The 72,089-nt window shown below is 35.5% G+C and overlaps 3 protein-coding genes across 3 annotated transcripts; all 3 read left to right on the top strand.

Moving 5' to 3' along the window:
- The first annotated feature begins 4,909 nt into the window (after window positions 1-4,909).
- LOC131030744 (laccase-4-like) lies at window positions 4,910-7,175 on the top strand. Its single transcript, XM_057961645.2, has 6 exons — window positions 4,910-5,020; window positions 5,126-5,277; window positions 5,384-5,628; window positions 5,731-5,859; window positions 5,965-6,936; window positions 7,042-7,175. The coding sequence occupies exons 1-6, from the start codon at window positions 4,913-4,915 to the stop codon at window positions 7,173-7,175; spliced, it is 1,740 nt and encodes a 579-aa protein (XP_057817628.1). The 5' UTR covers window positions 4,910-4,912.
- A 22,166-nt stretch (window positions 7,176-29,341) lies between these two features.
- LOC131870495 (laccase-4-like) lies at window positions 29,342-31,607 on the top strand. Its single transcript, XM_059215890.1, has 6 exons — window positions 29,342-29,452; window positions 29,558-29,709; window positions 29,816-30,060; window positions 30,163-30,291; window positions 30,397-31,368; window positions 31,474-31,607. Exons 1-6 carry the CDS (start codon window positions 29,345-29,347, stop codon window positions 31,605-31,607), a joined length of 1,740 nt encoding a protein of 579 aa, XP_059071873.1. The 5' UTR covers window positions 29,342-29,344.
- A 22,177-nt stretch (window positions 31,608-53,784) lies between these two features.
- On the top strand, window positions 53,785-56,050 carry LOC131030716 (laccase-4-like). Its single transcript, XM_057961609.2, has 6 exons — window positions 53,785-53,895; window positions 54,001-54,152; window positions 54,259-54,503; window positions 54,606-54,734; window positions 54,840-55,811; window positions 55,917-56,050. The coding sequence occupies exons 1-6, from the start codon at window positions 53,788-53,790 to the stop codon at window positions 56,048-56,050; spliced, it is 1,740 nt and encodes a 579-aa protein (XP_057817592.2). The 5' UTR covers window positions 53,785-53,787.
- Window positions 56,051-72,089: the final 16,039 nt, after the last annotated feature.

Below are 72,089 nucleotides of genomic sequence, written 5' to 3'. Positions count from 1 at the left end.
ATGCTCTTAGATATTTATCATGTTTAAAAAAGAGAGTGTAGAGGAGAGTATTTACTACCGTTGAGATGAAAATATCTTGTGTAGGAAACCAACCTTCGATACATCACTTAATTTTCACTCTCGTGAGCCAAGAAGATTGATATGGAAGAAAGGAAACAAACTAAACTATGTCTATAAACATAAAATACTACATAAGAAAGGAATATCAAATAGTCAAAATATTTTGATTATAGAAAAAGAAATCTCTATAAATGCATACTTTACCCATGAACTGGTGAAGCCTTAGCCTTGGATACCAATGTGCCAGAGGGACATCTACACATTGCGGTGTCATATGTAGAAACAAAAAATAGAAAAGCACCAAAAGTCACACCAAAAAGAATCTCATGCACTATGAAACTATTCATCACCAACACACACTCATATAGGGCAACATGTTGGGGTTGTATAGGGGTTTGCCTTATTCAAACCCCTGTTTCTATGTTTATACCTCCATAGACAACTAGATACATAGATTGGATAAAATAAAAGATTAGATTGTGCAATAGAAACAAACTCTTCTTAATGGAGGAAACCCACTATTATTTGAGATAAAATGTTAATTTGATTAATTCAAATAGATAATAAATACATTTAGAGACTAGTGACATGATGTTATATTGAAAAAAAATACATACAAGAGATAAGAGAGAAAGGAAAACATTACATAGGAAAGACCCCTCTCTTGAAATAATGGCACGATTGTAAGCAAGATAATAATTGTTTTTTATTTTCATGAGTGCAGATTTTGGTAGAGTTTTATTACTAGTGTGAGAGATAGATATCCGAGAGTGTGAATGTTGCAAAATGAAAGAGAAAGAAGAGTTTTTCTGCTCAAAATGAGTGGGAATAGCCATTTTGAATGTGCCCAAAAGAAGGGACATGCATCAAAAGAGGCTCGATGTAGAATATATCCAATTTAAATCTAAAATCATTTCGGGACGTTTGTGCGCTACATACATGTATGCTCACCACTCTCCCATTTGACCAAATCAATCCCACATTTGGATTAGGGGTTGCTAATGCTTCATCTTTAAAATCCATGATGCTGGAATGATAGTATCTTGATTATTATTTTTTATTATAAACACACCGAGCCTATTGCATAAGTGTCATTAATGCACTAGGTGTAGTTTACGACACTAAATTTTTCCCCCACTTTGTAGGACTACTCAACTCAAGGGAACAAGTGCACTAAACTAACTTAGAAATTTGTGTTCATAGAACTCATGCAGTGTATTAAATGCATTAATTACTTTAAAAAGGGATATTGTAGAGGCCACCAAGGTCAACAAGGAAAATACGAATGGTGACCCCAGTGCCCAACAAAAAAATATAGTGTTTGACATGAATATTCAAGTACCATAAAATCAAAAAAAAATTTAGCGCCAAAAATAAGGAAGCTCTTTGGCAAGAAGAATTATCAAGCTACATATTTTGTCACAATATTCATGTAAAAGGGTAATATATTGTAATAATGAAATAGGTATAATGATCAGATACTTATTCTTCAAAATGTTTTATGTTATCTTCTGTGATATACTCTTATTTGACCTACTATTAATACCACACTATATTTGTATTAGATATTTTAATTTCATGTAATTTTTCCTCTTCTTATTGCCTTTCTTCTACTTTTCCTTCTCCTTCTCATTGACCTTCTTCTTCTAATTTTACTTAGATTTTTGTCGTTCCTTTCCTTTTGTGTCTTGTTCCTCTTCTTGTTCTTGTCCCTCTTCACGGGTGATCCCACAATACTTCTTGAGTCCCCTCCCTTTTGTATGTTTAACCCTATTTGACCCATTACTTGTAATCAATCTAAGAAACATCTATGTGGGTATTAATTTATGATTTATAACTTATTGTAGTTATTTTTAATCCCCTCATATATTAAAAAATATCAAATTTCCATAAAATTTAAGTATGAGAGCTCTCTACTTGATTTCCTCGGTGTTTTCTATATTTGCCAAATTCATATAGTTTCAAAGTTTCAGTTTATGTCACATCTTTCTCGTCAATCCTAACCTCCTAATACATCACCTTTAAAAAAAATTGAGTCTTTCAAGTTGGACCATTGGACATTCCCATCCCAAATACCATTTACCTGTTAAAATTGATATCCTAATCCCTTGTCCTCTGAACATTTTCTAAGTCTATTTCTTCAACCTTTAGACTTGGCCTTCCCTTAATACCTTCCTCAATCCTCTAAAATATTCAAAGGCCCTTTTAATAACTTTTAAAGTTGGACTTTTAAGATTCCCTCGGTCCCCATGCTTCCTTCTAGGAGTTTAACTTTCCTATATGCTTATCAACTTGTCAGGATTTCGTCCATCCACCTACTTTAAGGGATGTTTACCTCAATACTCTCAATATGCAAACACAAACAATGAAGAAGTGTCTCATGCATCAAGTTAAAATGTTTACAAAATATTTGACATGAAAGAGAGAAAAAAGCAAGTATTGGTTTTGGACAATATGAAGGTTTAAGAACCTTATAAATCCTCAACATGATTCTGTGAGGGGAAATGCTCTAAACTGAAGATGATGTGAATAGGTATTATCGATTTCATGTAGGCTTTGAAACACTTTGAATCACCATTTAAAATCAAATAAAGATGCATAGGCAAAAGAATTACAAGGTGTATGAGTTTTCAAACCATTCAAAAGTGTGGTCCATATTTCAAAAGCTCACTATTGTGCCAACAATATGACATGGTTCATAATAGGAAAAAAGATCTAACATATCAAGTAAGCGTAGCTAAAATAATTATTTTAATTATAGAAAGAGATATAATGAATAATAGCATGCTAAATATCTCTAATAAATGTCGCCTATCCTTTTGCAATGCTCGTGATTCCATTAGTGGTTGATAAGCCCCTACAATCACCAAATTTAATTTTGCAAGTGCCACAAAGGTATATATTTTAGCCAAAATGACGTATATTTAAGAAGTAAAAATGAATGAAATGGGTTTTTTTTCCCTAATTATTTTTGTGGTTACTATCATAGATCATGATAAACTTAAGACAATATCTAGATTCTATTTGCAATATATTTTCTAGGTTTCCTCACTTCATTTCATGCTAGACCTATAGGAGTGATGAATGAAATTACTAAAACGTTTTTCACAATTTTTTGAATGTGACTGTTAAATAATAGTTAATTGTGAGTGGGACATCACAATTTTCCTTGAATATTTAACAATTTCCTAGTACCAAGTCTCCCAAGAGTTGCTAAACGCTAATAAATGATAGATCTAATGATATATCTATATGAACTAGTAGTTCATTTAAATAATTGGTCACTAAACCAATTCTAAGGTATAGTAATTTTTTTTAGTGTTATAGAGAATTGAACATATAAATTGTAAATGAATGGATGCACTTTATATTAGTATAGTAAAGATTTAATAATGCACATTTTTGTAGTTGTATATCTCCATTATTTTATGTCAAGACTCATAGAAGTATTATAATTGCATTTTTAATCATCTGCTCTAGCCACATGTATTGATACAAAAGAAACACTGGTTGTGTGACAACATATAATACACTAGAATCTTTTTCAATTATCATTTTTTATTTATTAAATCCCTATCTCACTAGAACATGAGATGGGTTAGGATAAGGGCTTTGAATGTATATTATGATTAACATTGATCACAACTAGATCGACTAATATGTGAAAAATGAGGAGAATGAAATCGATTGCAAACCAATTTATTTAGCCACTTGGCCCTGATTCTGACTTGTTACTCACAAAACAAGACCTCATGGCACACCCACAAACATGAACATTGAACATTATAGTAAATTTAATTTGTGACATATAAACACTAATTACATGTGTATTCAAATTACTAACATAGAAGGTAGCCTAGGAATCATAACTTTGGGTGAGGAGGTTAGACTGAATGTCGCAGGCATGGGAGAAACACAAGGGAAATCTATATGCGAAAACAAACACTCTCAAATCACTTATTAACATAACTATGGTTTTCCAATGAAGGGACCACACATGCACAAATATAGGACCTAATTCAAATGAATGAGGATTAGACCAACCTCCAAAACGGGGCTCAGTAATTTCCATTGGGAAATTAGGGTGTGGTGTGTGATTAACAATGAGCTAAAAATATATATAGGAGCTATATCGTCACATCCATGAGCAAGATCGGATGCTTGAAGTTGATTGGCATCATGTAGATATGACAATCATAAATGAAGATTGAGAAAACATCAGAGTGTTTTTAGGAGTGGTCTCGTTTGATTTATGTTTACTGAAATTCTAATCATGCAATCATTTCATGTGATCCTAGAAGCTAAAAGGAGTTAAAGTTTCGTAGTCCCGCATGGGTAAACGATGTTGCTTCGAAGACCGGGAGTGGAGGCTTAGACCAGTCTGGAACGAACGGATGTGAACCCAGTAACTCAAAAATTCCCAATAACAAAAATATGAGCAGTGGTTGGTATACCAAAATAGGTTTACATTTCATGGATTTTAATGACAATGGAAAAGATGGTGTATTCATCGGGCGAATCGTTTACTTGGTTGCCACTCCGGATAGAAAGCCCCACCTTATCTCCATAACAAACAAAAACGACGAAGAGTACATGTGAATCATTAAAAGTCAAGAAAATGAAATAGATTAATACAGTTGCTAACAATACTTGTTCATGTCGATTTATACTCGTGTTAAAATATCAGTATTGCCTACCAACCTACCCAACAACAGCTGATTTAATTCGTGTATCTATATATACAAACACAAAGAAACAGATTTTCACATCTCAGTTCAGAAACAATTTGGCATTTTAGCCTGTTTAAGTTGTGATCAGACTCTGAAAGAGGAAGTATTGTACGATTCTAGCAATGCAGACATTTTATGGCCGCCTCGTGCTGCCACTTTTGGCATTGTGGTTCACTATTCAATTTGTTTCAGCGAAACATGCTGTGATCACACGGCGCTACAATTTCACTGTGGGTTATATAATTCTATGGAATGAGTTGAATGTTTTATTGTTTAGGAAAGTATTAAATTTTTACAGATAGCCGTGATTGATTCTTTGTTCTAAATATCCACAGATCCAAATGACGAATGTGACTCGTCTTTGCACCACGAAAGCTCTCTTGACTGTCAACGGGCAATATCCGGGGCCTCCAGTAGTTGCTCGAGAAGGAGATCGCGTGGTTATCAAAGTAACAAATAATGTTAAAAACAATATTAGCATACATTGGTATCTCTTCTGCTCCCGCTACTCAGTTATTTACTTAATAAAAATAATATTATATGCTGATGTCCCTTTAGTGGGTGCACCTAATGAATTCCTATGAATCGCTCAGGCATGGAATTCGGCAGCTTAGATCTGGATGGGCGGATGGTCCTGCTTATGTCACTCAGTGTCCAATTCAAACCGGGCAAAGTTATGTGTACAAGTTTATTGTCAAAAGGCAGAGAGGAACACTGTGGTGGCATGCCCACATCTCATGGTTGCGAGCAAGCATACATGGGCCCATTATCATCTATCCCAAGAAGAATGCTTCTTACCCATTCCCTCGCCCACACCAGGAAGTGCCTATTGTTTTCGGTATGCCCTTCAGTACTCGTTGATAATGTGTTGCCATTGTACGTACATAGTCCTAAATTTACAATGAAAATACTGCTGTTGATAATGTGTTGCAAATTGCAGGGGAGTGGTGGAATGCAGACACTGAGACTGTTATCAATCAAGCAATGCAAAGTGGTGCGCAAGCTAATGTGTCAGATGCATATACCATCAACGGGCTCCCTGGACTTATGTATAACTGCTCTACCAACGGTGAGGGCGGGGTATTAAAATGGATGAAACATAACTAGACTGGTCGCTATTGTTCATTTGTTTAAATGTAAATGTAACAAAGGTTTCCTGTGTTGTGTAATGCAGATACATTCAGGCTCAAAGTGAACCCTGGGAAAACTTACCTACTGCGTATAGTTAATGCTGCACTCAATAGTGACCTGTTTTTCGCAATAGCCAACCACACATTGACTGTGGTAGAAGCGGATGCTGTGTATGTCAAGCCTTTTCAAACCAATGTTATTCTCATCACTCCCGGTCAGACTACCAACGTCCTCTTGACAGCTATGTCTCAGCCACCCAATGCCACATTCCTCATGTTAGCAGGCCCATTCGCTACGGGAACAGCAGCTTTTGATAACTCAACCAGTGCTGGAATTTTAGAGTATGTAACTTCCAATGCGACAGCAGTTAATTCATCCTCATCCTCTCTTCCTATGATGAAACCGACGCTTCCAGCCCCCAACGATACCTCCTTTGCCGCCAATTTTAGCCAAAAGATGAGAAGCTTGGGCAATCCGAAATTTCCTGCAGCAGCTGTCCCTCAGAAGATGGATAAACAGTTCCTATTCACAGTCGGGTTGGGGCTAAATCCGTGTCCCCAAGGACAGACATGTCAAGGCCCCAACGGTACCAAATTTGCAGCCTCCATTAACAACATATCCTTCATTCTTCCCACCACCGCTCTTCTTCAAGCATACTACTTTAATCAGTCCAATGGAGTTTACAATACCACTTTCCCTGACAATCCGCCATTTCCTTTCAACTACACCGGCACGCCGCCTAACAACACACAGACCCTCAACGACACCAGAGTCGAAGTGCTTCCCTTTAACACTAGCGTACAGCTAGTTCTGCAGGACACCAGCATTGCGACCTTCGAGAGCCATCCTCTGCATCTGCACGGCTTCAACTTCTTCATAGTGGGTCAGGGTATGGGAAACTACAATGCAAGCACTGACCCATCTAACTTTAATCTGGTGGATCCTCCGGAGAGAAACACAGTTGGAGTTCCCAGTGGAGGTTGGGTGGCTCTCAGATTCCTAGCTGATAATCCAGGTATTAATATCATTACGTAATGTTAGCTTCAATCGCTCATCTGGTTCAAAGATTTGTGCTTCTTTCGTATAAACATATATCCGATTGTATGTATGTTTTTTGCAGGAGTGTGGTTCATGCATTGTCATCTCGAGCTGCATACCAGCTGGGGATTGAAGATGGCGTGGGTTGTTTTAAATGGAAATGGTGGCAGATCTCAATCTCTTCTTCCTCCTCCCAAAGATCTTCCCCCCTGTTGATCATTCATCCTTCAATTAGACTATTCAATTTGTGCTTCCTAAAATCTGACTGCATCCAATCGTGTGCTGGTCCAAAGTAGTTTGCAAACGATCGATAAAGAGAAACATATCAGTATATTTGTGTATCAATAAGTATGCTTTGGAATATATCAGTGATGAGACCTTGGTTGAATTACTATGACAGAGACATCTCCACATGGACCTTTCAAAAGTGAAAGTGCGAAGGTAGAATTAAAATTACAAGTTTTGCAGAGAATTTCTAACAGTAAGATTCACATTTCCTTATAATATACTTATTTATTGTTGTTTTATATGGTTGAGATTTTCAGCAGTATATTTCTTCATTCGAATACTTAATTGAAAATAATGTTGTTCTGTGACAGATAATTTAATCTTAAATATTATCTTCATTTTTCAACATCTAAATAGTCAATTAATAAATAAGAAAAAATGTATAATGAATCATTAGAAAAATTACAATTTTGTTATTGACAATTTAGTCTATTTTGAAATATAGTAAGATTTATAAGAAACTTTTAAAAACACATTGATATCTATCGTTTGTAACCTTTTTCTCATGATTTCTGTCAGATTGTTATCTGATACTACCTCATTTTGTACTAGGACTAGCACTTTTCTGAATTAGTTTTTAAGTGCATTATAAAAAGTTAAATTTAATTAAATAATTGGATTAAGGCATACTTATAGATATGTAAATGAAAGATCTGTCTTTGTTTTATTTAATCTCAATTATAATACCACTTCTCCTCCTTCTATGCATAGAATCTATCTAGATTTGCATCAACATATTTGATGTGATTAATGATGACTCATATCTTCAATACTAAATATGAAATATATGGAAATTATTCAATTCATTGTGAAAAAATATATTTTCTCAATAATCTCTCTATATTTGAACATTTATTCATTCCCTTAATTAGAGCTTCTATCAAACGGAGGGGGTGGGGGCTTTGTGGTGTAGAGCTCCGAGATGGGCATTCATTATGTCGAATCTCTTCTAGATAAAAACTACATTCTTGGAATTTAGTTTCTCCCCCCCACACATGCACATAATTGCACTTGCTTGTATTGATATGCTACATGCATATGATTTAATTTGTTTTTATAATTTAACTCAATTCCTATATAATTTGAATTGTAATCTTATAAGTACCATTGAAACTTTAATATGTTTTCAGTATATGATACATAATGCACGTGTGACATATAAATGATTTAACAACAATATAACACAAATATAGCTAGCTACAACATATAATTGATGTATATCATTGTTAAGGTGTATACCTATTGATATCAATTGATATTCATATGGTTTTCATTTATCACATAAAACTTTATAGACATTTTTATTGTCAGTGCACATACCACTATTACAGCCGCGTCAATTGATATTGACTTATTTCATGGAATCGATGATGACTTACATCTTCAGTATTGAATATTTAATGTATGGGAATTATTCAGTTCATTGCGAAATAATCTATACTACCAATAATGTGGCTATGTTTTCATATTTTGTTTCTCTTAATTAAAGCTTCATAAAGTGGAGGGGGTTTCGGGCTTTGTGGTGTGGAGTTTTGAGATGGGGTTTGGCTCTATAGAATCTCTTCTAGTTAAGAAAACATATTATTGGAATAAATGCACACACACACACAAATAACTACTTGCTTGTATTGAAATTCTACATACATATAATTTAAATCAATTCATACATAATATGAATTATAATCCAAGGACCATTGAAATTGAAATATGCTTTCACTACATAATAAATAAAGCATATGTTACATATAAATGTTTTAACAATTATATCAAACACAAATTGATGCAGGGGCATCTGGGAGGGGGCACAAATAGCTTGCACCAAACCTCAATTTTGAAATATTAAAATGAGGATTTTCATTTCTTATCTTTATTTTGATAAATTTTAGCTTATAAGTTTGTAAGTGTTTTATTTGAGTAATTAAATTCTTTGAAGAAAATTAACAACACTAACAAAGCTAAGGAGAGTCAAATATGAGGTGAAATGAACAAACAATAAGAAATATTGTCCAAGTAAGTTTAAAGTGATAGGTAGTTTAAATAAAATAATTGAAACATATTGCAGGCATATCAATCAGTGTGGGATGGAGGCGTGGCGAAGAGGTGTCTGGGGTAAATGAAGAGTTTGGATGTTAAACAAAAAAAAACTAGAATAAGAATGAAGGCGTGGGGCCACATGTGGATTTGAAAAGATGGGAAATAATTATTATGTAAAATAAAACAAAATAGAAATCCGAAAAAGAAGAGAGGGTGCGCCAAAATGATTGAGAAAAACTGAAAGGTGAAAAGGGATTTATGAGTAAGGAAAAATAATAACATTGTGTGGGAAGATCAACATATTTTTAATTACAAAGGGAAGGAGAGTGTGTAGAGTAGAAGACATCAAACCTATGAGATTCAAAAACAAAGGGATAGCCAGAAAAGCGTGTGGAGGAAATAAAGAACAGATGATAAGAAATTGATGCCCAGTGCATGAATACAGACAGGGTAGAGATCATGGAAAAGGATATGAAGCATGGACAAGGAAAACCAGAAATAGATGAGCCTGCTAGGGTTGTGTGGTAAATGGATTGAGAAGATAGATGCAGTAGTGATTTAGAACAAAGCATGTAAGAGACACGACTTGTTAACAAAGACAAAGTGAAAAAAGGAAAAAAATAGAGATTCATTTCTACATCTGTAACTATTTTTCTCCTAGTCAATAATGTTTGTAATTTTCATTTAAAATTTTGTGTTGATTATTAATTAATTTTTTTTTTTGACACTATAGTGATATTGGATAGAGCCCTAATTACCCATTACTGTTTTGTTTTGTACTCGTGGTCCCTTTAGTTGATCTTTCGTATTGGATTTGATCACTTCCCCATCTCTCTTGCTTGATTGTCTTGGAAGGAAATTCTTTTTTCCTTTCACTTTGAGAAAATGTGGCTCAAGCAACCTAACCTGTTCTATAGAATTAGAAAATGATGGAATGTCAGGACTAACAATACGACTATGTTTTGAGTTTCTAAAAAAATGAGATTGGTCAAAGCTAAGGTTATTATTTTGAATGATACTTGTTTTGTTCATATCTTTTCTGAGAAGAAAATCATTTAAAGGGATCTCAAGGTTGTGTAAGATTCCATTCAAAAAAGATGGTTAAAGTTGCAGTATCCTAGACTAGAAAAATTCCTTGCTGGCTTGTCTCCATAACCTCATTTCAAAGGAGGAAGAATTATGCTAACAAATATAGAGAGATCTCTATAGTTGCGATGCGAGGATAAGAATAGTATATTTTTTCATCTTTCCACTCTTAAAAATAAGGCTTCTAATTGGATCTCGTCCACCAATGAGAACTGTGCGCTATTGGATTTGGAAAAGCACATTAATGTGGCAGTTGCTAGTTTTTTCTCCAATCGCCTCTTTGAGGAAGGATTGCCTCTGAGTGGTGATGTGGAGAATTTTTTTGGATGTTATACCTAATGTTATTAAAGATGATACTAATAGAATTCTCAATTCCATCCCCTTTGATGATAAAATTAAAAATATGGTGTTCTCTTTTGAATATAACAAGGCTTGGGTCCAGATGCTTTTCCTTTTTTCTACTTCCAATGTTTCTGGGAGATTGTGGAAAAAGATATTTATGATCCAGCTAAGGAATTTTTTGGTTGTAGAAGGATTCTCAAGGAACTCAATGCCGATTTAATTGTTCTTGTCCCTAGTTTCATGGGGGCTAATTATTTTGATACTTTCAGATAGACTAGTCTCTACAACTCTATTTATAAAATATTTTTCAAAATTATGGCTTTAAGATTGTAGCTGGTCCTCTCAATGATTATTTCTCCTAAGAAAAATGTTTTTTTTTCATAGGAGGAAAATTATTGATTCTATTGCAATTTTTTACGAGAACAGTCACTCATTGAGATGCAAAACGAGAGTAGGGATTCTCCTCAAGCTTGATCTTATGAAGGCTTATGACCGTGTGAGTTGGGGTTTTCTTATTAAAGTTCTTAAAGATTTTGGTTTTAGAGATATTTTTTTGGAGATTTCTTGGCAATTTGTTTCGCTTCCTACCTTTTAGGTGGTGATTAATTACTCCCCCTCTAGTTTATTCAATAGTTATAAGGGTATCGAATAGGGGGATCTAATTTCCTCTTTTCTCTTTATTATTATGGTTGAAGCCTTGAGCTGTTTCATTTTTAAAGTTGTAGTTGTTGGTTTGCTTAGAGGTTTATCCCCCTCCTCTTCTAATCTGGTTTGTTCACACCAACAAAGGGATGCTGTAGACAGATACAACAAAGCTCAACAACAGAAAAGCCAAAAAACATCTGAGAAGGTTTGTACATTACTTCTCTTGTGGCACAAGAGGCTACAAGACACAGGGCACCCAAAATGAAACAATCATGAGCCAAACACAAAAGAGCGACAATGCAAACAAGGCCGGCCAAATCAACAGATCTAAACCACCTTATAGATCTGAGAAATCGAAAATGAGGGTTTAACTAGCACCCCAACCCACACATTTGGGTTTTACCAGGCTCCCTTAACCTATAGCAGAGTCTCCAGATCACTAACAGCAAAACCTAAGCCTAATCGAAAACACAAACTGGCCAAATTGGGCCATTGAAAACTACCAGCATCCAGCCTATCCATTAAAAAAGAAAAATACCAAGGGTTTTTCTAGGCTCCCTCAACCTTGAGGATGGGTTTTAAGAGGCTCCAAGAACCAGACACGGTACTACTAGCATCCATCCAGCCCTTGAACGAATGAAAAACAATAGGTTTTTCCTAGGCTCCCTCAACCTTAAAAATGGGTTTTACACAGATCCCACAACCAGACAAGACCCAGATCATAGTAAAACAACCAGAAAAAAAAAATGGGAAATAGGGTTTTTAAAAGGCACTCTAAAGCTTTTAAAGGAAAGACCAAGAGGGTTTTTACAGGCTCCCTCAACCCGTAAAGCAACTTGTGAAGATGGGTTAAGAAAGGAAACCCAAACCCAACTATGACGGTCACCATGGAAGGATTGGCAGACACCCACAACCAGCAACACGAGCATCATTAGGATTCAAAAAGCTCCCTCACCCCTTCTCTCCACCTCAATAGGAGAAAGAGCCACCTCTATAGGCAAGAGTGGAAAGAAAGCCAACCATCCACAAAGTCCATTTGCAGCCCGCAGAAGTTGAAGCACTCCCTCATACCTTGTCTCCACCTCAAAAGGAGAGAGAGCTACCTCAATCAGACACCGAGGAGAGCAGACCCACTGCCTAAGCAATCCTTGTAGCACCCAACATACAAGAAGCCCCTCCACCTCAGTAGGAGGGCAACCCAAAGACAACAGAGAACCGGGAAAATAGGGGAGAGCAGAAGAGACTCACAACAAGGATGAGACAAGGAAATAAACAAGGGTCTACTCACACCGAAAAGAAAAGAAAACTCCCACCAAAATGATTGCACAAAGCCAAGCTCTCGCAAGTCCTTGGATCGAACACCCAACTACGGGTGAGGGTTCTCAATGTGATCCAAGGAAAGAAAGTGAGAGAAAGAATAGGGAGGGAGAATAGAAACAACCACCAGCGCTGTCAAAAACAATAATAACAACCTCCCATCTTGGCTCATCACAGACCAAGCCCACCCTTACCATCACACACGATAGAGCAGTAAACCTTGGAGCAAAAAAATAGACATGAGAGAATCGGTAGCTCCCACAAGCTTGAGAATGGGTTTTAAGAGGATCCCACAACTTGATAGCGTACTACTAGCATCCAGCCAACCCCTGAATGAAAGAAAAACAATACGTTTTTTCCAGGCTCCCTCAACCTTAAAAATGGGTTTTACACGGATCCAACAACCAGACAGGAACCAGATCACAATAAAACAACCTGAAAACAACAATATGGGAAACGGGGTTTTTAAAAGCCACCCTAAACATTTTAAAGGAAAGAACAAGAGGGTTTTTATAGGCTCCCTCAACCCACAAAGCAACTTATGAAGCTGGGTTAATAAAGGAAACCCAAACCCAACTGTGACGGTCACCATGGAAGGATTGACAGGCACCCACAACTAGCAACACGAGCATCAATAGGATTCAAAAAGCTCCCTCACCCCTTCTCTCCACCTCAATAGGAGAAAGAGCCACCTCTATAGGCAAGAGTGGAAATCAAGCCAACCATACACAAAGTCCATTCGCAGTTCGCAGAAGCTGAACCACTCCCTGATACCTTGTCTCCACCTCAAAAGGAGAAAGAGGCACCTCAATAGGACACTGAGGAGAGAAGACCCACTGCTTAAGCAATCCTTGCACAACCCAACACACAAGCAGCCCCTCCACCTCAATAGTAGGGCAACCCAAAGCCAACGGAGAACCAAGAAAAGAGGGAAGAGTAGAAGAGACTCACAACCAGGATGAGACAAGGAAATAAACAAGGGTCTGGTCACACCCAAAAGAAAAAAAACTCCCACCAAAATGACTGCACAAAGCCAAGCTCTAGCAATTTCCTGGATCGAACACCCAACTACCGGTGAGGGTTCTCAATGAGATCCAAGGAAAGAAAGGGAGAAAAAGAACAGGGAGGGAGAATAGAAACAACTACTAGCGCTGTTCAAAAAAATAATAACAACTTCCCATCCTGGTTCATCACAGACCAAGCCCACACTTACCATCACGCACGATAGAGTAGCAAACCTGGGAGCAAAAAAAAAGACATGAGAGAATCTACAACTCCCACAACATCCTCCCAACACCACCCAAAGGCCACCACCACTCCAGATCCATAGGAAAGAATTGCAACTACCGCCATAGGGCACAAAGAAGGTGAAAAAACACGGAGACCCGCTATGTTAAGGAGAAACCAGTCCATGCCCATCATAACACCTGCCTAGCCAAAAACAAAATGAACCACCCAAAACAACGACCCATTTGGCATAGCAAGCCCTGCGACCAACCACTCCTTGCTGCCTTCATCGTCATAAGAGTTAGTGTCCTCGTCCTCCCCTACACATGCCCTACCGCCCCCACAATCACTTCTCCCACCTTCGCTTATTTCAAAGTTTATTTCATATGCCCTCCACATTAATAATTTGTTGATAATACTTTGATTTTGAGATACTCTTGAATTAGAGAAGTAAGATCTTTGAAGCCTATATTGTTAGGTATGAATCTAACTCGAGTCAAAAAGTTAGTTTTGAGAAGAGCTCTTTATTCTTATTTAACACTCCTATTCTTAGACAGAGAAGAATTGTTGATATTTTGGGTTGTAAAATTGAGGATCTTCCTACAACTTATCTTGGTCTCCCGCTTCATAGTAATGTGATTCATAATTTATTTTGGAATGGGTTGATTGATAGATTCAATTCAAAACTTGTTAGATGGAAAGTTATGCATCTTAGTCAAGCGAGTAAAGTTCAAATGATCAAGGATTTGATTTAGAATATTTTGGTGTATGCTATGAACCTTTTTAAAACTCCCTCAATTTTTTATGAAAGAATTGAAAATATTTAGAAATGCTTTCTCTTGTTTGTCACAGAAGATAGTAAATGTATTCATTTGGCTTCTTGGACCAAGTTTGCTTGCCTTATAAATCTAGTGGTTTGAGTATCAAAAAGCTTGAGGATTTCAATGTTGCTTTGTCAGCTAAGTAATTACAAAGACTTTTCTTTGGAGATTTGGATTGGTGTAAGATTATAGCTGTAAATATGCCCAGGCCATGCTTGGTTTGGGGCAACTCTTGGAGGCTCTTTCTCACCCTACTAAGATGGTGCTTTGGAATAATTTGATCAAGGCCATATGTATTCTCTCTGAGGGTATTAGATGGATTCTAGGGAATGGATGGAGCATTGAATTTTTATATGATTGGTGGATTGGAGATTCCCCTATTTTCGAGGTCCCTTCCTTTAGACCAATTAGGGAGGCTTTCTTGGCCCAATTTGGTGATAAGATGGTGCATTACTTTACTAATGATAGTCGAAGGAACCTTAGTGATTGATCGAGGTCTAGGTGAGCTCCAATTTTTTGAGCTTCTAGCATATTCCTTTCATGGCTTCTTTTCTAGATCATATTATTTGGGGGCCTCCACCCTTTGGATTTTTTTTTTCCACCTTAGCCTTTTCCCTTCCCTATCATCCTAAGTTGACCTTTTCTCTATGGGATTTTCAATCTGGAATTGTAAGTTGATTCTTAAGATTAACATCTTTTTCTGGTTCTTGATTCAAACTAAGATTCTTACTTTGGATAACCTTTGTAAGCATGGTATTTTTCCTGTTAATAAATGCCTTCTTTGTTATTTGCATAAATAGAGAGTGTCAATTATCATTTTATGGAGTGTTGTTTTACCAGATAATTTTGGTCTCTTATCTTGGCCACCTAGAATTTTAATTGGGTCTTCCTTTCCTCTGTCGGGGAGATGTGGTCTCACTGGTCCCCTCCTTCTCTTAATCTATCTTTGAATTTACTTTGGTCTTTGATTATGCCTCATGTGTCTATGTAGATCTGAAAACAAGAGAAACAACTGTGTCTTTAGGGATGTACTTCTCCCTTTTAAGGTGGTGTTTTAGAGGATTCGTACAGTTGTAAAGGATAATTTCTAGATTGTACTTAAGGATGTTAATCTTGGCTTGCCTCCTATATATATTAATGCTTCAGATCAGTAGTCTCCTATTAATTGGGGTTCAAATTTTGATATTTCTAGAACTTTGGGAAATGTTAAAACCTCTAGAACTAATGTTAAATGGTCTACTCCATTTTTTGATTCGGTGAAGGTTAATTTTGACGGGGCAGCTAAGGGGAATCCTGGGCCAACTAGTTGTGGGGTGTGCTGAGTGATGATTATGGCAGGCTCCTTTTGCAAATGGCACTCCCTTTGGGAATCAAGTCCAACCACCTGGCTGAAGCCTCATCTATTTTTAATTCCTTCAAGTTAGCTCTTGATCTTGGTTCTTGGAAGGTTTAGATTGAGGATGATTCACTCAACATAATTAATTGTTTAAACTTATTACATACTTCAAGTTGTTCCATTAAATATTTGGTGAAGGTTGTGTTAAACATTATCAAGGATTTTGATAGTTTGTATATTTATGATATTTTTAGGGAAGGTAATTCTCTTGCGGATGCTTTTGAAAATATTGGTGCATTCCAAAGACAAGGATTTTATTGGAATGGGATTGACCCTCTTCCCCCTAACATTGAGGACAATATGAAACTTGATATTCGTTGCAAATGTGATGATGATGATTATCACTGGTTGTCATTTCAAAGTCAACATAATGGTTGTCATTGATGTCCTTGGTGTTGGTGATCCAGTTGATGTGTTCTTGGAACGTTTGGTGCTATAAAAGTTGTGTTTTAGCATGGGTTAATTGAGTTGATGGCAATCTGGATAGTTTTATCTATTGGATATGGTGTTGATTCATTGTATTCATGTGTATCTTGATTCCATTCTTTTTTTTTACTGGGCAATGATTTTTGGAGATAGATTAAGTCCAGAATTCGAGGTTTGGTGTAGCGTATGAGCCATGATTTGGTTCTGGAATTTGTAATGGATGTAACATGTTGATATGATCATTATTGTTCATTGTGGTATCATCTAATTCTCATTCCTTCCCACCATAAGAATGTTTAGTGTTGACCTATTTTAGATCTCACTCTTGGCCAACTAAGAAGATTATGTTTCTTGGAGATAATATATATATATATATATATATATATGAGGAAGATTTGAATGAATTTATATAAAAAAATATGGTATTATTATTGAAGATATGCGAGATTGAAAAGGAAAGATCTGATAGTTGGAAATGGGTGAGAGTGCATTGGTATTGAGGTATCAGAAGCAGTCCAGTCTTGCAGATTGAGATTCAGTGGTGGATTCTTTCTTTTCTAAATTATTCCTTTATTTCTTCGATAGTGAGCCTTTTTCTGGGGAGTGTTCTCTCTCATAGTGAGGATCCTAGCAGTGAGCCACCCTTTGTAAAAATCACCTTAACCCATGTCACCTTAACCCGTGTTTTATATTGAGAACTAACATTCTCTATGGTTTTTCCCTTCTTGGGTTTTCCACGTTATATCTGGTGTTCATTGTGTGATCTATTGTATGTTTATATGTTCATGCTATATTTTTCTTAAATAATTTTATTGGTCACTATAGATATGCAAAAGGGTTAGAAGAAATTGATTTAATTTTTTCATCTAATTCATTCCCCCTATCAGTTGCTCGGATATTCAACTATTGGTATCAGAGATTTGGTTACTTGGAGAAGAGCTTATCTGCTTGAGGTAGATCTTGATCCAATGGCACATAAATTGACTATTCCTATTTTTGAAGGATCCGAATATAGTTTTTGGAAATTAAAGATTAGAGGCTACCTGATCTCTTTGGGATACAACACTTGGAAAGCAGTGGAAACTTAGTATATTCAATCGGAAAATGGTCTTAGTACTCTAGATAAGGTTCAAGCTTATGAAGTGAATGAAAAGGCACGGTATGCTATGTTTAGTGCTTTATCAAAGATTGAATTGACAATGATTATTTCATTGAATACTACTCATGAGGTTTGGAAAAAGTTGAGAGATATCTATGAAGGAAGTGACAGAGTTAAATTATCAAAGAAGATAAAAACTAATCACAGATATGAGAACTTGAAAATGGAAGAAGGAGAAGATATAACAACCGATTTTTATAAGGTTGATAGTGCGGTAAATGAAATCAGAGAACTTGGTGTCAGCTTGTTGGATGAATACATAATTGAGAAGATTCTAATGTCCCTACCAGAAAGCTACAGTGATAAGATCTTGACTAATGAAGAAACCTATGATCGGAAGAAATTTACAAGAGTGAAGCCTTATGGTACTCTATTAGGATTTGAGAGAGGTAAGCTTGGAAAACACAAAGCTAAGATCGAGTCTACCTTCAAAGCATCTAACGAAGATCCAGAAGATGAAATTTTAGATGAGACGAAAGCAAGCTTTGTGAGAAAACTGAAGAGAGACACCGACAAATACAAAGGTATGTTACCTTTTAAATGCTTTAGATGTGAAAAGATTGGTCACATTGCTAGTAGATGTTCGGGAAAAGGTTCAAGACAAAGGTCTAGAGAAGGTAAAGGAAAATTTAATAAGAGAGCCTATTATGTCAAAGATGATGTTGGTATTTTAGATGATGATTTAAATTATGAAGATGGTGATTGCTTGTTTTGGTAAAAAGAGATGTAACAAAGATTGATATTCCTAAGGTGGTTGCTACTGTTGTACATGTTAGAAGAGATAGAAATGAATGATTGATTTATAGTGGATGCTGAAATCATATGACTCATGACTAAAGTAAGTTTGTGAAACTTGAAAAGTACGATGGTAGTTTTGTTAGGTTCAGAGATGATCAAACAACACAAATTGTGGGATTGGTTCTATTTCTTTTGATGGAAAGAACAATACTGATAATGTTTACTATGTTAATGGTTTTCATCTTAATATTTTGAGTGTTGGACAAATGTGTGAAAATGGTTACAACGTTGTTTTTCAAGATGATGGTTGTGAGATCTAGAAAGAATCTGAAATTGTTATTGTAGCAGGGAAAAAGATTGGTGGAACATGTATTTCTTGGAAGGAGATGCAAACAATTGTTTGTTATCTTAGATCAATGATATCTGACTCTGGCACCAAAGGACATGTCATATCAATTTTGACAACTTGGTGAAGATTAGCTCATCAAGTGTAGTGAGAGATTTACCGAGTTCGACCAAACCAACAAAATTTGTAGAGAATGTAAACTTTGAAGTAGATGAAAGGAAAATACAAAATAATTTAGAGCACTTGTCCACTAGGTTGTTGAATTTAGTGCACACAAAACTATGTGGTCCGACCAAAACAAGAAGTATACAAGGTGAGAAGCATTTCATGTTGTTGATTGATGATTATTCTAGAATTTCATGGTTTGCATTTTTGAGAGAGAAGCTAGAAGCATTAGAGAAATTCAAGATATTTAAGGCTCAAGTTGAAAATGAAGTTGATAGAAAAATTAAGTGTTTGAGGTCTAATAGAGGAGGAGAATTTAATTCGGAAGAGTTCAACAACTTTTGTGAGAGACATGGTATTAGAAAATAGTCATCTTCCCCTAGAACACTGCAACAGAATGGTGTAGTGGAAAGGATGAACCAAATAATTCAAGATGCAACCAAAATAGTGATCAACAGAGAAGTCTACTGGAGAGAAGCATTTCATACTATAGTCTACAATCCTAACGTAATTTTATATAAGAAAATACATGGAAATACATCTTATGAGCTATGACATGGTAGAAAGTCGACAGTGAAATATTTTAAGGTATTTGGAAGAAACTGCTACATCCGGAGAGATGAAGATAATCTTGGAAAATTTGACAATAGAGAAGATGAAGGCATATTCCTAGGATATTCAACAAAGAGGAAAGCATATCAGCGTTGTAATATAAGGCTAAACAAGATTGTTGAAAGTGAAAATGCGAAGGTTGATGAATACATTTCTAAAGAGTCTGACAAATTGGTAGGTTATGAGTCTGATGAATCGACCGACAGAAAAAGTGGAGAGAAGATCGAAGAAGGAGAAGAAGAAAAGAAAGATTAGGAAGCTTCAACTTCTACATCTAAGACATTGAGATATGTTTAGAAGAATCATTTAGTGGACCGTTTTTTCAGAGATACAAACAAAGGAATTATCACAAGAAGCAAAGCAGCTCAAGAACAAGTTTTGTTATGTTAACTTTTAGAGATTGAATTGAAAACAACAGAAGAAGCTTGCAATTATCAGAATTGGATGAAGGTAATGATAGAAGAGTTGGACACAATTGAGAATAATTCAACATGGGAACTAGTTAATAAAATGACATATAAGAATGTGATTGGAACAAAGTGGGTATTCTAGAACAAGCTCAATGAAGCTGGAAATGTTATGAGAAATAAAGAAATATTGGTTTGTAAAGGTTACACTTTGATTGAAGAGATTAATTTTGACGAGACATATGGCCTGGTTGCTCGGATGGAGGAAATTAGGATGCTTTTGGCTTTTGTAGCTTATAAGGATTTCAAGGTTTATCAGATGGATGTGAAATCAACATTTTTGATGTCCTTGGTGTTGGTGATCCAAAAGATGAACTCCTGAAACCTTTGGTACTCTGGAAGTTATGTTTCAACATGGGTTAATTGAGTTGATCTGTCAATCTAGATATTTTTGTCTATTAGATATGGTGTTGATTAATTGTATTCATGTGTATCTTGATTCCATTCTTATTTTCATTGTATTGGGCAATGATTTTTGGGTCTGGATTAAGTCTAGAATTTGAGGTTGTGTAGCAGCTTTGGTGTAGTGTAAGTCATGTTTCGGGTCCAAAATTTATAATGGATGTAACATTTTGATCTGACAATTGTTCTCCATTGTGGTATGGTTTACTTCTGATTCCTTCCCACCACAATAAGGTTTAGTGTTGACCTATTTTAGAACTCTCTCTTGGCCGATTTAGAAGATTATGTTTCCCTGAGACAATATATATATGTATATATATGTATATATATACATATATATGTATATATATACATATATATGTATATATATACATATATATGTATATATATATACATAGATATACATATATATACATACATATATATATATGTATCTATACATGTATATATACATGTATACATGTATACATATATACATGTGTAAATGTATATATACATGTATAGATATATGTATACATGTATACATGTATATATACATGTATAGATACATATATATATATATATACATATATACATATATATATATACATGTATATATGTATACATGTATATATGTAGATATATATACATGTATATATATACATGTATATACATGTATATATATACATGTATATACATGTATATATATACATGTATATACATATATACATGTATATATATATACATATATACATGTATATATGTATTTATATAAAAGAAAGATCTAAATGAATTTATATAGAAAAAGTGTCGCATTTCTATTGAATGCGATATTGGAAAGGAAAGATCTGATTTTTGGCAATATGTGAGAGTGCATTGGTACTGAGCTACCAGAAGTAGTCTGGTGTTTCAGATTGAGATTCAATGGTGGATTCTTTCTTTTCATTTTTTGTTTCTTCAGTAGTCGACCTTTTTTCTGGGCAATGAGCCCTCTTGAAGTGAGTATTCTAACAATGAGAAACCCTTTGTAAAAATTACCTTAACTGGTGTCACCTAAACCAATATTTTATATTGAGAACTAACATTCTCTGTGATTTTTCGCTTTCTGGGTTTTCCACATCATATCTAGTGTTCATTGTGTGATTTGTTGTATGTTTATGTTTTCATGCTATATCTATCTTAATTAATTCTATTGGTTACTCCAGATGTGCAAAAGGGTTACATGAAATTGATTTATGTTTTTCAACTAATTCAAGCCCCTCTCAGTTGCCTGGATATTTAACAATATTAACCACCTTGGTTAACTTGTTTTTGTCTATGTGGGTGATTATATTTTTCAACCTATCCTTTCTTCATTATTTGATATGTTTTAATGATGATAGTTAGGTATTTTTCCCCCTTGGTGCTCACTAGCTAACTATTTCCAGTTGGATTGTGGGTGATATTAGTACCCAGTTTCTTGGTTTTTAGATTTCCTTATTTCAAATAGCGCTTTTAAGGGCTTCAATTGAGACTATGTTGTTGGGTGGTCAATTGTGGGGTAGGCATTTCTTTGTTATTTTATGTGTGGGCTCCATCATGGCGGGGGACATACATCAATAGGAGTCCATTTCCTCTGATGACATTCATGGTGGGGTTTTTAGGGCTTTGATTATGACTGTTGTTGGGGTAGGCATTTCTTTTTTATTTTATATGTGGGATCCATAATAGGAGGAGAGACATCAATAGGAGCGCATTTCCTCTGACGAAATGCACATAAAAGAGAAAAATTTGTGGATTTTTACTTAATGTGGGGTTACACCCTTTTTAGAGAATCCTCATGGCTTTGATCCAAAGGTAACAAAGATTTTTGGTAGATAATGGATGCACTTTATTTTTTTGAAATGACAATAAAAGCTCAGATTTCACAAAGGAGTTGATTGTGGAGCTTATTGGGCTGCCTATGGAAGGAACAAACAATTTCAAGGGCAAAATCTTCTGAGTCCATGGTGAAAACCTTTCTAAAATATGGAGAGGGGTTGAATCTTGTCAACAATTCAAACATTTCTTACCAAGTAGACACCCTTAAACCCCTTTGGGTGGGTGTGGCTAAGGTCCTTATACAATATTTTACCTTAGATGGGTGGTTTACCAAAATCTATGGTGGTCATTTTTCTCGGCTTAAACACTTTAGAAATAAGTTCTTCGTTTGTTTCCATTCTATCTCTTATCATCCTTGGAAGCCAATATTAAAGAACATAATAAGAAGCAAAGAAACCCTAATCTTCATGAGGGCTCGATCCTTCTAATTATGGAACAATTCAATGCCCTCCCATTTTCCTCTAAGTGAAAATATCAAGGTTATCCCCCTTTGCACTCGGTGAATAGGTGTCAAAGGAGGGTATGTAGAGAAATATAGGGGAATGTGATGATGATTCAGAGGATGAGGACTAGCAAACAAAGGATGAAACTTCCTCAAAGTAAAACAAGAATAATGTGTCAGAGGAGAAGAAAAAGAGAATCTCATTAAATTCAGTATAAAAAGAAAGATTTGTTAAATTAAATAATTTTACATGCATGATTCTCCTAGATGACTTGATGAGGAGTTAGATGCTGAGGAGGTTGACAAGAACCAAAATTTGGAAGGGGAGAATTTTTTGGGCGAAAGGGAGAATGTGATGGGTGGAGGAGAAGGCTTCTTGGGAGTTCCCCTTCCCCTTGATCTTTTAATTATGCTAATCAAGAGAGAATTAATAATCCTCCCTTTCCTAGGGATCTTTAAAAATAGTCCCCTTTCCTTGGAAGTGACCCTGGGAATCTAGCTATTTTTTGGGTATTAATAGGGATGCCATAGTAGACTAGTTTAGGATTTCCTAAGAGCCTTTTTTAGAAATCAATCAAGTTAATATCAACATCCAATCCATTAAAAGAAAAGTGGTTATTTTGGAGCAAGGTGATGGTCGATATTCGTTTAGGGATCCTGTTGACAATGTGATCTCTTATGAGGAAAAAGACAAAATGCTCTCTATCTTAGAAAACATGACCAAATATGTTGCTCACTTGAAGACTATGAAGGTAGACTTGGGCTATTGAAGCCAAGATGAAGAGAATTAATTATAACCTCACTAATCTATTAGCATGAGCCTTAAAACCATTCACAGCAATGTAGAAGGGGATAAAACTTTTGTGAATCAGTGGTAGACTATGTAGGCTTTGAAGTTTGGGGGCAACATTTCAATTAATATCAACCTAGTCGAGAAGAGTAACTAGAATAAGGATGATAGTGTAGGTCCATCATCTCAAACCCATGGACATCTCAAGAACGCTAGGGAGCTAAAGCAAACATAGAATTGCAAGATCTGATGAACATTACCCAAAATATGGAACAAATGAAAGTTGAGTTTGCTAAAGCCCTGAAGAATTTGTGTTAGGTTTTATATTTTCTTTTGTTGGCCTACTATTTTAGGGTTCTGTATTCTAGGTAATTTTTGTGTTGTTGTTTGGCTATGTGTTTTCTATTTGCAGCTCTTTGTACTTAGGGTTTTCAGATCCCTTCAAAACCATTTTTTCCTTAATAATAAACCATACCCAATTTGAAATTCTGTTTAGTAAGTTGGCATGCATCAAGTAGGATTAGAGGAAGTTCATTTGTGTCAAGAAGAAGACCTATAGGTAGCCAATATGACATATAGAAACAAGGGTTGAAGAGGAAGAAGACAAAGAGGCTTTGAGCTCGATATTACAGACATAGTTAGAGGTTTAATATGGAAAATGGACACATTGGAGATGTCTCAGAGAAGAGGAGCCCATATAGAGGACGTCAATGAAAATGTCAAAGAGTATACTGTTGAAGGGGGAGATAATGTGAATCAACTCAGGCTTGATCAAAGAGAGGAGATATTCATCAAGGCCATCACCTGGATTAATTTGAAGCTACAATTTAATCCTTCAAATTTTGAAGGAGGTTTAAATGAAAAGGAATTGCTAGATTAAGGAATTTATTGAATGTATGAAGCCTCCATTGTACTTCGGAATCTTCTTCAAATGCTCTTAGATATTTATCATGTTTAAAAAAGAGAGTGTAGAGGAGAGTATTTACTACCGTTGAGATGAAAATATCTTGTGTAGGAAACCAACCTTCGATACATCACTTAATTTTCACTCTCGTGAGCCAAGAAGATTGATATGGAAGAAAGGAAACAAACTAAACTATGTCTATAAACATAAAATACTACATAAGAAAGGAATATCAAATAGTCAAAATATTTTGATTATAGAAAAAGAAATCTCTATAAATGCATACTTTACCCATGAACTGGTGAAGCCTTAGCCTTGGATACCAATGTGCCAGAGGGACATCTACACATTGCGGTGTCATATGTAGAAACAAAAAATAGAAAAGCACCAAAAGTCACACCAAAAAGAATCTCATGCACTATGAAACTATTCATCACCAACACACACTCATATAGGGCAACATGTTGGGGTTGTATAGGGGTTTGCCTTATTCAAACCCCTGTTTCTATGTTTATACCTCCATAGACAACTAGATACATAGATTGGATAAAATAAAAGATTAGATTGTGCAATAGAAACAAACTCTTCTTAATGGAGGAAACCCACTATTATTTGAGATAAAATGTTAATTTGATTAATTCAAATAGATAATAAATACATTTAGAGACTAGTGACATGATGTTATATTGAAAAAAAATACATACAAGAGATAAGAGAGAAAGGAAAACATTACATAGGAAAGACCCCTCTCTTGAAATAATGGCACGATTGTAAGCAAGATAATAATTGTTTTTTATTTTCATGAGTGCAGATTTTGGTAGAGTTTTATTACTAGTGTGAGAGATAGATATCCGAGAGTGTGAATGTTGCAAAATGAAAGAGAAAGAAGAGTTTTTCTGCTCAAAATGAGTGGGAATAGCCATTTTGAATGTGCCCAAAAGAAGGGACATGCATCAAAAGAGGCTCGATGTAGAATATATCCAATTTAAATCTAAAATCATTTCGGGACGTTTGTGCGCTACATACATGTATGCTCACCACTCTCCCATTTGACCAAATCAATCCCACATTTGGATTAGGGGTTGCTAATGCTTCATCTTTAAAATCCATGATGCTGGAATGATAGTATCTTGATTATTATTTTTTATTATAAACACACCGAGCCTATTGCATAAGTGTCATTAATGCACTAGGTGTAGTTTACGACACTAAATTTTTCCCCCACTTTGTAGGACTACTCAACTCAAGGGAACAAGTGCACTAAACTAACTTAGAAATTTGTGTTCATAGAACTCATGCAGTGTATTAAATGCATTAATTACTTTAAAAAGGGATATTGTAGAGGCCACCAAGGTCAACAAGGAAAATACGAATGGTGACCCCAGTGCCCAACAAAAAAATATAGTGTTTGACATGAATATTCAAGTACCATAAAATCAAAAAAAAATTTAGCGCCAAAAATAAGGAAGCTCTTTGGCAAGAAGAATTATCAAGCTACATATTTTGTCACAATATTCATGTAAAAGGGTAATATATTGTAATAATGAAATAGGTATAATGATCAGATACTTATTCTTCAAAATGTTTTATGTTATCTTCTGTGATATACTCTTATTTGACCTACTATTAATACCACACTATATTTGTATTAGATATTTTAATTTCATGTAATTTTTCCTCTTCTTATTGCCTTTCTTCTACTTTTCCTTCTCCTTCTCATTGACCTTCTTCTTCTAATTTTACTTAGATTTTTGTCGTTCCTTTCCTTTTGTGTCTTGTTCCTCTTCTTGTTCTTGTCCCTCTTCACGGGTGATCCCACAATACTTCTTGAGTCCCCTCCCTTTTGTATGTTTAACCCTATTTGACCCATTACTTGTAATCAATCTAAGAAACATCTATGTGGGTATTAATTTATGATTTATAACTTATTGTAGTTATTTTTAATCCCCTCATATATTAAAAAATATCAAATTTCCATAAAATTTAAGTATGAGAGCTCTCTACTTGATTTCCTCGGTGTTTTCTATATTTGCCAAATTCATATAGTTTCAAAGTTTCAGTTTATGTCACATCTTTCTCGTCAATCCTAACCTCCTAATACATCACCTTTAAAAAAAATTGAGTCTTTCAAGTTGGACCATTGGACATTCCCATCCCAAATACCATTTACCTGTTAAAATTGATATCCTAATCCCTTGTCCTCTGAACATTTTCTAAGTCTATTTCTTCAACCTTTAGACTTGGCCTTCCCTTCATACCTTCCTCAATCCTCTAAAATATTCAAAGGCCCTTTTAATAACTTTTAAAGTTGGACTTTTAAGATTCCCTCGGTCCCCATGCTTCCTTCTAGGAGTTTAACTTTCCTATATGCTTATCAACTTGTCAGGATTTCGTCCATCCACCTACTTTAAGGGATGTTTACCTCAATACTCTCAATATGCAAACACAAACAATGAAGAAGTGTCTCATGCATCAAGTTAAAATGTTTACAAAATATTTGACATGAAAGAGAGAAAAAAGCAAGTATTGGTTTTGGACAATATGAAGGTTTAAGAACCTTATAAATCCTCAACATGATTCTGTGAGGGGAAATGCTCTAAACTGAAGATGATGTGAATAGGTATTATCGATTTCATGTAGGCTTTGAAACACTTTGAATCACCATTTAAAATCAAATAAAGATGCATAGGCAAAAGAATTACAAGGTGTATGAGTTTTCAAACCATTCAAAAGTGTGGTCCATATTTCAAAAGCTCACTATTGTGCCAACAATATGACATGGTTCATAATAGGAAAAAAGATCTAACATATCAAGTAAGCGTAGCTAAAATAATTATTTTAATTATAGAAAGAGATATAATGAATAATAGCATGCTAAATATCTCTAATAAATGTCGCCTATCCTTTTGCAATGCTCGTGATTCCATTAGTGGTTGATAAGCCCCTACAATCACCAAATTTAATTTTGCAAGTGCCACAAAGGTATATATTTTAGCCAAAATGACGTATATTTAAGAAGTAAAAATGAATGAAATGGGTTTTTTTTCCCTAATTATTTTTGTGGTTACTATCATAGATCATGATAAACTTAAGACAATATCTAGATTCTATTTGCAATATATTTTCTAGGTTTCCTCACTTCATTTCATGCTAGACCTATAGGAGTGATGAATGAAATTACTAAAACGTTTTTCACAATTTTTTGAATGTGACTGTTAAATAATAGTTAATTGTGAGTGGGACATCACAATTTTCCTTGAATATTTAACAATTTCCTAGTACCAAGTCTCCCAAGAGTTGCTAAACGCTAATAAATGATAGATCTAATGATATATCTATATGAACTAGTAGTTCATTTAAATAATTGGTCACTAAACCAATTCTAAGGTATAGTAATTTTTTTTAGTGTTATAGAGAATTGAACATATAAATTGTAAATGAATGGATGCACTTTATATTAGTATAGTAAAGATTTAATAATGCACATTTTTGTAGTTGTATATCTCCATTATTTTATGTCAAGACTCATAGAAGTATTATAATTGCATTTTTAATCATCTGCTCTAGCCACATGTATTGATACAAAAGAAACACTGGTTGTGTGACAACATATAATACACTAGAATCTTTTTCAATTATCATTTTTTATTTATTAAATCCCTATCTCACTAGAACATGAGATGGGTTAGGATAAGGGCTTTGAATGTATATTATGATTAACATTGATCACAACTAGATCGACTAATATGTGAAAAATGAGGAGAATGAAATCGATTGCAAACCAATTTATTTAGCCACTTGGCCCTGATTCTGACTTGTTACTCACAAAACAAGACCTCATGGCACACCCACAAACATGAACATTGAACATTATAGTAAATTTAATTTGTGACATATAAACACTAATTACATGTGTATTCAAATTACTAACATAGAAGGTAGCCTAGGAATCATAACTTTGGGTGAGGAGGTTAGACTGAATGTCGCAGGCATGGGAGAAACACAAGGGAAATCTATATGCGAAAACAAACACTCTCAAATCACTTATTAACATAACTATGGTTTTCCAATGAAGGGACCACACATGCACAAATATAGGACCTAATTCAAATGAATGAGGATTAGACCAACCTCCAAAACGGGGCTCAGTAATTTCCATTGGGAAATTAGGGTGTGGTGTGTGATTAACAATGAGCTAAAAATATATATAGGAGCTATATCGTCACATCCATGAGCAAGATCGGATGCTTGAAGTTGATTGGCATCATGTAGATATGACAATCATAAATGAAGATTGAGAAAACATCAGAGTGTTTTTAGGAGTGGTCTCGTTTGATTTATGTTTACTGAAATTCTAATCATGCAATCATTTCATGTGATCCTAGAAGCTAAAAGGAGTTAAAGTTTCGTAGTCCCGCATGGGTAAACGATGTTGCTTCGAAGACCGGGAGTGGAGGCTTAGACCAGTCTGGAACGAACGGATGTGAACCCAGTAACTCAAAAATTCCCAATAACAAAAATATGAGCAGTGGTTGGTATACCAAAATAGGTTTACATTTCATGGATTTTAATGACAATGGAAAAGATGGTGTATTCATCGGGCGAATCGTTTACTTGGTTGCCACTCCGGATAGAAAGCCCCACCTTATCTCCATAACAAACAAAAACGACGAAGAGTACATGTGAATCATTAAAAGTCAAGAAAATGAAATAGATTAATACAGTTGCTAACAATACTTGTTCATGTCGATTTATACTCGTGTTAAAATATCAGTATTGCCTACCAACCTACCCAACAACAGCTGATTTAATTCGTGTATCTATATATACAAACACAAAGAAACAGATTTTCACATCTCAGTTCAGAAACAATTTGGCATTTTAGCCTGTTTAAGTTGTGATCAGACTCTGAAAGAGGAAGTATTGTACGATTCTAGCAATGCAGACATTTTATGGCCGCCTCGTGCTGCCACTTTTGGCATTGTGGTTCACTATTCAATTTGTTTCAGCGAAACATGCTGTGATCACACGGCGCTACAATTTCACTGTGGGTTATATAATTCTATGGAATGAGTTGAATGTTTTATTGTTTAGGAAAGTATTAAATTTTTACAGATAGCCGTGATTGATTCTTTGTTCTAAATATCCACAGATCCAAATGACGAATGTGACTCGTCTTTGCACCACGAAAGCTCTCTTGACTGTCAACGGGCAATATCCGGGGCCTCCAGTAGTTGCTCGAGAAGGAGATCGCGTGGTTATCAAAGTAACAAATAATGTTAAAAACAATATTAGCATACATTGGTATCTCTTCTGCTCCCGCTACTCAGTTATTTACTTAATAAAAATAATATTATATGCTGATGTCCCTTTAGTGGGTGCACCTAATGAATTCCTATGAATCGCTCAGGCATGGAATTCGGCAGCTTAGATCTGGATGGGCGGATGGTCCTGCTTATGTCACTCAGTGTCCAATTCAAACCGGGCAAAGTTATGTGTACAAGTTTATTGTCAAAAGGCAGAGAGGAACACTGTGGTGGCATGCCCACATCTCATGGTTGCGAGCAAGCATACATGGGCCCATTATCATCTATCCCAAGAAGAATGCTTCTTACCCATTCCCTCGCCCACACCAGGAAGTGCCTATTGTTTTCGGTATGCCCTTCAGTACTCGTTGATAATGTGTTGCCATTGTACGTACATAGTCCTAAATTTACAATGAAAATACTGCTGTTGATAATGTGTTGCAAATTGCAGGGGAGTGGTGGAATGCAGACACTGAGACTGTTATCAATCAAGCAATGCAAAGTGGTGCGCAAGCTAATGTGTCAGATGCATATACCATCAACGGGCTCCCTGGACTTATGTATAACTGCTCTACCAACGGTGAGGGCGGGGTATTAAAATGGATGAAACATAACTAGACTGGTCGCTATTGTTCATTTGTTTAAATGTAAATGTAACAAAGGTTTCCTGTGTTGTGTAATGCAGATACATTCAGGCTCAAAGTGAACCCTGGGAAAACTTACCTACTGCGTATAGTTAATGCTGCACTCAATAGTGACCTGTTTTTCGCAATAGCCAACCACACATTGACTGTGGTAGAAGCGGATGCTGTGTATGTCAAGCCTTTTCAAACCAATGTTATTCTCATCACTCCCGGTCAGACTACCAACGTCCTCTTGACAGCTATGTCTCAGCCACCCAATGCCACATTCCTCATGTTAGCAGGCCCATTCGCTACGGGAACAGCAGCTTTTGATAACTCAACCAGTGCTGGAATTTTAGAGTATGTAACTTCCAATGCGACAGCAGTTAATTCATCCTCATCCTCTCTTCCTATGATGAAACCGACGCTTCCAGCCCCCAACGATACCTCCTTTGCCGCCAATTTTAGCCAAAAGATGAGAAGCTTGGGCAATCCGAAATTTCCTGCAGCAGCTGTCCCTCAGAAGATGGATAAACAGTTCCTATTCACAGTCGGGTTGGGGCTAAATCCGTGTCCCCAAGGACAGACATGTCAAGGCCCCAACGGTACCAAATTTGCAGCCTCCATTAACAACATATCCTTCATTCTTCCCACCACCGCTCTTCTTCAAGCATACTACTTTAATCAGTCCAATGGAGTTTACAATACCACTTTCCCTGACAATCCGCCATTTCCTTTCAACTACACCGGCACGCCGCCTAACAACACACAGACCCTCAACGACACCAGAGTCGAAGTGCTTCCCTTTAACACTAGCGTACAGCTAGTTCTGCAGGACACCAGCATTGCGACCTTCGAGAGCCATCCTCTGCATCTGCACGGCTTCAACTTCTTCATAGTGGGTCAGGGTATGGGAAACTACAATGCAAGCACTGACCCATCTAACTTTAATCTGGTGGATCCTCCGGAGAGAAACACAGTTGGAGTTCCCAGTGGAGGTTGGGTGGCTCTCAGATTCCTAGCTGATAATCCAGGTATTAATATCATTACGTAATGTTAGCTTCAATCGCTCATCTGGTTCAAAGATTTGTGCTTCTTTCGTATAAACATATATCCGATTGTATGTATGTTTTTTGCAGGAGTGTGGTTCATGCATTGTCATCTCGAGCTGCATACCAGCTGGGGATTGAAGATGGCGTGGGTTGTTTTAAATGGAAATGGTGGCAGATCTCAATCTCTTCTTCCTCCTCCCAAAGATCTTCCCCCCTGTTGATCATTCATCCTTCAATTAGACTATTCAATTTGTGCTTCCTAAAATCTGACTGCATCCAATCGTGTGCTGGTCCAAAGTAGTTTGCAAACGATCGATAAAGAGAAACATATCAGTATATTTGTGTATCAATAAGTATGCTTTGGAATATATCAGTGATGAGACCTTGGTTGAATTACTATGACAGAGACATCTCCACATGGACCTTTCAAAAGTGAAAGTGCGAAGGTAGAATTAAAATTACAAGTTTTGCAGAGAATTTCTAACAGTAAGATTCACATTTCCTTATAATATACTTATTTATTGTTGTTTTATATGGTTGAGATTTTCAGCAGTATATTTCTTCATTCGAATACTTAATTGAAAATAATGTTGTTCTGTGACAGATAATTTAATCTTAAATATTATCTTCATTTTTCAACATCTAAATAGTCAATTAATAAATAAGAAAAAATGTATAATGAATCATTAGAAAAATTACAATTTTGTTATTGACAATTTAGTCTATTTTGAAATATAGTAAGATTTATAAGAAACTTTTAAAAACACATTGATATCTATCGTTTGTAACCTTTTTCTCATGATTTCTGTCAGATTGTTATCTGATACTACCTCATTTTGTACTAGGACTAGCACTTTTCTGAATTAGTTTTTAAGTGCATTATAAAAAGTTAAATTTAATTAAATAATTGGATTAAGGCATACTTATAGATATGTAAATGAAAGATCTGTCTTTGTTTTATTTAATCTCAATTATAATACCACTTCTCCTCCTTCTATGCATAGAATCTATCTAGATTTGCATCAACATATTTGATGTGATTAATGATGACTCATATCTTCAATACTAAATATGAAATATATGGAAATTATTCAATTCATTGTGAAAAAATATATTTTCTCAATAATCTCTCTATATTTGAACATTTATTCATTCCCTTAATTAGAGCTTCTATCAAACGGAGGGGGTGGGGGCTTTGTGGTGTAGAGCTCCGAGATGGGCATTCATTATGTCGAATCTCTTCTAGATAAAAACTACATTCTTGGAATTTAGTTTCTCCCCCCCACACATGCACATAATTGCACTTGCTTGTATTGATATGCTACATGCATATGATTTAATTTGTTTTTATAATTTAACTCAATTCCTATATAATTTGAATTGTAATCTTATAAGTACCATTGAAACTTTAATATGTTTTCAGTATATGATACATAATGCACGTGTGACATATAAATGATTTAACAACAATATAACACAAATATAGCTAGCTACAACATATAATTGATGTATATCATTGTTAAGGTGTATACCTATTGATATCAATTGATATTCATATGGTTTTCATTTATCACATAAAACTTTATAGACATTTTTATTGTCAGTGCACATACCACTATTACAGCCGCGTCAATTGATATTGACTTATTTCATGGAATCGATGATGACTTACATCTTCAGTATTGAATATTTAATGTATGGGAATTATTCAGTTCATTGCGAAATAATCTATACTACCAATAATGTGGCTATGTTTTCATATTTTGTTTCTCTTAATTAAAGCTTCATAAAGTGGAGGGGGTTTCGGGCTTTGTGGTGTGGAGTTTTGAGATGGGGTTTGGCTCTATAGAATCTCTTCTAGTTAAGAAAACATATTATTGGAATAAATGCACACACACACACAAATAACTACTTGCTTGTATTGAAATTCTACATACATATAATTTAAATCAATTCATACATAATATGAATTATAATCCAAGGACCATTGAAATTGAAATATGCTTTCACTACATAATAAATAAAGCATATGTTACATATAAATGTTTTAACAATTATATCAAACACAAATTGATGCAGGGGCATCTGGGAGGGGGCACAAATAGCTTGCACCAAACCTCAATTTTGAAATATTAAAATGAGGATTTTCATTTCTTATCTTTATTTTGATAAATTTTAGCTTATAAGTTTGTAAGTGTTTTATTTGAGTAATTAAATTCTTTGAAGAAAATTAACAACACTAACAAAGCTAAGGAGAGTCAAATATGAGGTGAAATGAACAAACAATAAGAAATATTGTCCAAGTAAGTTTAAAGTGATAGGTAGTTTAAATAAAATAATTGAAACATATTGCAGGCATATCAATCAGTGTGGGATGGAGGCGTGGCGAAGAGGTGTCTGGGGTAAATGAAGAGTTTGGATGTTAAACAAAAAAAAACTAGAATAAGAATGAAGGCGTGGGGCCACATGTGGATTTGAAAAGATGGGAAATAATTATTATGTAAAATAAAACAAAATAGAAATCCGAAAAAGAAGAGAGGGTGCGCCAAAATGATTGAGAAAAACTGAAAGGTGAAAAGGGATTTATGAGTAAGGAAAAATAATAACATTGTGTGGGAAGATCAACATATTTTTAATTACAAAGGGAAGGAGAGTGTGTAGAGTAGAAGACATCAAACCTATGAGATTCAAAAACAAAGGGATAGCCAGAAAAGCGTGTGGAGGAAATAAAGAACAGATGATAAGAAATTGATGCCCAGTGCATGAATACAGACAGGGTAGAGATCATGGAAAAGGATATGAAGCATGGACAAGGAAAACCAGAAATAGATGAGCCTGCTAGGGTTGTGTGGTAAATGGATTGAGAAGATAGATGCAGTAGTGATTTAGAACAAAGCATGTAAGAGACACGACTTGTTAACAAAGACAAAGTGAAAAAAGGAAAAAAATAGAGATTCATTTCTACATCTGTAACTATTTTTCTCCTAGTCAATAATGTTTGTAATTTTCATTTAAAATTTTGTGTTGATTATTAATTAATTTTTTTTTTTGACACTATAGTGATATTGGATAGAGCCCTAATTACCCATTACTGTTTTGTTTTGTACTCGTGGTCCCTTTAGTTGATCTTTCGTATTGGATTTGATCACTTCCCCATCTCTCTTGCTTGATTGTCTTGGAAGGAAATTCTTTTTTCCTTTCACTTTGAGAAAATGTGGCTCAAGCAACCTAACCTGTTCTATAGAATTAGAAAATGATGGAATGTCAGGACTAACAATACGACTATGTTTTGAGTTTCTAAAAAAATGAGATTGGTCAAAGCTAAGGTTATTATTTTGAATGATACTTGTTTTGTTCATATCTTTTCTGAGAAGAAAATCATTTAAAGGGATCTCAAGGTTGTGTAAGATTCCATTCAAAAAAGATGGTTAAAGTTGCAGTATCCTAGACTAGAAAAATTCCTTGCTGGCTTGTCTCCATAACCTCATTTCAAAGGAGGAAGAATTATGCTAACAAATATAGAGAGATCTCTATAGTTGCGATGCGAGGATAAGAATAGTATATTTTTTCATCTTTCCACTCTTAAAAATAAGGCTTCTAATTGGATCTCGTCCACCAATGAGAACTGTGCGCTATTGGATTTGGAAAAGCACATTAATGTGGCAGTTGCTAGTTTTTTCTCCAATCGCCTCTTTGAGGAAGGATTGCCTCTGAGTGGTGATGTGGAGAATTTTTTTGGATGTTATACCTAATGTTATTAAAGATGATACTAATAGAATTCTCAATTCCATCCCCTTTGATGATAAAATTAAAAATATGGTGTTCTCTTTTGAATATAACAAGGCTTGGGTCCAGATGCTTTTCCTTTTTTCTACTTCCAATGTTTCTGGGAGATTGTGGAAAAAGATATTTATGATCCAGCTAAGGAATTTTTTGGTTGTAGAAGGATTCTCAAGGAACTCAATGCCGATTTAATTGTTCTTGTCCCTAGTTTCATGGGGGCTAATTATTTTGATACTTTCAGATAGACTAGTCTCTACAACTCTATTTATAAAATATTTTTCAAAATTATGGCTTTAAGATTGTAGCTGGTCCTCTCAATGATTATTTCTCCTAAGAAAAATGTTTTTTTTTCATAGGAGGAAAATTATTGATTCTATTGCAATTTTTTACGAGAACAGTCACTCATTGAGATGCAAAACGAGAGTAGGGATTCTCCTCAAGCTTGATCTTATGAAGGCTTATGACCGTGTGAGTTGGGGTTTTCTTATTAAAGTTCTTAAAGATTTTGGTTTTAGAGATATTTTTTTGGAGATTTCTTGGCAATTTGTTTCGCTTCCTACCTTTTAGGTGGTGATTAATTACTCCCCCTCTAGTTTATTCAATAGTTATAAGGGTATCGAATAGGGGGATCTAATTTCCTCTTTTCTCTTTATTATTATGGTTGAAGCCTTGAGCTGTTTCATTTTTAAAGTTGTAGTTGTTGGTTTGCTTAGAGGTTTATCCCCCTCCTCTTCTAATCTGGTTTGTTCACACCAACAAAGGGATGCTGTAGACAGATACAACAAAGCTCAACAACAGAAAAGCCAAAAAACATCTGAGAAGGTTTGTACATTACTTCTCTTGTGGCACAAGAGGCTACAAGACACAGGGCACCCAAAATGAAACAATCATGAGCCAAACACAAAAGAGCGACAATGCAAACAAGGCCGGCCAAATCAACAGATCTAAACCACCTTATAGATCTGAGAAATCGAAAATGAGGGTTTAACTAGCACCCCAACCCACACATTTGGGTTTTACCAGGCTCCCTTAACCTATAGCAGAGTCTCCAGATCACTAACAGCAAAACCTAAGCCTAATCGAAAACACAAACTGGCCAAATTGGGCCATTGAAAACTACCAGCATCCAGCCTATCCATTAAAAAAGAAAAATACCAAGGGTTTTTCTAGGCTCCCTCAACCTTGAGGATGGGTTTTAAGAGGCTCCAAGAACCAGACACGGTACTACTAGCATCCATCCAGCCCTTGAACGAATGAAAAACAATAGGTTTTTCCTAGGCTCCCTCAACCTTAAAAATGGGTTTTACACAGATCCCACAACCAGACAAGACCCAGATCATAGTAAAACAACCAGAAAAAAAAAATGGGAAATAGGGTTTTTAAAAGGCACTCTAAAGCTTTTAAAGGAAAGACCAAGAGGGTTTTTACAGGCTCCCTCAACCCGTAAAGCAACTTGTGAAGATGGGTTAAGAAAGGAAACCCAAACCCAACTATGACGGTCACCATGGAAGGATTGGCAGACACCCACAACCAGCAACACGAGCATCATTAGGATTCAAAAAGCTCCCTCACCCCTTCTCTCCACCTCAATAGGAGAAAGAGCCACCTCTATAGGCAAGAGTGGAAAGAAAGCCAACCATCCACAAAGTCCATTTGCAGCCCGCAGAAGTTGAAGCACTCCCTCATACCTTGTCTCCACCTCAAAAGGAGAGAGAGCTACCTCAATCAGACATCGAGGAGAGTAGACCCACTGCCTAAGCAATCCTTGTAGCACCCAACATACAAGAAGCCCCTCCACCTCAGTAGGAGGGCAACCCAAAGACAACAGAGAACCGGGAAAATAGGGGAGAGCAGAAGAGACTCACAACAAGGATGAGACAAGGAAATAAACAAGGGTCTACTCACACCGAAAAGAAAAGAAAACTCCCACCAAAATGATTGCACAAAGCCAAGCTCTCGCAAGTCCTTGGATCGAACACCCAACTACGGGTGAGGGTTCTCAATGTGATCCAAGGAAAGAAAGTGAGAGAAAGAATAGGGAGGGAGAATAGAAACAACCACCAGCGCTGTCAAAAACAATAATAACAACCTCCCATCTTGGCTCATCACAGACCAAGCCCACCCTTACCATCACACACGATAGAGCAGTAAACCTTGGAGCAAAAAAATAGACATGAGAGAATCGGTAGCTCCCACAAGCTTGAGAATGGGTTTTAAGAGGATCCCACAACTTGATAGCGTACTACTAGCATCCAGCCAACCCCTGAATGAAAGAAAAACAATACGTTTTTTCCAGGCTCCCTCAACCTTAAAAATGGGTTTTACACGGATCCAACAACCAGACAGGAACCAGATCACAATAAAACAACCTGAAAACAACAATCTGGGAAACGGGGTTTTTAAAAGCACCCTAAACATTTTAAAGGAAAGAACAAGAGGGTTTTTATAGGCTCCCTCAACCCACAAAGCAACTTATGAAGCTGGGTTAATAAAGGAAACCCAAACCCAACTGTGACGGTCACCATGGAAGGATTGACAGGCACCCACAACTAGCAACACGAGCATCAATAGGATTCAAAAAGCTCCCTCACCCCTTCTCTCCACCTCAATAGGAGAAAGAGCCACCTCTATAGGCAAGAGTGGAAATCAAGCCAACCATACACAAAGTCCATTCGCAGTTCGCAGAAGCTGAACCACTCCCTGATACCTTGTCTCCACCTCAAAAGGAGAAAGAGGCACCTCAATAGGACACTGAGGAGAGAAGACCCACTGCTTAAGCAATCCTTGCACAACCCAACACACAAGCAACCCCTCCACCTCAATAGTAGGGCAACCCAAAGCCAACGGAGAACCAAGAAAAGAGGGAAGAGTAGAAGAGACTCACAACCAGGATGAGACAAGGAAATAAACAAGGGTCTGGTCACACCCAAAAGAAAAAAAACTCCCACCAAAATGACTGCACAAAGCCAAGCTCTAGCAATTTCCTGGATCGAACACCCAACTACCGGTGAGGGTTCTCAATGAGATCCAAGGAAAGAAAGGGAGAAAAAGAACAGGGAGGGAGAATAGAAACAACTACTAGCGCTGTTCAAAAAAATAATAACAACTTCCCATCCTGGTTCATCACAGACCAAGCCCACACTTACCATCACGCACGATAGAGTAGCAAACCTGGGAGCAAAAAAAAAGACATGAGAGAATCTACAACTCCCACAACATCCTCCCAACACCACCCAAAGGCCACCACCACTCCAGATCCATAGGAAAGAATTGCAACTACCGCCATAGGGCACAAAGAAGGTGAAAAAACACGGAGACCCGCTATGTTAAGGAGAAACCAGTCCATGCCCATCATAACACCTGCCTAGCCAAAAACAAAATGAACCACCCAAAACAACGACCCATTTGGCATAGCAAGCCCTGCGACCAACCACTCCTTGCTGCCTTCATCGTCATAAGAGTTAGTGTCCTCGTCCTCCCCTACACATGCCCTACCGCCCCCACAATCACTTCTCCCACCTTCGCTTATTTCAAAGTTTATTTCATATGCCCTCCACATTAATAATTTGTTGATAATACTTTGATTTTGAGATACTCTTGAATTAGAGAAGTAAGATCTTTGAAGCCTATATTGTTAGGTATGAATCTAACTCGAGTCAAAAAGTTAGTTTTGAGAAGAGCTCTTTATTCTTATTTAACACTCCTATTCTTAGACAGAGAAGAATTGTTGATATTTTGGGTTGTAAAATTGAGGATCTTCCTACAACTTATCTTGGTCTCCCGCTTCATAGTAATGTGATTCATAATTTATTTTGGAATGGGTTGATTGATAGATTCAATTCAAAACTTGTTAGATGGAAAGTTATGCATCTTAGTCAAGCGAGTAAAGTTCAAATGATCAAGGATTTGATTTAGAATATTTTGGTGTATGCTATGAACCTTTTTAAAACTCCCTCAATTTTTTATGAAAGAATTGAAAATATTTAGAAATGCTTTCTCTTGTTTGTCACAGAAGATAGTAAATGTATTCATTTGGCTTCTTGGACCAAGTTTGCTTGCCTTATAAATCTAGTGGTTTGAGTATCAAAAAGCTTGAGGATTTCAATGTTGCTTTGTCAGCTAAGTAATTACAAAGACTTTTCTTTGGAGATTTGGATTGGTGTAAGATTATAGCTGTAAATATGCCCAGGCCATGCCTGGTTTGGGGCAACTCTTGGAGGCTCTTTCTCACCCTACTAAGATGGTGCTTTGGAATAATTTGATCAAGGCCATATGTATTCTCTCTGAGGGTATTAGATGGATTCTAGGGAATGGATGGAGCATTGAATTTTTATATGATTGGTGGATTGGAGATTCCCCTATTTTCGAGGTCCCTTCCTTTAGACCAATTAGGGAGGCTTTCTTGGCCCAATTTGGTGATAAGATGGTGCATTACTTTACTAATGATAGTCGAAGGAACCTTAGTGATTGATCGAGGTCTAGGTGAGCTCCAATTTTTTGAGCTTCTAGCATATTCCTTTCATGGCTTCTTTTCTAGATCATATTATTTGGGGGCCTCCACCCTTTGGATTTTTTTTTTCCACCTTAGCCTTTTCCCTTCCCTATCATCCTAAGTTGACCTTTTCTCTATGGGATTTTCAATCTGGAATTGTAAGTTGATTCTTAAGATTAACATCTTTTTCTGGTTCTTGATTCAAACTAAGATTCTTACTTTGGATAACCTTTGTAAGCATGGTATTTTTCCTGTTAATAAATGCCTTCTTTGTTATTTGCATAAATAGAGAGTGTCAATTATCATTTTATGGAGTGTTGTTTTACCAGATAATTTTGGTCTCTTATCTTGGCCACCTAGAATTTTAATTGGGTCTTCCTTTCCTCTGTCGGGGAGATGTGGTCTCACTGGTCCCCTCCTTCTCTTAATCTATCTTTGAATTTACTTTGGTCTTTGATTATGCCTCATGTGTCTATGTAGATCTGAAAACAAGAGAAACAACTGTGTCTTTAGGGATGTACTTCTCCCTTTTAAGGTGGTGTTTTAGAGGATTCGTACAGTTGTAAAGGATAATTTCTAGATTGTACTTAAGGATGTTAATCTTGGCTTGCCTCCTATATATATTAATGCTTCAGATCAGTAGTCTCCTATTAATTGGGGTTCAAATTTTGATATTTCTAGAACTTTGGGAAATGTTAAAACCTCTAGAACTAATGTTAAATGGTCTACTCCATTTTTTGATTCGGTGAAGGTTAATTTTGACGGGGCAGCTAAGGGGAATCCTGGGCCAACTAGTTGTGGGGTGTGCTGAGTGATGATTATGGCAGGCTCCTTTTGCAAATGGCACTCCCTTTGGGAATCAAGTCCAACCACCTGGCTGAAGCCTCATCTATTTTTAATTCCTTCAAGTTAGCTCTTGATCTTGGTTCTTGGAAGGTTTAGATTGAGGATGATTCACTCAACATAATTAATTGTTTAAACTTATTACATACTTCAAGTTGTTCCATTAAATATTTGGTGAAGGTTGTGTTAAACATTATCAAGGATTTTGATAGTTTGTATATTTATGATATTTTTAGGGAAGGTAATTCTCTTGCGGATGCTTTTGAAAATATTGGTGCATTCCAAAGACAAGGATTTTATTGGAATGGGATTGACCCTCTTCCCCCTAACATTGAGGACAATATGAAACTTGATATTCGTTGCAAATGTGATGATGATGATTATCACTGGTTGTCATTTCAAAGTCAACATAATGGTTGTCATTGATGTCCTTGGTGTTGGTGATCCAGTTGATGTGTTCTTGGAACGTTTGGTGCTATAAAAGTTGTGTTTTAGCATGGGTTAATTGAGTTGATGGCAATCTGGATAGTTTTATCTATTGGATATGGTGTTGATTCATTGTATTCATGTGTATCTTGATTCCATTCTTTTTTTTTACTGGGCAATGATTTTTGGAGATAGATTAAGTCCAGAATTCGAGGTTTGGTGTAGCGTATGAGCCATGATTTGGTTCTGGAATTTGTAATGGATGTAACATGTTGATATGATCATTATTGTTCATTGTGGTATCATCTAATTCTCATTCCTTCCCACCATAAGAATGTTTAGCGTTGACCTATTTTAGATCTCACTCTTGGCCAACTAAGAAGATTATGTTTCTTGGAGATAATATATATATATATATATATATATATATATATATGAGGAAGATTTGAATGAATTTATATAAAAAAATATGGTATTATTATTGAAGATATGCGAGATTGAAAAGGAAAGATCTGATAGTTGGAAATGGGTGAGAGTGCATTGGTATTGAGGTATCAGAAGCAGTCCAGTCTTGCAGATTGAGATTCAGTGGTGGATTCTTTCTTTTCTAAATTATTCCTTTATTTCTTCGATAGTGAGCCTTTTTCTGGGTAGTGTTCTCTCTCATAGTGAGGATCCTAGCAGTGAGCCACCCTTTGTAAAAATCACCTTAACCCGTGTCACCTTAACCCGTGTTTTATATTGAGAACTAACATTCTCTATGGTTTTTCCCTTCTTGGGTTTTCCACGTTATATCTGGTGTTCATTGTGTGATCTATTGTATGTTTATATGTTCATGCTATATTTTTCTTAAATAATTTTATTGGTCACTATAGATATGCAAAAGGGTTAGAAGAAATTGATTTAATTTTTTCATCTAATTCATTCCCCCTATCAGTTGCTCGGATATTCAACTATTGGTATCAGAGATTTGGTTACTTGGAGAAGAGCTTATCTGCTTGAGGTAGATCTTGATCCAATGGCACATAAATTGACTATTCCTATTTTTGAAGGATCCGAATATAGTTTTTGGAAATTAAAGATTAGAGGCTACCTGATCTCTTTGGGATACAACACTTGGAAAGCAGTGGAAACTTAGTATATTCAATCGGAAAATGGTCTTAGTACTCTAGATAAGGTTCAAGCTTATGAAGTGAATGAAAAGGCACGGTATGCTATGTTTAGTGCTTTATCAAAGATTGAATTGACAATGATTATTTCATTGAATACTACTCATGAGGTTTGGAAAAAGTTGAGAGATATCTATGAAGGAAGTGACAGAGTTAAATTATCAAAGAAGATAAAAACTAATCACAGATATGAGAACTTGAAAATGGAAGAAGGAGAAGATATAACAACCGATTTTTATAAGGTTGATAGTGCGGTAAATGAAATCAGAGAACTTGGTGTCAGCTTGTTGGATGAATACATAATTGAGAAGATTCTAATGTCCCTACCAGAAAGCTACAATGATAAGATCTTGACTAATGAAGAAACCTATGATCGGAAGAAATTTACAAGAGTGAAGCCTTATGGTACTCTATTAGGATTTGAGAGAGGTAAGCTTGGAAAACACAAAGCTAAGATCGAGTCTACCTTCAAAGCATCTAACGAAGATCCAGAAGATGAAATTTTAGATGAGACGAAAGCAAGCTTTGTGAGAAAACTGAAGAGAGACACCGACAAATACAAAGGTATGTTACCTTTTAAATGCTTTAGATGTGAAAAGATTGGTCACATTGCTACTAGATGTTCGGGAAAAGGTTCAAGACAAAGGTCTAGAGAAGGTAAAGGAAAATTTAATAAGAGAGCCTATTATGTCAAAGATGATGTTGGTATTTTAGATGATGATTTAAATTATGAAGATGGTGATTGCTTGTTTTGGTAAAAAGAGATGTAACAAAGATTGATATTCCTAAGGTGGTTGCTACTGTTGTACATGTTAGAAGAGATAGAAATGAATGATTGATTTATAGTGGATGCTGAAATCATATGACTCATGACTAAAGTAAGTTTGTGAAACTTGAAAAGTACGATGGTAGTTTTGTTAGGTTCAGAGATGATCAAACAACACAAATTGTGGGATTGGTTCTATTTCTTTTGATGGAAAGAACAATACTGATAATGTTTACTATGTTAATGGTTTTCATCTTAATATTTTGAGTGTTGGACAAATGTGTGAAAATGGTTACAACATTGTTTTTCAAGATGATGGTTGTGAGATCTAGAAAGAATCTGAAATTGTTATTGTAGCAGGGAAAAAGATTGGTGGAACATGTATTTCTTGGAAGGAGATGCAAACAATTGTTTGTTATCTTAGATCAATGATATCTGACTCTGGCACCAAAGGACATGTCATATCAATTTTGACAACTTGGTGAAGATTAGCTCATCAAGTGTAGTGAGAGATTTACCGAGTTCGACCAAACCAACAAAATTTGTAGAGAATGTAAACTTTGAAGTAGATGAAAGGAAAATACAAAATAATTTAGAGCACTTGTCCACTAGGTTGTTGAATTTAGTGCACACAAAACTATGCGGTCCGACCAAAACAAGAAGTATACAAGGTGAGAAGCATTTCATGTTGTTGATTGATGATTATTCTAGAATTTCATGGTTTGCATTTTTGAGAGAGAAGCTAGAAGCATTAGAGAAATTCAAGATATTTAAGGCTCAAGTTGAAAATGAAGTTGATAGAAAAATTAAGTGTTTGAGGTCTAATAGAGGAGGAGAATTTAATTCGGAAGAGTTCAACAACTTTTGTGAGAGACATGGTATTAGAAAATAGTCATCTTCCCCTAGAACACTGCAACAGAATGGTGTAGTGGAAAGGATGAACCAAATAATTCAAGATGCAACCAAAATAGTGATCAACAGAGAAGTCTACTGGAGAGAAGCATTTCATACTATAGTCTACAATCCTAACGTAATTTTATATAAGAAAATACATGGAAATACATCTTATGAGCTATGACATGGTAGAAAGTCGACAGTGAAATATTTTAAGGTATTTGGAAGAAACTGCTACATCCGGAGAGATGAAGATAATCTTGGAAAATTTGACAATAGAGAAGATGAAGGCATATTCCTAGGATATTCAACAAAGAGGAAAGCATATCAGCGTTGTAATATAAGGCTAAACAAGATTGTTGAAAGTGAAAATGCGAAGGTTGATGAATACATTTCTAAAGAGTCTGACAAATTGGTAGGTTATGAGTCTGATGAATCGACCGACAGAAAAAGTGGAGAGAAGATCGAAGAAGGAGAAGAAGAAAAGAAAGATTAGGAAGCTTCAACTTCTACATCTAAGACATTGAGATATGTTTAGAAGAATCATTTAGTGGACCGTTTTTTCAGAGATACAAACAAAGGAATTATCACAAGAAGCAAAGCAGCTCAAGAACAAGTTTTGTTATGTTAACTTTTAGAGATTGAATTGAAAACAACAGAAGAAGCTTGCAATTATCAGAATTGGATGAAGGTAATGATAGAAGAGTTGGACACAATTGAGAATAATTCAACATGGGAACTAGTTAATAAAATGACATATAAGAATGTGATTGGAACAAAGTGGGTATTCTAGAACAAGCTCAATGAAGCTGGAAATGTTATGAGAAATAAAGAAATATTGGTTTGTAAAGGTTACACTTTGATTGAAGAGATTAATTTTGACGAGACATATGGCCTGGTTGCTCGGATGGAGGAAATTAGGATGCTTTTGGCTTTTGTAGCTTATAAGGATTTCAAGGTTTATCAGATGGATGTGAAATCAACATTTTTGATGTCCTTGGTGTTGGTGATCCAAAAGATGAACTCCTGAAACCTTTGGTACTCTGGAAGTTATGTTTCAACATGGGTTAATTGAGTTGATCTGTCAATCTAGATATTTTTGTCTATTAGATATGGTGTTGATTAATTGTATTCATGTGTATCTTGATTCCATTCTTATTTTCATTGTATTGGGCAATGATTTTTGGGTCTGGATTAAGTCTAGAATTTGAGGTTGTGTAGCAGCTTTGGTGTAGTGTAAGTCATGTTTCGGGTCCAAAATTTATAATGGATGTAACATTTTGATCTGACAATTGTTCTCCATTGTGGTATGGTTTACTTCTGATTCCTTCCCACCACAATAAGGTTTAGTGTTGACCTATTTTAGAACTCTCTCTTGGCCGATTTAGAAGATTATGTTTCCCTGAGACAATATATATATGTATATATATGTATATATATACATATATATGTATATATATACATATATATGTATATATATACATATATATGTATATATATATACATAGATATACATATATATACATACATATATATATGTATCTATACATGTATATATACATGTATACATGTATACATATATACATGTGTAAATGTATATATACATGTATAGATATATGTATACATGTATACATGTATATATACATGTATAGATACATATATATATATATATATATATACATATATACATATATATATATACATGTATATATGTATACATGTATATATGTAGATATATATACATGTATATATATACATGTATATACATGTATATATATACATGTATATACATGTATATATATACATGTATATACATATATACATGTATATATATATACATATATACATGTATATATGTATTTATATAAAAGAAAGATCTAAATGAATTTATATAGAAAAAGTGTCGCATTTCTATTGAATGCGATATTGGAAAGGAAAGATCTGATTTTTGGCAATATGTGAGAGTGCATTGGTACTGAGCTACCAGAAGTAGTCTGGTGTTTCAGATTGAGATTCAATGGTGGATTCTTTCTTTTCATTTTTTGTTTCTTCAGTAGTCGACCTTTTTTCTGGGCAATGAGCCCTCTTGAAGTGAGTATTCTAACAATGAGAAACCCTTTGTAAAAATTACCTTAACTGGTGTCACCTAAACCAATATTTTATATTGAGAACTAACATTCTCTGTGATTTTTCGCTTTCTGGGTTTTCCACATCATATCTAGTGTTCATTGTGTGATTTGTTGTATGTTTATGTTTTCATGCTATATCTATCTTAATTAATTCTATTGGTTACTCCAGATGTGCAAAAGGGTTACATGAAATTGATTTATGTTTTTCAACTAATTCAAGCCCCTCTCAGTTGCCTGGATATTTAACAATATTAACCACCTTGGTTAACTTGTTTTTGTCTATGTGGGTGATTATATTTTTCAACCTATCCTTTCTTCATTATTTGATATGTTTTAATGATGATAGTTAGGTATTTTTCCCCCTTGGTGCTCACTAGCTAACTATTTCCAGTTGGATTGTGGGTGATATTAGTACCCAGTTTCTTGGTTTTTAGATTTCCTTATTTCAAATAGCGCTTTTAAGGGCTTCAATTGAGACTATGTTGTTGGGTGGTCAATTGTGGGGTAGGCATTTCTTTGTTATTTTATGTGTGGGCTCCATCATGGCGGGGGACATACATCAATAGGAGTCCATTTCCTCTGATGACATTCATGGTGGGGTTTTTAGGGCTTTGATTATGACTGTTGTTGGGGTAGGCATTTCTTTTTTATTTTATATGTGGGATCCATAATAGGAGGAGAGACATCAATAGGAGCGCATTTCCTCTGACGAAATGCACATAAAAGAGAAAAATTTGTGGATTTTTACTTAATGTGGGGTTACACCCTTTTTAGAGAATCCTCATGGCTTTGATCCAAAGGTAACAAAGATTTTTGGTAGATAATGGATGCACTTTATTTTTTTGAAATGACAATAAAAGCTCAGATTTCACAAAGGAGTTGATTGTGGAGCTTATTGGGCTGCCTATGGAAGGAACAAACAATTTCAAGGGCAAAATCTTCTGAGTCCATGGTGAAAACCTTTCTAAAATATGGAGAGGGGTTGAATCTTGTCAACAATTCAAACATTTCTTACCAAGTAGACACCCTTAAACCCCTTTGGGTGGGTGTGGCTAAGGTCCTTATACAATATTTTACCTTAGATGGGTGGTTTACCAAAATCTATGGTGGTCATTTTTCTCGGCTTAAACACTTTAGAAATAAGTTCTTCGTTTGTTTCCATTCTATCTCTTATCATCCTTGGAAGCCAATATTAAAGAACATAATAAGAAGCAAAGAAACCCTAATCTTCATGAGGGCTCGATCCTTCTAATTATGGAACAATTCAATGCCCTCCCATTTTCCTCTAAGTGAAAATATCAAGGTTATCCCCCTTTGCACTCGGTGAATAGGTGTCAAAGGAGGGTATGTAGAGAAATATAGGGGAATGTGATGATGATTCAGAGGATGAGGACTAGCAAACAAAGGATGAAACTTCCTCAAAGTAAAACAAGAATAATGTGTCAGAGGAGAAGAAAAAGAGAATCTCATTAAATTCAGTATAAAAAGAAAGATTTGTTAAATTAAATAATTTTACATGCATGATTCTCCTAGATGACTTGATGAGGAGTTAGATGCTGAGGAGGTTGACAAGAACCAAAATTTGGAAGGGGAGAATTTTTTGGGCGAAAGGGAGAATGTGATGGGTGGAGGAGAAGGCTTCTTGGGAGTTCCCCTTCCCCTTGATCTTTTAATTATGCTAATCAAGAGAGAATTAATAATCCTCCCTTTCCTAGGGATCTTTAAAAATAGTCCCCTTTCCTTGGAAGTGACCCTGGGAATCTAGCTATTTTTTGGGTATTAATAGGGATGCCATAGTAGACTAGTTTAGGATTTCCTAAGAGCCTTTTTTAGAAATCAATCAAGTTAATATCAACATCCAATCCATTAAAAGAAAAGTGGTTATTTTGGAGCAAGGTGATGGTCGATATTCGTTTAGGGATCCTGTTGACAATGTGATCTCTTATGAGGAAAAAGACAAAATGCTCTCTATCTTAGAAAACATGACCAAATATGTTGCTCACTTGAAGACTATGAAGGTAGACTTGGGCTATTGAAGCCAAGATGAAGAGAATTAATTATAACCTCACTAATCTATTAGCATGAGCCTTAAAACCATTCACAGCAATGTAGAAGGGGATAAAACTTTTGTGAATCAGTGGTAGACTATGTAGGCTTTGAAGTTTGGGGGCAACATTTCAATTAATATCAACCTAGTCGAGAAGAGTAACTAGAATAAGGATGATAGTGTAGGTCCATCATCTCAAACCCATGGACATCTCAAGAACGCTAGGGAGCTAAAGCAAACATAGAATTGCAAGATCTGATGAACATTACCCAAAATATGGAACAAATGAAAGTTGAGTTTGCTAAAGCCCTGAAGAATTTGTGTTAGGTTTTATATTTTCTTTTGTTGGCCTACTATTTTAGGGTTCTGTATTCTAGGTAATTTTTGTGTTGTTGTTTGGCTATGTGTTTTCCATTTGCAGCTCTTTGTACTCAGGGTTTTCAGATCCCTTCAAAACCATTTTTTCCTTAATAATAAACCATACCCAATTTGAAATTCTGTTTAGTAAGTTGGCATGCATCAAGTAGGATTAGAGGAAGTTCATTTGTGTCAAGAAGAAGACCTATAGGTAGCCAATATGACATATAGAAACAAGGGTTGAAGAGGAAGAAGACAAAGAGGCTTTGAGCTCGATATTACAGACATAGTTAGAGGTTTAATATGGAAAATGGACACATTGGAGATGTCTCAGAGAAGAGGAGCCCATATAGAGGACGTCAATGAAAATGTCAAAGAGTATACTGTTGAAGGGGGAGATAATGTGAATCAACTCAGGCTTGATCAAAGAGAGGAGATATTCATCAAGGCCATCACCTGGATTAATTTGAAGCTACAATTTAATCCTTCAAATTTTGAAGGAGGTTTAAATGAAAAGGAATTGCTAGATTAAGGAATTTATTGAATGTATGAAGCCTCCATTGTACTTCGGAATCTTCTTCAAATGCTCTTAGATATTTATCATGTTTAAAAAAGAGAGTGTAGAGGAGAGTATTTACTACCGTTGAGATGAAAATATCTTGTGTAGGAAACCAACCTTCGATACATCACTTAATTTTCACTCTCGTGAGCCAAGAAGATTGATATGGAAGAAAGGAAACAAACTAAACTATGTCTATAAACATAAAATACTACATAAGAAAGGAATATCAAATAGTCAAAATATTTTGATTATAGAAAAAGAAATCTCTATAAATGCATACTTTACCCATGAACTGGTGAAGCCTTAGCCTTGGATACCAATGTGCCAGAGGGACATCTACACATTGCGGTGTCATATGTAGAAACAAAAAATAGAAAAGCACCAAAAGTCACACCAAAAAGAATCTCATGCACTATGAAACTATTCATCACCAACACACACTCATATAGGGCAACATGTTGGGGTTGTATAGGGGTTTGCCTTATTCAAACCCCTGTTTCTATGTTTATACCTCCATAGACAACTAGATACATAGATTGGATAAAATAAAAGATTAGATTGTGCAATAGAAACAAACTCTTCTTAATGGAGGAAACCCACTATTATTTGAGATAAAATGTTAATTTGATTAATTCAAATAGATAATAAATACATTTAGAGACTAGTGACATGATGTTATATTGAAAAAAAATACATACAAGAGATAAGAGAGAAAGGAAAACATTACATAGGAAAGACCCCTCTCTTGAAATAATGGCACGATTGTAAGCAAGATAATAATTGTTTTTTATTTTCATGAGTGCAGATTTTGGTAGAGTTTTATTACTAGTGTGAGAGATAGATATCCGAGAGTGTGAATGTTGCAAAATGAAAGAGAAAGAAGAGTTTTTCTGCTCAAAATGAGTGGGAATAGCCATTTTGAATGTGCCCAAAAGAAGGGACATGCATCAAAAGAGGCTCGATGTAGAATATATCCAATTTAAATCTAAAATCATTTCGGGACGTTTGTGCGCTACATACATGTATGCTCACCACTCTCCCATTTGACCAAATCAATCCCACATTTGGATTAGGGGTTGCTAATGCTTCATCTTTAAAATCCATGATGCTGGAATGATAGTATCTTGATTATTATTTTTTATTATAAACACACCGAGCCTATTGCATAAGTGTCATTAATGCACTAGGTGTAGTTTACGACACTAAATTTTTCCCCCACTTTGTAGGACTACTCAACTCAAGGGAACAAGTGCACTAAACTAACTTAGAAATTTGTGTTCATAGAACTCATGCAGTGTATTAAATGCATTAATTACTTTAAAAAGGGATATTGTAGAGGCCACCAAGGTCAACAAGGAAAATACGAATGGTGACCCCAGTGCCCAACAAAAAAATATAGTGTTTGACATGAATATTCAAGTACCATAAAATCAAAAAAAAATTTAGCGCCAAAAATAAGGAAGCTCTTTGGCAAGAAGAATTATCAAGCTACATATTTTGTCACAATATTCATGTAAAAGGGTAATATATTGTAATAATGAAATAGGTATAATGATCAGATACTTATTCTTCAAAATGTTTTATGTTATCTTCTGTGATATACTCTTATTTGACCTACTATTAATACCACACTATATTTGTATTAGATATTTTAATTTCATGTAATTTTTCCTCTTCTTATTGCCTTTCTTCTACTTTTCCTTCTCCTTCTCATTGACCTTCTTCTTCTAATTTTACTTAGATTTTTGTCGTTCCTTTCCTTTTGTGTCTTGTTCCTCTTCTTGTTCTTGTCCCTCTTCACGGGTGATCCCACAATACTTCTTGAGTCCCCTCCCTTTTGTATGTTTAACCCTATTTGACCCATTACTTGTAATCAATCTAAGAAACATCTATGTGGGTATTAATTTATGATTTATAACTTATTGTAGTTATTTTTAATCCCCTCATATATTAAAAAATATCAAATTTCCATAAAATTTAAGTATGAGAGCTCTCTACTTGATTTCCTCGATGTTTTCTATGTTTGCCAAATTCATATAGTTTCAAAGTTTCAGTTTATGTCACATCTTTCTCGTCAATCCTAACCTCCTAATACATCACCTTTAAAAAAAATTGAGTCTTTCAAGTTGGACCATTGGACATTCCCATCCCAAATACCATTTACCTGTTAAAATTGATATCCTAATCCCTTGTCCTCTGAACATTTTCTAAGTCTATTTCTTCAACCTTTAGACTTGGCCTTCCCTTCATACCTTCCTCAATCCTCTAAAATATTCAAAGGCCCTTTTAATAACTTTTAAAGTTGGACTTTTAAGATTCCCTCGGTCCCCATGCTTCCTTCTAGGAGTTTAACTTTCCTATATGCTTATCAACTTGTCAGGATTTCGTCCATCCACCTACTTTAAGGGATGTTTACCTCAATACTCTCAATATGCAAACACAAACAATGAAGAAGTGTCTCATGCATCAAGTTAAAATGTTTACAAAATATTTGACATGAAAGAGAGAAAAAAGCAAGTATTGGTTTTGGACAATATGAAGGTTTAAGAACCTTATAAATCCTCAACATGATTCTGTGAGGGGAAATGCTCTAAACTGAAGATGATGTGAATAGGTATTATCGATTTCATGTAGGCTTTGAAACACTTTGAATCACCATTTAAAATCAAATAAAGATGCATAGGCAAAAGAATTACAAGGTGTATGAGTTTTCAAACCATTCAAAAGTGTGGTCCATATTTCAAAAGCTCACTATTGTGCCAACAATATGACATGGTTCATAATAGGAAAAAAGATCTAACATATCAAGTAAGCGTAGCTAAAATAATTATTTTAATTATAGAAAGAGATATAATGAATAATAGCATGCTAAATATCTCTAATAAATGTCGCCTATCCTTTTGCAATGCTCGTGATTCCATTAGTGGTTGATAAGCCCCTACAATCACCAAATTTAATTTTGCAAGTGCCACAAAGGTATATATTTTAGCCAAAATGACGTATATTTAAGAAGTAAAAATGAATGAAATGGGTTTTTTTTCCCTAATTATTTTTGTGGTTACTATCATAGATCATGATAAACTTAAGACAATATCTAGATTCTATTTGCAATATATTTTCTAGGTTTCCTCACTTCATTTCATGCTAGACCTATAGGAGTGATGAATGAAATTACTAAAACGTTTTTCACAATTTTTTGAATGTGACTGTTAAATAATAGTTAATTGTGAGTGGGACATCACAATTTTCCTTGAATATTTAACAATTTCCTAGTACCAAGTCTCCCAAGAGTTGCTAAACGCTAATAAATGATAGATCTAATGATATATCTATATGAACTAGTAGTTCATTTAAATAATTGGTCACTAAACCAATTCTAAGGTATAGTAATTTTTTTTAGTGTTATAGAGAATTGAACATATAAATTGTAAATGAATGGATGCACTTTATATTAGTATAGTAAAGATTTAATAATGCACATTTTTGTAGTTGTATATCTCCATTATTTTATGTCAAGACTCATAGAAGTATTATAATTGCATTTTTAATCATCTGCTCTAGCCACATGTATTGATACAAAAGAAACACTGGTTGTGTGACAACATATAATACACTAGAATCTTTTTCAATTATCATTTTTTATTTATTAAATCCCTATCTCACTAGAACATGAGATGGGTTAGGATAAGGGCTTTGAATGTATATTATGATTAACATTGATCACAACTAGATCGACTAATATGTGAAAAATGAGGAGAATGAAATCGATTGCAAACCAATTTATTTAGCCACTTGGCCCTGATTCTGACTTGTTACTCACAAAACAAGACCTCATGGCACACCCACAAACATGAACATTGAACATTATAGTAAATTTAATTTGTGACATATAAACACTAATTACATGTGTATTCAAATTACTAACGTAGAAGGTAGCCTAGGAATCATAACTTTGGGTGAGGAGGTTAGACTGAATGTCGCAGGCATGGGAGAAACACAAGGGAAATCTATATGCGAAAACAAACACTCTCAAATCACTTATTAACATAACTATGGTTTTCCAATGAAGGGACCACACATGCACAAATATAGGACCTAATTCAAATGAATGAGGATTAGACCAACCTCCAAAACGGGGCTCAGTAATTTCCATTGGGAAATTAGGGTGTGGTGTGTGATTAACAATGAGCTAAAAATATATATAGGAGCTATATCGTCACATCCATGAGCAAGATCGGATGCTTGAAGTTGATTGGCATCATGTAGATATGACAATCATAAATGAAGATTGAGAAAACATCAGAGTGTTTTTAGGAGTGGTCTCGTTTGATTTATGTTTACTGAAATTCTAATCATGCAATCATTTCATGTGATCCTAGAAGCTAAAAGGAGTTAAAGTTTCGTAGTCCCGCATGGGTAAACGATGTTGCTTCGAAGACCGGGAGTGGAGGCTTAGACCAGTCTGGAACGAACGGATGTGAACCCAGTAACTCAAAAATTCCCAATAACAAAAATATGAGCAGTGGTTGGTATACCAAAATAGGTTTACATTTCATGGATTTTAATGACAATGGAAAAGATGGTGTATTCATCGGGCGAATCGTTTACTTGGTTGCCACTCCGGATAGAAAGCCCCACCTTATCTCCATAACAAACAAAAACGACGAAGAGTACATGTGAATCATTAAAAGTCAAGAAAATGAAATAGATTAATACAGTCGCTAACAATACTTGTTCATGTCGATTTATACTCGTGTTAAAATATCAGTATTGCCTACCAACCTACCCAACAACAGCTGATTTAATTCGTGTATCTATATATACAAACACAAAGAAACAGATTTTCACATCTCAGTTCAGAAACAATTTGGCATTTTAGCCTGTTTAAGTTGTGATCAGACTCTGAAAGAGGAAGTATTGTACGATTCTAGCAATGCAGACATTTTATGGCCGCCTCGTGCTGCCACTTTTGGCATTGTGGTTCACTATTCAATTTGTTTCAGCGAAACATGCTGTGATCACACGGCGCTACAATTTCACTGTGGGTTATATAATTCTATGGAATGAGTTGAATGTTTTATTGTTTAGGAAAGTATTAAATTTTTACAGATAGCCGTGATTGATTCTTTGTTCTAAATATCCACAGATCCAAATGACGAATGTGACTCGTCTTTGCACCACGAAAGCTCTCTTGACTGTCAACGGGCAATATCCGGGGCCTCCAGTAGTTGCTCGAGAAGGAGATCGCGTGGTTATCAAAGTAACAAATAATGTTAAAAACAATATTAGCATACATTGGTATCTCTTCTGCTCCCGCTACTCAGTTATTTACTTAATAAAAATAATATTATATGCTGATGTCCCTTTAGTGGGTGCACCTAATGAATTCCTATGAATCGCTCAGGCATGGAATTCGGCAGCTTAGATCTGGATGGGCGGATGGTCCTGCTTATGTCACTCAGTGTCCAATTCAAACCGGGCAAAGTTATGTGTACAAGTTTATTGTCAAAAGGCAGAGAGGAACACTGTGGTGGCATGCCCACATCTCATGGTTGCGAGCAAGCATACATGGGCCCATTATCATCTATCCCAAGAAGAATGCTTCTTACCCATTCCCTCGCCCACACCAGGAAGTGCCTATTGTTTTCGGTATGCCCTTCAGTACTCGTTGATAATGTGTTGCCATTGTACGTACATAGTCCTAAATTTACAATGAAAATACTGCTGTTGATAATGTGTTGCAAATTGCAGGGGAGTGGTGGAATGCAGACACTGAGACTGTTATCAATCAAGCAATGCAAAGTGGTGCGCAAGCTAATGTGTCAGATGCATATACCATCAACGGGCTCCCTGGACTTATGTATAACTGCTCTACCAACGGTGAGGGCGGGGTATTAAAATGGATGAAACATAACTAGACTGGTCGCTATTGTTCATTTGTTTAAATGTAAATGTAACAAAGGTTTCCTGTGTTGTGTAATGCAGATACATTCAGGCTCAAAGTGAACCCTGGGAAAACTTACCTACTGCGTATAGTTAATGCTGCACTCAATAGTGACCTGTTTTTCGCAATAGCCAACCACACATTGACTGTGGTAGAAGCGGATGCTGTGTATGTCAAGCCTTTTCAAACCAATGTTATTCTCATCACTCCCGGTCAGACTACCAACGTCCTCTTGACAGCTATGTCTCAGCCACCCAATGCCACATTCCTCATGTTAGCAGGCCCATTCGCTACGGGAACAGCAGCTTTTGATAACTCAACCAGTGCTGGAATTTTAGAGTATGTAACTTCCAATGCGACAGCAGTTAATTCATCCTCATCCTCTCTTCCTATGATGAAACCGACGCTTCCAGCCCCCAACGATACCTCCTTTGCCGCCAATTTTAGCCAAAAGATGAGAAGCTTGGGCAATCCGAAATTTCCTGCAGCAGCTGTCCCTCAGAAGATGGATAAACAGTTCCTATTCACAGTCGGGTTGGGGCTAAATCCGTGTCCCCAAGGACAGACATGTCAAGGCCCCAACGGTACCAAATTTGCAGCCTCCATTAACAACATATCCTTCATTCTTCCCACCACCGCTCTTCTTCAAGCATACTACTTTAATCAGTCCAATGGAGTTTACAATACCACTTTCCCTGACAATCCGCCATTTCCTTTCAACTACACCGGCACGCCGCCTAACAACACACAGACCCTCAACGACACCAGAGTCGAAGTGCTTCCCTTTAACACTAGCGTACAGCTAGTTCTGCAGGACACCAGCATTGCGACCTTCGAGAGCCATCCTCTGCATCTGCACGGCTTCAACTTCTTCATAGTGGGTCAGGGTATGGGAAACTACAATGCAAGCACTGACCCATCTAACTTTAATCTGGTGGATCCTCCGGAGAGAAACACAGTTGGAGTTCCCAGTGGAGGTTGGGTGGCTCTCAGATTCCTAGCTGATAATCCAGGTATTAATATCATTACGTAATGTTAGCTTCAATCGCTCATCTGGTTCAAAGATTTGTGCTTCTTTCGTATAAACATATATCCGATTGTATGTATGTTTTTTGCAGGAGTGTGGTTCATGCATTGTCATCTCGAGCTGCATACCAGCTGGGGATTGAAGATGGCGTGGGTTGTTTTAAATGGAAATGGTGGCAGATCTCAATCTCTTCTTCCTCCTCCCAAAGATCTTCCCCCCTGTTGATCATTCATCCTTCAATTAGACTATTCAATTTGTGCTTCCTAAAATCTGACTGCATCCAATCGTGTGCTGGTCCAAAGTAGTTTGCAAACGATCGATAAAGAGAAACATATCAGTATATTTGTGTATCAATAAGTATGCTTTGGAATATATCAGTGATGAGACCTTGGTTGAATTACTATGACAGAGACATCTCCACATGGACCTTTCAAAAGTGAAAGTGCGAAGGTAGAATTAAAATTACAAGTTTTGCAGAGAATTTCTAACAGTAAGATTCACATTTCCTTATAATATACTTATTTATTGTTGTTTTATATGGTTGAGATTTTCAGCAGTATATTTCTTCATTCGAATACTTAATTGAAAATAATGTTGTTCTGTGACAGATAGTTTAATCTTAAATATTATCTTCATTTTTCAACATCTAAATAGTCAATTAATAAATAAGAAAAAATGTATAATGAATCATTAGAAAAATTACAATTTTGTTATTGACAATTTAGTCTATTTTGAAATATAGTAAGATTTATAAGAAACTTTTAAAAACACATTGATATCTATCGTTTGTAACCTTTTTCTCATGATTTCTGTCAGATTGTTATCTGATACTACCTCATTTTGTACTAGGACTAGCACTTTTCTGAATTAGTTTTTAAGTGCATTATAAAAAGTTAAATTTAATTAAATAATTGGATTAAGGCATACTTATAGATATGTAAATGAAAGATCTGTCTTTGTTTTATTTAATCTCAATTATAATACCACTTCTCCTCCTTCTATGCATAGAATCTATCTAGATTTGCATCAACATATTTGATGTGATTAATGATGACTCATATCTTCAATACTAAATATGAAATATATGGAAATTATTCAATTCATTGTGAAAAAATATATTTTCTCAATAATCTCTCTATATTTGAACATTTATTCATTCCCTTAATTAGAGCTTCTATCAAACGGAGGGGGTGGGGGCTTTGTGGTGTAGAGCTCCGAGATGGGCATTCATTATGTCGAATCTCTTCTAGATAAAAACTACATTCTTGGAATTTAGTTTCTCCCCCCCACACATGCACATAATTGCACTTGCTTGTATTGATATGCTACATGCATATGATTTAATTTGTTTTTATAATTTAACTCAATTCCTATATAATTTGAATTGTAATCTTATAAGTACCATTGAAACTTTAATATGTTTTCAGTATATGATACATAATGCACGTGTGACATATAAATGATTTAACAACAATATAACACAAATATAGCTAGCTACAACATATAATTGATGTATATCATTGTTAAGGTGTATACCTATTGATATCAATTGATATTCATATGGTTTTCATTTATCACATAAAACTTTATAGACATTTTTATTGTCAGTGCACATACCACTATTACAGCCGCGTCAATTGATATTGACTTATTTCATGGAATCGATGATGACTTACATCTTCAGTATTGAATATTTAATGTATGGGAATTATTCAGTTCATTGCGAAATAATCTATACTACCAATAATGTGGCTATGTTTTCATATTTTGTTTCTCTTAATTAAAGCTTCATAAAGTGGAGGGGGTTTGGGGCTTTGTGGTGTGGAGTTTTGAGATGGGGTTTGGCTCTATAGAATCTCTTCTAGTTAAGAAAACATATTATTGGAATAAATGCACACACACACACAAATAACTACTTGCTTGTATTGAAATTCTACATACATATAATTTAAATCAATTCATACATAATATGAATTATAATCCAAGGACCATTGAAATTGAAATATGCTTTCAATACATAATAAATAAAGCATATGTTACATATAAATGTTTTAACAATTATATCAAACACAAATTGATGCAGGGGCATCTGGGAGGGGGCACAAATAGCTTGCACCAAACCTCAATTTTGAAATATTAAAATGAGGATTTTCATTTCTTATCTTTATTTTGATAAATTTTAGCTTATAAGTTTGTAAGTGTTTTATTTGAGTAATTAAATTCTTTGAAGAAAATTAACAACACTAACAAAGCTAAGGAGAGTCAAATATGAGGTGAAATGAACAAACAATAAGAAATATTGTCCAAGTAAGTTTAAAGTGATAGGTAGTTTAAATAAAATAATTGAAACATATTGCAGGCATATCAATCAGTGTGGGATGGAGGCGTGGCGAAGAGGTGTCTGGGGTAAATGAAGAGTTTGGATGTTAAACAAAAAAAAACTAGAATAAGAATGAAGGCGTGGGGCCACATGTGGATTTGAAAAGATGGGAAATAATTATTATGTAAAATAAAACAAAATAGAAATCCGAAAAAGAAGAGAGGGTGCGCCAAAATGATTGAGAAAAACTGAAAGGTGAAAAGGGATTTATGAGTAAGGAAAAATAATAACATTGTGTGGGAAGATCAACATATTTTTAATTACAAAGGGAAGGAGAGTGTGTAGAGTAGAAGACATCAAACCTATGAGATTCAAAAACAAAGGGATAGCCAGAAAAGCGTGTGGAGGAAATAAAGAACAGATGATAAGAAATTGATGCCCAGTGCATGAATACAGACAGGGTAGAGATCATGGAAAAGGATATGAAGCATGGACAAGGAAAACCAGAAATAGATGAGCCTGCTAGGGTTGTGTGGTAAATGGATTGAGAAGATAGATGCAGTAGTGATTTAGAACAAAGCATGTAAGAGACACGACTTGTTAACAAAGACAAAGTGAAAAAAGGAAAAAAATAGAGATTCATTTCTACATCTGTAACTATTTTTCTCCTAGTCAATAATGTTTGTAATTTTCATTTAAAATTTTGTGTTGATTATTAATTAATTTTTTTTTTTGACACTATAGTGATATTGGATAGAGCCCTAATTACCCATTACTGTTTTGTTTTGTACTCGTGGTCCCTTTAGTTGATCTTTCGTATTGGATTTGATCACTTCCCCATCTCTCTTGCTTGATTGTCTTGGAAGGAAATTCTTTTTTCCTTTCACTTTGAGAAAATGTGGCTCAAGCAACCTAACCTGTTCTATAGAATTAGAAAATGATGGAATGTCAGGACTAACAATACGACTATGTTTTGAGTTTCTAAAAAAATGAGATTGGTCAAAGCTAAGGTTATTATTTTGAATGATACTTGTTTTGTTCATATCTTTTCTGAGAAGAAAATCATTTAAAGGGATCTCAAGGTTGTGTAAGATTCCATTCAAAAAAGATGGTTAAAGTTGCAGTATCCTAGACTAGAAAAATTCCTTGCTGGCTTGTCTCCATAACCTCATTTCAAAGGAGGAAGAATTATGCTAACAAATATAGAGAGATCTCTATAGTTGCGATGCGAGGATAAGAATAGTATATTTTTTCATCTTTCCACTCTTAAAAATAAGGCTTCTAATTGGATCTCGTCCACCAATGAGAACTGTGCGCTATTGGATTTGGAAAAGCACATTAATGTGGCAGTTGCTAGTTTTTTCTCCAATCGCCTCTTTGAGGAAGGATTGCCTCTGAGTGGTGATGTGGAGAATTTTTTTGGATGTTATACCTAATGTTATTAAAGATGATACTAATAGAATTCTCAATTCCATCCCCTTTGATGATAAAATTAAAAATATGGTGTTCTCTTTTGAATATAACAAGGCTTGGGTCCAGATGCTTTTCCTTTTTTCTACTTCCAATGTTTCTGGGAGATTGTGGAAAAAGATATTTATGATCCAGCTAAGGAATTTTTTGGTTGTAGAAGGATTCTCAAGGAACTCAATGCCGATTTAATTGTTCTTGTCCCTAGTTTCATGGGGGCTAATTATTTTGATACTTTCAGATAGACTAGTCTCTACAACTCTATTTATAAAATATTTTTCAAAATTATGGCTTTAAGATTGTAGCTGGTCCTCTCAATGATTATTTCTCCTAAGAAAAATGTTTTTTTTTCATAGGAGGAAAATTATTGATTCTATTGCAATTTTTTACGAGAACAGTCACTCATTGAGATGCAAAACGAGAGTAGGGATTCTCCTCAAGCTTGATCTTATGAAGGCTTATGACCGTGTGAGTTGGGGTTTTCTTATTAAAGTTCTTAAAGATTTTGGTTTTAGAGATATTTTTTTGGAGATTTCTTGGCAATTTGTTTCGCTTCCTACCTTTTAGGTGGTGATTAATTACTCCCCCTCTAGTTTATTCAATAGTTATAAGGGTATCGAATAGGGGGATCTAATTTCCTCTTTTCTCTTTATTATTATGGTTGAAGCCTTGAGCTGTTTCATTTTTAAAGTTGTAGTTGTTGGTTTGCTTAGAGGTTTATCCCCCTCCTCTTCTAATCTGGTTTGTTCACACCAACAAAGGGATGCTGTAGACAGATACAACAAAGCTCAACAACAGAAAAGCCAAAAAACATCTGAGAAGGTTTGTACATTACTTCTCTTGTGGCACAAGAGGCTACAAGACACAGGGCACCCAAAATGAAACAATCATGAGCCAAACACAAAAGAGCGACAATGCAAACAAGGCCGGCCAAATCAACAGATCTAAACCACCTTATAGATCTGAGAAATCGAAAATGAGGGTTTAACTAGCACCCCAACCCACACATTTGGGTTTTACCAGGCTCCCTTAACCTATAGCAGAGTCTCCAAATCACTAACAGCAAAACCTAAGCCTAATCGAAAACACAAACTGGCCAAATTGGGCCATTGAAAACTACCAGCATCCAGCCTATCCATTAAAAAAGAAAAATACCAAGGGTTTTTCTAGGCTCCCTCAACCTTGAGGATGGGTTTTAAGAGGCTCCAAGAACCAGACACGGTACTACTAGCATCCATCCAGCCCTTGAACGAATGAAAAACAATAGGTTTTTCCTAGGCTCCCTCAACCTTAAAAATGGGTTTTACACAGATCCCACAACCAGACAAGACCCAGATCATAGTAAAACAACCAGAAAAAAAAAATGGGAAATAGGGTTTTTAAAAGGCACTCTAAAGCTTTTAAAGGAAAGACCAAGAGGGTTTTTACAGGCTCCCTCAACCCGTAAAGCAACTTGTGAAGATGGGTTAAGAAAGGAAACCCAAACCCAACTATGACGGTCACCATGGAAGGATTGGCAGACACCCACAACCAGCAACACGAGCATCATTAGGATTCAAAAAGCTCCCTCACCCCTTCTCTCCACCTCAATAGGAGAAAGAGCCACCTCTATAGGCAAGAGTGGAAAGAAAGCCAACCATCCACAAAGTCCATTTGCAGCCCGCAGAAGTTGAAGCACTCCCTCATACCTTGTCTCCACCTCAAAAGGAGAGAGAGCTACCTCAATCAGACATCGAGGAGAGTAGACCCACTGCCTAAGCAATCCTTGTAGCACCCAACATACAAGAAGCCCCTCCACCTCAGTAGGAGGGCAACCCAAAGACAACAGAGAACCGGGAAAATAGGGGAGAGCAGAAGAGACTCACAACAAGGATGAGACAAGGAAATAAACAAGGGTCTACTCACACCGAAAAGAAAAGAAAACTCCCACCAAAATGATTGCACAAAGCCAAGCTCTCACAAGTCCTTGGATCGAACACCCAACTACGGGTGAGGGTTCTCAATGTGATCCAAGGAAAGAAAGTGAGAGAAAGAATAGGGAGGGAGAATAGAAACAACCACCAGCGCTGTCAAAAACAATAATAACAACCTCCCATCTTGGCTCATCACAGACCAAGCCCACCCTTACCATCACACACGATAGAGCAGTAAACCTTGGAGCAAAAAAATAGACATGAGAGAATCGGTAGCTCCCACAAGCTTGAGAATGGGTTTTAAGAGGATCCCACAACTTGATAGCGTACTACTAGCATCCAGCCAACCCCTGAATGAAAGAAAAACAATACGTTTTTTCCAGGCTCCCTCAACCTTAAAAATGGGTTTTACACGGATCCAACAACCAGACAGGAACCAGATCACAATAAAACAACCTGAAAACAACAATCTGGGAAACGGGGTTTTTAAAAGCACCCTAAACATTTTAAAGGAAAGAACAAGAGGGTTTTTATAGGCTCCCTCAACCCACAAAGCAACTTATGAAGCTGGGTTAATAAAGGAAACCCAAACCCAACTGTGACGGTCACCATGGAAGGATTGACAGGCACCCACAACTAGCAACACGAGCATCAATAGGATTCAAAAAGCTCCCTCACCCCTTCTCTCCACCTCAATAGGAGAAAGAGCCACCTCTATAGGCAAGAGTGGAAATCAAGCCAACCATACACAAAGTCCATTCGCAGTTCGCAGAAGCTGAACCACTCCCTGATACCTTGTCTCCACCTCAAAAGGAGAAAGAGGCACCTCAATAGGACACTGAGGAGAGAAGACCCACTGCTTAAGCAATCCTTGCACAACCCAACACACAAGCAACCCCTCCACCTCAATAGTAGGGCAACCCAAAGCCAACGGAGAACCAAGAAAAGAGGGAAGAGTAGAAGAGACTCACAACCAGGATGAGACAAGGAAATAAACAAGGGTCTGGTCACACCCAAAAGAAAAAAAACTCCCACCAAAATGACTGCACAAAGCCAAGCTCTAGCAATTTCCTGGATCGAACACCCAACTACCGGTGAGGGTTCTCAATGAGATCCAAGGAAAGAAAGGGAGAAAAAGAACAGGGAGGGAGAATAGAAACAACTACTAGCGCTGTTCAAAAAAATAATAACAACTTCCCATCCTGGTTCATCACAGACCAAGCCCACACTTACCATCACGCACGATAGAGTAGCAAACCTGGGAGCAAAAAAAAAGACATGAGAGAATCTACAACTCCCACAACATCCTCCCAACACCACCCAAAGGCCACCACCACTCCAGATCCATAGGAAAGAATTGCAACTACCGCCATAGGGCACAAAGAAGGTGAAAAAACACGGAGACCCGCTATGTTAAGGAGAAACCAGTCCATGCCCATCATAACACCTGCCTAGCCAAAAACAAAATGAACCACCCAAAACAACGACCCATTTGGCATAGCAAGCCCTGCGACCAACCACTCCTTGCTGCCTTCATCGTCATAAGAGTTAGTGTCCTCGTCCTCCCCTACACATGCCCTACCGCCCCCACAATCACTTCTCCCACCTTCGCTTATTTCAAAGTTTATTTCATATGCCCTCCACATTAATAATTTGTTGATAATACTTTGATTTTGAGATACTCTTGAATTAGAGAAGTAAGATCTTTGAAGCCTATATTGTTAGGTATGAATCTAACTCGAGTCAAAAAGTTAGTTTTGAGAAGAGCTCTTTATTCTTATTTAACACTCCTATTCTTAGACAGAGAAGAATTGTTGATATTTTGGGTTGTAAAATTGAGGATCTTCCTACAACTTATCTTGGTCTCCCGCTTCATAGTAATGTGATTCATAATTTATTTTGGAATGGGTTGATTGATAGATTCAATTCAAAACTTGTTAGATGGAAAGTTATGCATCTTAGTCAAGCGAGTAAAGTTCAAATGATCAAGGATTTGATTTAGAATATTTTGGTGTATGCTATGAACCTTTTTAAAACTCCCTCAATTTTTTATGAAAGAATTGAAAATATTTAGAAATGCTTTCTCTTGTTTGTCACAGAAGATAGTAAATGTATTCATTTGGCTTCTTGGACCAAGTTTGCTTGCCTTATAAATCTAGTGGTTTGAGTATCAAAAAGCTTGAGGATTTCAATGTTGCTTTGTCAGCTAAGTAATTACAAAGACTTTTCTTTGGAGATTTGGATTGGTGTAAGATTATAGCTGTAAATATGCCCAGGCCATGCCTGGTTTGGGGCAACTCTTGGAGGCTCTTTCTCACCCTACTAAGATGGTGCTTTGGAATAATTTGATCAAGGCCATATGTATTCTCTCTGAGGGTATTAGATGGATTCTAGGGAATGGATGGAGCATTGAATTTTTATATGATTGGTGGATTGGAGATTCCCCTATTTTCGAGGTCCCTTCCTTTAGACCAATTAGGGAGGCTTTCTTGGCCCAATTTGGTGATAAGATGGTGCATTACTTTACTAATGATAGTCGAAGGAACCTTAGTGATTGATCGAGGTCTAGGTGAGCTCCAATTTTTTGAGCTTCTAGCATATTCCTTTCATGGCTTCTTTTCTAGATCATATTATTTGGGGGCCTCCACCCTTTGGATTTTTTTTTTCCACCTTAGCCTTTTCCCTTCCCTATCATCCTAAGTTGACCTTTTCTCTATGGGATTTTCAATCTGGAATTGTAAGTTGATTCTTAAGATTAACATCTTTTTCTGGTTCTTGATTCAAACTAAGATTCTTACTTTGGATAACCTTTGTAAGCATGGTATTTTTCCTGTTAATAAATGCCTTCTTTGTTATTTGCATAAATAGAGAGTGTCAATTATCATTTTATGGAGTGTTGTTTTACCAGATAATTTTGGTCTCTTATCTTGGCCACCTAGAATTTTAATTGGGTCTTCCTTTCCTCTGTCGGGGAGATGTGGTCTCACTGGTCCCCTCCTTCTCTTAATCTATCTTTGAATTTACTTTGGTCTTTGATTATGCCTCATGTGTCTATGTAGATCTGAAAACAAGAGAAACAACTGTGTCTTTAGGGATGTACTTCTCCCTTTTAAGGTGGTGTTTTAGAGGATTCGTACAGTTGTAAAGGATAATTTCTAGATTGTACTTAAGGATGTTAATCTTGGCTTGCCTCCTATATATATTAATGCTTCAGATCAGTAGTCTCCTATTAATTGGGGTTCAAATTTTGATATTTCTAGAACTTTGGGAAATGTTAAAACCTCTAGAACTAATGTTAAATGGTCTACTCCATTTTTTGATTCGGTGAAGGTTAATTTTGACGGGGCAGCTAAGGGGAATCCTGGGCCAACTAGTTGTGGGGTGTGCTGAGTGATGATTATGGCAGGCTCCTTTTGCAAATGGCACTCCCTTTGGGAATCAAGTCCAACCACCTGGCTGAAGCCTCATCTATTTTTAATTCCTTCAAGTTAGCTCTTGATCTTGGTTCTTGGAAGGTTTAGATTGAGGATGATTCACTCAACATAATTAATTGTTTAAACTTATTACATACTTCAAGTTGTTCCATTAAATATTTGGTGAAGGTTGTGTTAAACATTATCAAGGATTTTGATAGTTTGTATATTTATGATATTTTTAGGGAAGGTAATTCTCTTGCGGATGCTTTTGAAAATATTGGTGCATTCCAAAGACAAGGATTTTATTGGAATGGGATTGACCCTCTTCCCCCTAACATTGAGGACAATATGAAACTTGATATTCGTTGCAAATGTGATGATGATGATTATCACTGGTTGTCATTTCAAAGTCAACATAATGGTTGTCATTGATGTCCTTGGTGTTGGTGATCCAGTTGATGTGTTCTTGGAACGTTTGGTGCTATAAAAGTTGTGTTTTAGCATGGGTTAATTGAGTTGATGGCAATCTGGATAGTTTTATCTATTGGATATGGTGTTGATTCATTGTATTCATGTGTATCTTGATTCCATTCTTTTTTTTTACTGGGCAATGATTTTTGGAGATAGATTAAGTCCAGAATTCGAGGTTTGGTGTAGCGTATGAGCCATGATTTGGTTCTGGAATTTGTAATGGATGTAACATGTTGATATGATCATTATTGTTCATTGTGGTATCATCTAATTCTCATTCCTTCCCACCATAAGAATGTTTAGCGTTGACCTATTTTAGATCTCACTCTTGGCCAACTAAGAAGATTATGTTTCTTGGAGATAATATATATATATATATATATATATATATATATATATATATGAGGAAGATTTGAATGAATTTATATAAAAAAATATGGTATTATTATTGAAGATATGCGAGATTGAAAAGGAAAGATCTGATAGTTGGAAATGGGTGAGAGTGCATTGGTATTGAGGTATCAGAAGCAGTCCAGTCTTGCAGATTGAGATTCAGTGGTGGATTCTTTCTTTTCTAAATTATTCCTTTATTTCTTCGATAGTGAGCCTTTTTCTGGGTAGTGTTCTCTCTCATAGTGAGGATCCTAGCAGTGAGCCACCCTTTGTAAAAATCACCTTAACCCGTGTCACCTTAACCCGTGTTTTATATTGAGAACTAACATTCTCTATGGTTTTTCCCTTCTTGGGTTTTCCACGTTATATCTGGTGTTCATTGTGTGATCTATTGTATGTTTATATGTTCATGCTATATTTTTCTTAAATAATTTTATTGGTCACTATAGATATGCAAAAGGGTTAGAAGAAATTGATTTAATTTTTTCATCTAATTCATTCCCCCTATCAGTTGCTCGGATATTCAACTATTGGTATCAGAGATTTGGTTACTTGGAGAAGAGCTTATCTGCTTGAGGTAGATCTTGATCCAATGGCACATAAATTGACTATTCCTATTTTTGAAGGATCCGAATATAGTTTTTGGAAATTAAAGATTAGAGGCTACCTGATCTCTTTGGGATACAACACTTGGAAAGCAGTGGAAACTTAGTATATTCAATCGGAAAATGGTCTTAGTACTCTAGATAAGGTTCAAGCTTATGAAGTGAATGAAAAGGCACGGTATGCTATGTTTAGTGCTTTATCAAAGATTGAATTGACAATGATTATTTCATTGAATACTACTCATGAGGTTTGGAAAAAGTTGAGAGATATCTATGAAGGAAGTGACAGAGTTAAATTATCAAAGAAGATAAAAACTAATCACAGATATGAGAACTTGAAAATGGAAGAAGGAGAAGATATAACAACCGATTTTTATAAGGTTGATAGTGCGGTAAATGAAATCAGAGAACTTGGTGTCAGCTTGTTGGATGAATACATAATTGAGAAGATTCTAATGTCCCTACCAGAAAGCTACAATGATAAGATCTTGACTAATGAAGAAACCTATGATCGGAAGAAATTTACAAGAGTGAAGCCTTATGGTACTCTATTAGGATTTGAGAGAGGTAAGCTTGGAAAACACAAAGCTAAGATCGAGTCTACCTTCAAAGCATCTAACGAAGATCCAGAAGATGAAATTTTAGATGAGACGAAAGCAAGCTTTGTGAGAAAACTGAAGAGAGACACCGACAAATACAAAGGTATGTTACCTTTTAAATGCTTTAGATGTGAAAAGATTGGTCACATTGCTACTAGATGTTCGGGAAAAGGTTCAAGACAAAGGTCTAGAGAAGGTAAAGGAAAATTTAATAAGAGAGCCTATTATGTCAAAGATGATGTTGGTATTTTAGATGATGATTTAAATTATGAAGATGGTGATTGCTTGTTTTGGTAAAAAGAGATGTAACAAAGATTGATATTCCTAAGGTGGTTGCTACTGTTGTACATGTTAGAAGAGATAGAAATGAATGATTGATTTATAGTGGATGCTGAAATCATATGACTCATGACTAAAGTAAGTTTGTGAAACTTGAAAAGTACGATGGTAGTTTTGTTAGGTTCAGAGATGATCAAACAACACAAATTGTGGGATTGGTTCTATTTCTTTTGATGGAAAGAACAATACTGATAATGTTTACTATGTTAATGGTTTTCATCTTAATATTTTGAGTGTTGGACAAATGTGTGAAAATGGTTACAACATTGTTTTTCAAGATGATGGTTGTGAGATCTAGAAAGAATCTGAAATTGTTATTGTAGCAGGGAAAAAGATTGGTGGAACATGTATTTCTTGGAAGGAGATGCAAACAATTGTTTGTTATCTTAGATCAATGATATCTGACTCTGGCACCAAAGGACATGTCATATCAATTTTGACAACTTGGTGAAGATTAGCTCATCAAGTGTAGTGAGAGATTTACCGAGTTCGACCAAACCAACAAAATTTGTAGAGAATGTAAACTTTGAAGTAGATGAAAGGAAAATACAAAATAATTTAGAGCACTTGTCCACTAGGTTGTTGAATTTAGTGCACACAAAACTATGCGGTCCGACCAAAACAAGAAGTATACAAGGTGAGAAGCATTTCATGTTGTTGATTGATGATTATTCTAGAATTTCATGGTTTGCATTTTTGAGAGAGAAGCTAGAAGCATTAGAGAAATTCAAGATATTTAAGGCTCAAGTTGAAAATGAAGTTGATAGAAAAATTAAGTGTTTGAGGTCTAATAGAGGAGGAGAATTTAATTCGGAAGAGTTCAACAACTTTTGTGAGAGACATGGTATTAGAAAATAGTCATCTTCCCCTAGAACACTGCAACAGAATGGTGTAGTGGAAAGGATGAACCAAATAATTCAAGATGCAACCAAAATAGTGATCAACAGAGAAGTCTACTGGAGAGAAGCATTTCATACTATAGTCTACAATCCTAACGTAATTTTATATAAGAAAATACATGGAAATACATCTTATGAGCTATGACATGGTAGAAAGTCGACAGTGAAATATTTTAAGGTATTTGGAAGAAACTGCTACATCCGGAGAGATGAAGATAATCTTGGAAAATTTGACAATAGAGAAGATGAAGGCATATTCCTAGGATATTCAACAAAGAGGAAAGCATATCAGCGTTGTAATATAAGGCTAAACAAGATTGTTGAAAGTGAAAATGCGAAGGTTGATGAATACATTTCTAAAGAGTCTGACAAATTGGTAGGTTATGAGTCTGATGAATCGACCGACAGAAAAAGTGGAGAGAAGATCGAAGAAGGAGAAGAAGAAAAGAAAGATTAGGAAGCTTCAACTTCTACATCTAAGACATTGAGATATGTTTAGAAGAATCATTTAGTGGACCGTTTTTTCAGAGATACAAACAAAGGAATTATCACAAGAAGCAAAGCAGCTCAAGAACAAGTTTTGTTATGTTAACTTTTAGAGATTGAATTGAAAACAACAGAAGAAGCTTGCAATTATCAGAATTGGATGAAGGTAATGATAGAAGAGTTGGACACAATTGAGAATAATTCAACATGGGAACTAGTTAATAAAATGACATATAAGAATGTGATTGGAACAAAGTGGGTATTCTAGAACAAGCTCAATGAAGCTGGAAATGTTATGAGAAATAAAGAAATATTGGTTTGTAAAGGTTACACTTTGATTGAAGAGATTAATTTTGACGAGACATATGGCCTGGTTGCTCGGATGGAGGAAATTAGGATGCTTTTGGCTTTTGTAGCTTATAAGGATTTCAAGGTTTATCAGATGGATGTGAAATCAACATTTTTGATGTCCTTGGTGTTGGTGATCCAAAAGATGAACTCCTGAAACCTTTGGTACTCTGGAAGTTATGTTTCAACATGGGTTAATTGAGTTGATCTGTCAATCTAGATATTTTTGTCTATTAGATATGGTGTTGATTAATTGTATTCATGTGTATCTTGATTCCATTCTTATTTTCATTGTATTGGGCAATGATTTTTGGGTCTGGATTAAGTCTAGAATTTGAGGTTGTGTAGCAGCTTTGGTGTAGTGTAAGTCATGTTTCGGGTCCAAAATTTATAATGGATGTAACATTTTGATCTGACAATTGTTCTCCATTGTGGTATGGTTTACTTCTGATTCCTTCCCACCACAATAAGGTTTAGTGTTGACCTATTTTAGAACTCTCTCTTGGCCGATTTAGAAGATTATGTTTCCCTGAGACAATATATATATGTATATATATGTATATATATACATATATATGTATATATATACATATATATGTATATATATACATATATATGTATATATATATACATAGATATACATATATATACATACATATATATATATGTATCTATACATGTATATATACATGTATACATGTATACATATATACATGTGTAAATGTATATATACATGTATAGATATATGTATACATGTATACATGTATATATACATGTATAGATACATATATATATATATATATACATATATACATATATATATATACATGTATATATGTATACATGTATATATGTAGATATATATACATGTATATATATACATGTATATACATGTATATATATACATGTATATACATGTATATATATACATGTATATACATATATACATGTATATATATATACATATATACATGTATATATGTATTTATATAAAAGAAAGATCTAAATGAATTTATATAGAAAAAGTGTCGCATTTCTATTGAATGCGATATTGGAAAGGAAAGATCTGATTTTTGGCAATATGTGAGAGTGCATTGGTACTGAGCTACCAGAAGTAGTCTGGTGTTTCAGATTGAGATTCAATGGTGGATTCTTTCTTTTCATTTTTTGTTTCTTCAGTAGTCGACCTTTTTTCTGGGCAATGAGCCCTCTTGAAGTGAGTATTCTAACAATGAGAAACCCTTTGTAAAAATTACCTTAACTGGTGTCACCTAAACCAATATTTTATATTGAGAACTAACATTCTCTGTGATTTTTCGCTTTCTGGGTTTTCCACATCATATCTAGTGTTCATTGTGTGATTTGTTGTATGTTTATGTTTTCATGCTATATCTATCTTAATTAATTCTATTGGTTACTCCAGATGTGCAAAAGGGTTACATGAAATTGATTTATGTTTTTCAACTAATTCAAGCCCCTCTCAGTTGCCTGGATATTTAACAATATTAACCACCTTGGTTAACTTGTTTTTGTCTATGTGGGTGATTATATTTTTCAACCTATCCTTTCTTCATTATTTGATATGTTTTAATGATGATAGTTAGGTATTTTTCCCCCTTGGTGCTCACTAGCTAACTATTTCCAGTTGGATTGTGGGTGATATTAGTACCCAGTTTCTTGGTTTTTAGATTTCCTTATTTCAAATAGCGCTTTTAAGGGCTTCAATTGAGACTATGTTGTTGGGTGGTCAATTGTGGGGTAGGCATTTCTTTGTTATTTTATGTGTGGGCTCCATCATGGCGGGGGACATACATCAATAGGAGTCCATTTCCTCTGATGACATTCATGGTGGGGTTTTTAGGGCTTTGATTATGACTGTTGTTGGGGTAGGCATTTCTTTTTTATTTTATATGTGGGATCCATAATAGGAGGAGAGACATCAATAGGAGCGCATTTCCTCTGACGAAATGCACATAAAAGAGAAAAATTTGTGGATTTTTACTTAATGTGGGGTTACACCCTTTTTAGAGAATCCTCATGGCTTTGATCCAAAGGTAACAAAGATTTTTGGTAGATAATGGATGCACTTTATTTTTTTGAAATGACAATAAAAGCTCAGATTTCACAAAGGAGTTGATTGTGGAGCTTATTGGGCTGCCTATGGAAGGAACAAACAATTTCAAGGGCAAAATCTTCTGAGTCCATGGTGAAAACCTTTCTAAAATATGGAGAGGGGTTGAATCTTGTCAACAATTCAAACATTTCTTACCAAGTAGACACCCTTAAACCCCTTTGGGTGGGTGTGGCTAAGGTCCTTATACAATATTTTACCTTAGATGGGTGGTTTACCAAAATCTATGGTGGTCATTTTTCTCGGCTTAAACACTTTAGAAATAAGTTCTTCGTTTGTTTCCATTCTATCTCTTATCATCCTTGGAAGCCAATATTAAAGAACATAATAAGAAGCAAAGAAACCCTAATCTTCATGAGGGCTCGATCCTTCTAATTATGGAACAATTCAATGCCCTCCCATTTTCCTCTAAGTGAAAATATCAAGGTTATCCCCCTTTGCACTCGGTGAATAGGTGTCAAAGGAGGGTATGTAGAGAAATATAGGGGAATGTGATGATGATTCAGAGGATGAGGACTAGCAAACAAAGGATGAAACTTCCTCAAAGTAAAACAAGAATAATGTGTCAGAGGAGAAGAAAAAGAGAATCTCATTAAATTCAGTATAAAAAGAAAGATTTGTTAAATTAAATAATTTTACATGCATGATTCTCCTAGATGACTTGATGAGGAGTTAGATGCTGAGGAGGTTGACAAGAACCAAAATTTGGAAGGGGAGAATTTTTTGGGCGAAAGGGAGAATGTGATGGGTGGAGGAGAAGGCTTCTTGGGAGTTCCCCTTCCCCTTGATCTTTTAATTATGCTAATCAAGAGAGAATTAATAATCCTCCCTTTCCTAGGGATCTTTAAAAATAGTCCCCTTTCCTTGGAAGTGACCC

This window comes from Cryptomeria japonica, unplaced genomic scaffold (genome assembly GCF_030272615.1).
Source record: "Cryptomeria japonica unplaced genomic scaffold, Sugi_1.0 HiC_scaffold_332, whole genome shotgun sequence".
Lineage (NCBI taxonomy): Eukaryota > Viridiplantae > Streptophyta > Pinopsida > Cupressales > Cupressaceae > Cryptomeria > Cryptomeria japonica.
The sequence above is the reverse complement of the archived record's forward strand: the minus strand, read 5'-3'. Positions and strand labels throughout refer to the sequence as shown.

Excerpts from the sequence above, each read along its gene's own strand:
- LOC131030744 (XM_057961645.2), top strand. The coding sequence starts at position 4,913 with ATGCAGACATTTTATGGCCGCCTCGTGCTGCCACTTTTGGCATTGTGG. Across the intron at positions 5,629-5,730 it reads GGAAGTGCCTATTGTTTTCG|GGGAGTGGTGGAATGCAGAC; the intron begins GTATGCCCTTCA and ends TGCAAATTGCAG. Across the intron at positions 5,860-5,964 it reads GTATAACTGCTCTACCAACG|ATACATTCAGGCTCAAAGTG; the intron begins GTGAGGGCGGGG and ends TGTGTAATGCAG.
- LOC131870495 (XM_059215890.1), top strand. The coding sequence starts at position 29,345 with ATGCAGACATTTTATGGCCGCCTCGTGCTGCCACTTTTGGCATTGTGG. Across the intron at positions 29,710-29,815 it reads AACAATATTAGCATACATTG|GCATGGAATTCGGCAGCTTA; the intron begins GTATCTCTTCTG and ends TGAATCGCTCAG. Across the intron at positions 30,292-30,396 it reads GTATAACTGCTCTACCAACG|ATACATTCAGGCTCAAAGTG; the intron begins GTGAGGGCGGGG and ends TGTGTAATGCAG.
- LOC131030716 (XM_057961609.2), top strand. The coding sequence starts at position 53,788 with ATGCAGACATTTTATGGCCGCCTCGTGCTGCCACTTTTGGCATTGTGG. Across the intron at positions 53,896-54,000 it reads CACGGCGCTACAATTTCACT|ATCCAAATGACGAATGTGAC; the intron begins GTGGGTTATATA and ends AAATATCCACAG. Across the intron at positions 54,735-54,839 it reads GTATAACTGCTCTACCAACG|ATACATTCAGGCTCAAAGTG; the intron begins GTGAGGGCGGGG and ends TGTGTAATGCAG.